Source organism: Drosophila obscura, unplaced genomic scaffold (genome assembly GCF_018151105.1).
Source record: "Drosophila obscura isolate BZ-5 IFL unplaced genomic scaffold, ASM1815110v1 contig_165, whole genome shotgun sequence".
In the NCBI taxonomy this organism is placed as follows: Eukaryota; Metazoa; Arthropoda; class Insecta; order Diptera; family Drosophilidae; genus Drosophila; species Drosophila obscura.
Genome location: NW_024542752.1, coordinates 2,549,259 through 2,613,294, shown reverse-complemented (window position 1 = coordinate 2,613,294; position 64,036 = coordinate 2,549,259). Strand labels below are relative to the sequence as shown.

Genomic DNA, 64,036 nt, shown 5'->3' with positions numbered 1-64,036 from the left:
ATCAAAAATTAACAAGAATTCAAAGTAAATCACAGAAACAGAGCCACTAAAAAAAGAAGAAGCACCAGCCGGGCGCCGCACCAGTAACAATAAATAAAAGAAGCAGCCTAAATAAACTAAAGACGAAGACGACGACAAAGACGAAGACGAGGAAGAAGAATAAGAAACAGCAGTAGAGCAGAAGCAGAGAAGAAACAAAGCAGTGCATGAATAGGAATATAAGAAAAAGTGCAGGAAGAAGAAGCAGGAGAACCGGCAGGTTGCGCCCCCTCCCTCTCTCACCCATACCATCTCACACACACACTCTTATCACCCAACCACCAGCAGCAGCAGCAGCAGAAGCAGCTCCACCACCCATTCTCATAGCAGGAGGACTGGGGGATAATACCATGGCAAGCAGTGCAACAAATGCAGCAAGCATCAGCCGCAGCACAAGCACAAACAGTAGCAGTATCACTGCACTGCCATCACTATTCTCATCTGCATCCGCCTCCGCCGCCGCCGCTGCTGCAGCAGCCACCTCAAAGGACATGGACGGACTGATTGCCATTAATGATAGCGCATTATCGCAACAAATCGAATTTATACTACAAGATGCTCCCATGGAGCAGGATGATGACCATCAACAGCACCACCACCACCACCGGCACCACCATCACCACAACCATCAGCATCAACACCACCAGCCGCAGCCACAGTCGCAGCAGCAGCACCACCACCAGCCGCAACAGCAACAGCAGCAGCAGCAGCAACAGCATCAACAACAGCATCTGCAACCACATCATCAGCTGGTAGTAGGAGCTGGGGCTGGAGGTGGAACAGCGGCCAAGCTCCTCGAGAATAACCACCCACCGACAACAACAACCACTGCAGCAACCGCAACGGCAACCAACAGTGCTTCCGTTTCCACCTACACCACTAGCAGCAGCAGCAGCAGCAACAGCAACACCAACAGCAATAACAATCACCTGGAGGAGCATCACCACCTGATGATCCAACAGCAGCAACAGCATCTGCTTAATGGCCGGCGTGTTATCATCCAGTCGACCGGCAACAGCAGCACGGCCACAGTACTGGCCGCCAGCGACATCAAGGAGGAGGAGCTGGACGAGGAGGAGGAGGATCCCGAGCTGAACGATGAGAATCTGCAGGATATCGAGGAGGAGGCCCAGGCGGCCGAAGCCGACGAGGAGCCAGAGACGACCGCACAGCAGCATCCGCATCTTCAGACTCGCGTCAAGATCGAGGTGGAGGACGACGATATGCCCGAAGACGATGACGATGAGGAAGAGGACGAAGACGAGAACATGTCGGTGGCCCATCTCCAGCGGCAGCAACAGGCACAAGCCCAGGCCCAGGCCCAATTGGAATATCAACTGCAATCGACGCAAGCGGTCGGGGCAGGCGCCCAACAATTGGTGCAGCTGCCCGCCGGCAGTCTAATGAGCACCTCGAGTACTCGCACTATGACTGTGCCCGTCACCGAGGCGGCACTTGTCCAGCTGCAGCGCCGTCCCGTGTATATCAGCAATGCTGTGGGCGGACTGTCCGCCGGCACCACCTATGTACGAATGCCAGGAGCGGCCGTGATCAGCCGCAGTCCGATGACGGTGCTGAATGTGGTGCAACAGGCGGCGGCTCTACCCGCCACCCAATTGATCCTGCAGGCCCAGAGCCCAACGCCACAACAACAGCAGCAACAGCAGCCCCAAGTCGATCAGCAGCAGCAGCAGCAAATGGCCATTAACCAACAGCAGCAGCAGCAGACACAATCGCAATCACAGCATCCGCCACAGCAACAGCAGCAGCAGCTACAGCTATCATCCCATCCCGTGAAGCACCAACAAGCATCGCCAGCATCCAGCTCTTCCCCATGCAGCAGTAGCGGCAGCAGTGGAGCCAGCAGCACGGGGGCCACCGCCAGCTCGTCGAGCAGCTACCAGTGTATGGAGTGTGTGGAGAAATTCGAATCGAAGGAGCTGTTCGACATCCATCGCAGCGGGCATGCCAACAACATGAAGTGCGCCATCTGCAACATGGTGCTCAAGTCGCTCAAGAATTACGAGAAGCATTGCCTGCGATGCAAGCCGTACGAATGCCAGATCTGCGGCCGGGTGGTGCGCTTCCGGCCCAACTTCATCAAGCATATGCGTGTGCACACCGGCCAGCAGTCGGAGCGGCACAAGTACAAGTGCGAGGTGTGCCACAAGGAGTTCATGAGCTTTGAATACTTCAAGGTGCACAAGAAGATCCACAACGAGAATGTCAACCTCACCTGCGAGATCTGTGGCAAGGTGTTCAGTGCCCTGGCCTCGCTGCGCGGCCACTCGAAACTCCATTCGGGTGTCAAGCTGCACAAGTGAGTATTTTTTTTCCGTTTGTTTGTGTATTTACTGATTTTCCAATTTGTAATCTCGTTTTTGTGCGTCCGCTCGTCCGCTTTAGGTGCGATGTCTGCGGCAAGGGATTTGGCCAGCGCTACAACCTAAAGATCCATGCCCGCACCCATACGGGCGACTTCCCATTTGAGTGCAAAATATGCAAGAAGAAGCTCCACACACAATCCTCGCTGCAAACGCACATGCAGGTCCATCTCAGGGACCAGCCGACGGCAGTGGCCACGCAGCAGGCAAAGGCTAGCAATGCCAGTGCCAGTGGCAGTGCCAGCAGCCAGAATGTGGGGAGCACCACCAATACTAATACCAATACCACCACCACCACCACGAGCACCACCCACACCAGCAGCATCAGCGGCGGCAGCAACTCGAGCAACAGCAACAGTGCGACAAGCGCTACGGCCACAACGATCGTCAAACTGGAGCCGCCAAGCGATATGGATATGCCCAGCACTAGCACAAGCAACAGCAATCAGCTGCAACAGCAGCACCACTCTCACCACCACCAACAACAACAGCAACAGCTGCAGCAGCAGCATCATCAGCAGCAGCAGCAGCAGCACCACCACCAAATGGAATTGGACGACCATTCTGGCCTCAGTGGGGACGAGGATGTGAACTCTTCCTCGCATATTGTCAACTCAACCACCAATCGCTTGACCACCGGTGAGGACTCATCCAATGAGTCCTCAAATGCCTCGCTACTCAATCAGCCGCACTCCTCCTCATCCGCAGCTAGCATCAGCTCCTCGCATTCACCATCTATGCTGCAGCAGCAGGTGCCGCCTGCAGCATCGTCGCAGTATCTCATGTCCACGCCCTCACGGACGATTGTCATCAAGAACTACATGCAGCAACAGCAGCAACATGCACCAGCGGGACAGGGACAGCATCATCAACAGAACGCTTCTGATCAGGGTGCTGTACTCCATACGCAGGTCATCCAAAGCGGTGCAGGCACCAGCAACAGCAGCAGCAACAGCAGCAGCAATGGCAGCGGGAACGCCATCGTTAGCAATGGTGCACAGCAATTGATACGCAAGACGCCCATCATTCATCACTCAACGAGTGGCAGTGGCACACTGAGCTCCGCTTTGGCCAGCGTGGTGCAGCAACAACATACAGGAGGAGTGGGAGGTGAGTGCCTTTGGGCGCTTTCGAAGCGTGTAAATAAATGTTGTACCTTCTATTATCTTTACAGTTGGTTCGCCCGCTCAATCGCCACAGTCATCATCGTCAACGTCTTGCTCCTCCACCACTGTGCTGGTGTCAAAGGCCACGGGTGTACCCCTATCGATAGCATCTTCGGCAGCGGCGGCGGCTGCGCTGGCCGGCTCAACCATCATACGGAGCACACGCAATCATCATCATATACAGCAACAGCAGCAACAGCAGCAGCAGCATAGCAACAGCCAGAGTCAGCAGCAACAGCAGCGTGGATCAGGAGCTGGCACGCAGCAGCGCAATAACCACCGAAATCACCACCGACGTCGTCATCTTGCAGACATGGACGATGATGACGATGACGACGAGGATGAAGACGCAGCCACAGCAGCCGCTCAATTGCAGTTGCAGCGCCATGGCCAACATACGTCAATGTCCGTCAGCCCCCACCACCACCAGCAACAGCAGCAGCAGCAGCACCATCATTCGCATCAGCAGCAACAGCAGCAGCTCCATCATCATCATCATCACAATCATCATTTCGATGATGACGATGATGATGAGAAATCATCACCGTCCCTGGCCACAGCGGCCATCAAGGTGGAACCGAATCTCTATTCCTCCGGCTCCGGCGACAACTCTAACGATATGTTCATCAAAGAGGAGGTGATGTTCGAGGATTCGGCCGCCCCACATTCACCACAATCGCCGCCCAGCTCAAAGTTTCGCATCTCGAACTTTGATAGCGATCTGGTCGATCATCATGTCGATTTGAATCACTCGCTACCGCCGTATGGTAACCTGTTTGAGCCGCATTCGATACCCGATAGCATACCCGTGCAACTCTATCCGGATGATGATGATGACTTTCGGCTGGACCATAGCTCGCTGGGTGGACTGCATAATACATCGTCATCGACAACAGATGGCGACTTTATCAAAAAGGAATGGGTCTATGGCACTGGCACCAGTTCCTATGCCATGAATGGCAAATTCGATGATGACAGCGATGCCCTATGCGATGCTGCTAATTTCATATACAATTGAGAGAGTGTCGTCGTCTCGCAATTGTCGGGCAGGCCAGAGAGGAGCGACAGGAAAGGAAATAGCAACAGGATATGGAAATGGAAATGCATACGCACATTTTGGCAAGACAATTGCTTGGATATATATATATATATATATGTATATGTATATGATATATATCTCTCTCTATCCCTGGTCACCTCTTCTGTGACACCTTTTAAATGCAATCAATAACACCCAGCCCAACACACCACCACACACACACACCAACAACATAGATATACATGTATAGATTGATATATGTGTGTATGTATATGTGTATATATATATATACATGCCACACACACACACACCTCTAGATAATTTGCTATCTCCGTGTTGCGCTCGTGATGATCTTAACGTGATCTTAAGTCTAGATATGTGTAGAGTGTAGAATTTTGATATACTCTATCTCTCTCTCTCTCTTTCTGTTTTACCTTTTTTTCGCCTAACCCCCCCAACCACCCGAATTTCCTGTGTGTCGCCCTACTTCTATGTGTGTCGTCATTTTATTTAATCTCTCTCTGTCTCTCTCTGTTGTAGTTTTTTGTGCATATTGACCTCTCACTCTAAGTCGCTCACCATATATATTTCCGTCTCGCTCTCTCTGTCTGTCTTTGCTGTCACTGTCTCATTCTCTGATGTTTTGAGTATAGAGTACTCCCTCCTCCCACGAAGCCTCACAAAAGGAAAACCACTTACTTGCTCGTCTTCCTCAATGATGTGTAGTGTAAACGAGACCTGATCCTCCCCCCTCCCCCTCACCCAACTCCTTCTCCAAACCAGCCATTCTGAAATCTGCTAAAAACAAAGAAACAGGAAGAAAAATTGTATGTAAAACAATCATTTTTATTGTTATAAGGTATTTTTTATTTATATATTGAGAAATCTTTCTATATATGATTAGCGTCCAGAACGCACGATATGCAAGATATAGTAATTATACATATACTATATAGAAGCTCTATATATAATTTTGTATACGATCCAATCCTAAGTTTAATTAGTTTTTGCATTTGATCTCTAACTTCCACATAAATTTGGCTTTAATATTTGCAACCCAAAAACAAAAGAATTGTAGTTCCTGTTTAATGGCAAAGAAAACTGGAGGAAATCGTATAATGATTTTATATATACAACATATAGATTATGCGCTTAAATTGTACAGATATATGTATCTTGTATATGTGTATGTATGATGATTATGAGATGGCTTGTGGCTGGCCTTCTCTATATGGAAAGATCTCTCATTCTCGTTGTGTCACTACTAAAAAGATTGTTCAGTATTTTGATCCCAAAAAGAAAAGAAAAAAAAACAATCGAAACTGAAAGCAAAATGATCTATATATAGTACATATATATAACGAATCTGCACGCACTCTGATATGCTTTAATTTTATTCGATTCGATTTTGATTATTTGACTTACCTAAAGCGCAGTATTTGTTGGTCCTTTTATTCGAGAATCCATTAATTTTTTATTTTATTTTACAGCACACACACACATCCTAATATATAAATATTTAGTTTTTAGTGTAATTAGATCCTTTTTTTGTGTTTTTTTTTTCTTTGTATAATTTTTTTAAGAATTCAGTGCTCGATTTGTGCCGCTGCTTGTATAACAGCGCCGCTACCTTATAAACCTGTTCTAATGTGCAATCTCTCGCTTGCCCCCCTACCCCCAAATCCTACCCTCTACCCGCAAACCCTACCCTCTACCCGTCTCACACGAACCCTTAAATAGTTGCTAAGTTCTTCAGATTCACACAAATATTTATATATATATATATTCTCACATGTATGATTTGCATTAAATATATATATTATATATGTATGCGTACAGATAAACTGTAGCTAAGCGTAAGCCCCTACCCTACCCATTTGTGTGTAGTCTCATAACCTGAAAGAGCATGGTTTTAGCCCTAGCTTTACCTTAACACACGAAACTGCTTGTAAAAACATATTTAACACAAAAGAAGAACACAGACACACACACCACACCCTCCATATATACATACATAGATAGATCTTTAGCGTTAACAATTTTAATTTGCATTTACAACTTTTTTTGTTTGTTTGTGTACTCGTTTGTATTTTTCCTCCTTCGTTTGCAGAGAGACAAACAATTAAAAATAATTTAAGATAAAAAGAAAAGCAAACAGGACGCAACACATGCATATATATATATATATATATTTATATATTGAACAATGTATGTGGGATCGGAAGATGATGATGCAATAAGAGGAGTACATTAAACAGAAACTTCTATCAAAAGCATTTAATGTTAACAAAAAGAAAAAAAAGAAAATTCATAATAAATCGATATAAATTAAATACAAAAATATATATAAAGTATACAAATCTAAAGAAAAAATTAGCCAACAATTTTAAAATGTAGCTGAAGAATTTTAATTTTTTTGTTTGAAATTTGTGTTGGTTTTTGCGTAGAAGATACAAATTTGTCCCCCAATCCCCCCATTCATTTATTTTGTGCATTTTACGCTGCTGCTTTTTTGCGCATCATATTAACATAAATGTTTAATATTGGTAATTGTTGTTGCTTGCCATTTTGTTTGTTACTAAAAGAAATATATTACCAAGAACATTAAGTACACACGCACACAAACATATGCACATACACATACGTGTCTATACGTACGTATAGAGAAAAGCTCAAAGAAAAATGAAAAATAATACGCGCAAAAAGAATACGTTTTACATTTGAAACCTAACTTTATGGATTTGTCTTCCGCACGCACGTTCAAACAGTTCTTCGATTACGTTCGAATGTTGTTCGATGTATGTACAAATTGCCAATCGTAATGATATCGATCAAGCCGACGATTGACGATATCAAACGATAGCCGCTAGCTAACCCAGCCCTCCCCTCCCCCTCGCCGTTTACATTGCATTCTTTGCTGGAAGAGTGCCCAGCAAGAAATCAGAACGAGACAAGTAAAAGTGGCAGCAAAATGCCTTCAAAAATGGTGAGAACTGCCCCCTGCCTAAGTCCCGCAAACCCATAAGCCACCAACTCATTTGCCGCCAGCATTCTGAATAGAAAAATAAAACCACAGAAGAAGGAGTCCTCCAAGTCCCCCCCCCCCCTCCTGCCCGTAACAAATCTCAGTTGAACTAATGAAACAGAAGCAATTTAAAATTAAATTAAATAAAAGTTATACATTTTTGTACATTTGAAAACTGAAATAGAGTTACAAAACAAAAAGAAAAACTATTTTATATACCAAACAACAAAAAAAAGAAAAACAATCTAAAAACACCCAAAACAATGAAAACAGCAAACAAATTTGCACCACAACAACAACAACAAAACAACAAGAAAAACAAACAGCAACAAAAAAAAATGATGTAAACTTTTAACATTTAAAATCTCAACGACTGCGCACACAGCAACAAAACAAATTTTTTGGTATTATATTGAAAAGAAAACGTGAAGGAGAGAAAACCCTTACCTAAAAATAAGAAAAAACGAGAGAAACACGTAGGGGAAATTTCAGAAGAGAAGAGGCGATGGGAATGATGGAAAGCAAATAAAGTGAACTATTTTTTTAAGTGTAAACCAGGCCCGTTACACGGCTTGGGCGCCAAATTTTCTGCAATAAAAACAAACAAAAAATGAAAAGAAAATATACAAAAAAAAGAAAATATTGTAAACTTTATAGGCATATATACACACACACACATACACCCACTCACACAAACTAACACAAATAGACATACGTCACACTGGACTTATTGTTAGGCTGCTGTTACACGACACATTTTCCACCGACAGCATCGGCAAACGCATCTCATGCCCCAGATAAATCGTTGCCTTCCATATGCGAAATAGAAAAGGAGGTGTTTTAAGATGTTCATGAATGTGTGAATGCGAGAGTGGAAGCGTGATATAACCGACGTGAAAAATAATGAATTAATCGGTGGAGAAGGTATCGTTTAACAGCAGCGGTAGGAAAGAAAAAGTATGGAAGAGTTTTTGGGTATATGTAGAGGAGGGAGACAGCTTCAAAAAGCATCAACAGTCCAACCACACAAAACAAACGTATATATATTTGTATACATATTCACAGAACTTCCTCAGAGATCTGGCAAAGATTGTATGATTCTTTTTCTTTGTGAAACAATTTATAGTTTTTGTAGGCAAAAAATTGTTGGTAATTAAACACACGTACACATAGATACGAGTATATAGATATATTTTGATGTATGAATAGATATGTCTATATATTAGGACGGTAGAAGGCGGAGGGAAAAGTAGCCCCAGGCTAGGGCCCAAAACTTATTCCCCTCCTCTCTTGAAGTGGTCCTGGTCCACATACACACACACACACAGAAACACATTAAATGTCATAGTTTTTGTTTATTTTTTTTTTAACATAAATGTACCTAAAAAGCAAACAAAAGCAAAGATAAAAATAGTTAAAAAGAATTGGGTAAAACAAATCAAGAATAATTCCAATTTAAAATGATTTTTCGATTCGAAATGGAATAGAAATTTTTGGCAACTTTATATAGATTGAAGAAGATATATCCACATACTACATATGTGAATATACAGCCGCATATATTTATTTATATATTTCTATGTGTCGTCCCCCTCCCTGTGTGTAATTTTGTAAAACTCGAAATTCTTAGAAAACAAAGAAAAACAAATGAAAAATGATGGCAAGAGAATGGTATAATAGAAAAGAATTATTTTTAATGGAGGAAATGGATTTGTTAGGCACCAAATCAAGCAGAAAAGCCAATATTATTTTGTTTGTTTTACGAATTTGTTAAAAAAAATATAAAAATTTGAAAACAAAAACAAGATATACAATATAAGAAACCCAAACAAAAAACACGACTTTTTAAAGCATTTTCGAGAAATATTGAGGAGTAAAGGAATAAAACCGAAACCGAACAATTTCAATCTGAACAACAACATAAAGCCCACGAAAGTATATATATATATATAAATATAAATAAAATTAAATAAAAAAGTATATATTTAAATAAATTATGTGTAACAAAATGGTAAAGTAAATTAAACAAATCGTATTTATATACTATGAATGTCTAGTCGTATTTTCAGTATTATGTAAACCTACCCCGTTCCCACTCCCTATCCCCCACAACAACCATACTCCAGGAAAAACACAGTAAAAACTATTAAAAACAAAAAAAAAAACAAACAAACGATATATCTAGAAAGCTAAGCTAAATGAATGTGAACAAATATGAAAAACAAATTTTTGAAAATGAAAAATTAAAAAACTAAAAAAAAGATATGTGTGTAGTGTGTACAATAAAAAATAACAAAAAAAAGAAGAAAAAATTAAAAAAAAAAGAATGGTGGAAAAATGTGAAAGGGAGGAGGAAGGAAAAACAATATGGTAAACAATTTTTAGAAGCATTTTTAACACATACAAAACCCAAACTAAATGTTTACAAAAATATCGAAAGTAACGTATATGTATATATATATATATATATATATATATCACCTACATATATATATGTATATGTATATAATGCAAGTGAGAGGGGAAGGAGAAAAATTTAAACGAAATGTGTCTGTTTTTAGTGTTAGATTCGATATAAGGAAAAACCCACAATAAAACATAACAAACAAATCATATATATAGATATATATTATATACATACATCCAGAAAAATCATTAAAAACTACTAAATTAATGTGTGTAAACAGATAGAAGAAATCTATGAATATATAGCTATATATATAGATATATGTATATATACATATATTAAAACAGAGAGATGGAGTAAAGAAGGGACAGATGTGTTGGCTTTAAAAACAAAAACAAAAACGAATAACTTACATATATACATACATATATATCTGTGTATATAGTCGCGCTATATATATATATATTTTAATATTTTTAATTTTTGTGTATACTTTTTTTTGTGAATTACAAATAATACTTTGCTAAAACGACTTTAGTTTATAAACATATATATATTTTAAACACTACCATTATGATTTCTCATTTGAATCGATTTTTATTTCATATTTTAACCATAACATCAGCAAAAATATACATATATTTTTTGTCAGAATAAAATCTGTGTTTCTATTCTTTTTCTTTTCCTTTTGGTTTCGTTTCGGTCCCTGAAGAGTGAAGGTTCATATCAGCATAAATCATATGTATATCTATATATATATCTATATGTGTATCTGTGTCATCATCTATATAAATGTAAATTGTATTTGTTAAGCAACAAACAAAAACAAAACAAAAAACCAAAAACCAAAATGGAAATGGGAAAATGAAAATTGGCGCAATTTGCTCAAACATATTAAATCGAAAAAAAGTAAATTCTCTTAAACAAAAAAGAAACCATTTTCCTTTCCCTGTATTCCTCAGTTTACTATCTGTGTTGTTTTTTTTTTTTTTATTAATAGTGGAAATTTTAAAGAATTTAGTTCAACTAATGAAAAAAAACAATGTAGAAGAAGATGCAAAAACAAGGAAAGAAGCCGTAAAAACTTTCTAAATGGAAATTAATTAAACAAATACATATATTCCAATTCATGATAATGACAAAAAGAAAACAAAGCAAAAAAAAAAAAAGAAACGACTAAAATGAACCCAAAAACAATCTAGTTTTTATTGTAATTCCGTGTCTGTGTGTGTATTTCAGTAATTAATGTGAAAAACCAAAACAAAACAAAAAAACCAAAGTCTTACAATAATAACGAGAGCAACAACAACAAAAAAAGCAACCAAAAAATGGAAGAAAACCCTAACAAAAAAAATGCAAAAACCTAACGAAAAAAAAAGAAACCCCAAAAAAAAGAACACAAAAAAAAAACCCAAAAAGAAGAAGGACAAAACATAAAGAAACTAGCGAAATAAATAAAATACAAAATATTTGAAAATAAACCAAGAAAAAAGAGATGCGTGGAAAGATTTTGATTACATTTCAATGGGATTTTCTCTCTTCCTATTCCTGCATGCTATTAAACGGCTCGGTTATACGTGTGACACGGCATGCGGCAGCGTGGAGCCCCTCAATCGGTTTGCGTTTCTGCCTGGTATCCGCGCATTGGTTTTTACCAATCCAATGCGTATCCTGGGAAGTGAGTATCCAGGGAAGGGAAGTATCGACGTGTATATACGTGTATATACTCGTAGTCACATTTTAATAATCATGCGTGGGCTCACAATGTTTCGTTATGCTTTCCAAAAGCTAAAATTAAAGGTTGGTCTGGGACGCAGGAACAGTTCATCGCGATTTAGGGATGCCCGCTTGGGTGGCGGATCTGGCTCTTTTCAACTGCAATGGCAGTGTGCAGCAGGACCCACAACTGACGGCACTTGATAGTGATGTCAAAGAGGCTCAGGCCCTTCAGCCGGAGCGCAAGAAATTTGTAAAGATGAGTCAACATTAAATAGTAATGAGAAGGAAGATCTGGTGAAGATCAACTAAATTGTAAATTGATCATATTAAGTTACATTTTGAATATTAAATGGGAATGTTCATAAAAACAATATATGTACATACATATATCAAAATCGTTTGTACATTGATCTCCCCCCACCTGAATGGAAAATGCATTTTAGTATAATATTCCATGTTTATTAATTAATTCGATTCGCATAATCTTTATATAGTATAGTATACATAAATGATAGTTTAAAAAAAAACCTTTCTTTATTTATCAACTAAATCCAATTGTTCTTTCGTTCAAATTTCCAATACATATATCATATATACGATATATATGGTTGTTCCGATTTTAGGTTTAAGTTTTTGTTTTATTTGTTTTATTTAATTTTTTGTTTTGCGTTCCATACAAAAAATTCGTAGTAATAAAAATAAATTTGCAATTTTTCATGGAAGTGTTGAAGATTATCTGAATGGGAGATATTTTGTTTGGACTAAACTAAATAGATATATCTATATATATATGTGTGATCGGGTGTATATATATATAAATATATGTAAGTGTGTGTTTTGTGTGAGTGAGTGAAAGTTTTCTAATTAAATCTAAGGCTTTTGAGTGGGGGAGGGGACTCCACTGCACCCCTCTCCAATCTTTTAAATCTATCTATATTTCTAAGGCTCTTCCCTCCTGCTGGTGGGTGGCGGGACACTGCGTGGGCTGTGCGGAGGGCATGTGTGTCGCCGCAGTGCACAGCCCTCGTCGTCTCACCGCCGCCCCCAACCACCAAAAGGAACCCATCTATCCATTCTGCTGCTTCCTTTTGTTTAAGTTTAACCAACACCAAGCGATTGCACATAAAAACCCGTTGTTGCTTATAAACATAAAAAAATGAACAAAAAAAAAATACACAAATAATCCTAGGCGTAAAATTAGAGAATTTCAATTTCAATTAAATCATAAAGTAGAGTTAGTTTTTTGTTTGTAATTCAAATTCAAATCAAAATCAAATTCTGAATAAAAGCTTAGGCTTCAGACTTAGACTTAGTATAGGGACTACAATTATAATATATATAAACTCTAAGCGATTTCCTACGATTTTTATTCGTAAATCGACATTTTTGTGGTGTGTGTTTTGTTTGTTTGTTTGTTCAGTGTATCAGTACGATTGGTGGTCTTTCCTAAGTGCTAGGATTAATGCAAAAATATTTTTTTTTTTAAATCAAAGGAAATCCTTCATTTGTTAATGATTTATGGTGTGTGTGTGTGTATATATATATATATATATATATATATAGTATAGGGTGTATGGATTGGTTATAAGATACAATATGTTTCGATTATTCTTGTTGTTGGGCTTTGACTTCATTTATGAACAGCTTTAGTTTACACGCATCTCTATCTTCATCTTCTCGCACTACTTCTTACATCTATAGTTTAGGTTTTAGTTTAATTTGTATCCGCTTTTTGCCTCTTTACAATGGATTAATGGTGTGATTAAATAATAAATTACATGTGTATGTGTTTCTGTATGTTTTTCGTTTGGAAAGGCTTTAAAATTCCTTTTTCACTCCCTTCTTGTTTTTTTTTTGTTCTCTTTTGCGGTGACAAAATAAATGCCAACGTTTGCAGATTTTGTTTGTTGTTCGGTTTCTAGCTCTAAACATCTTACAAATTAGCTATATCCTAGCTATATCTCTCTCTCTATATATATGTATATATGATATATTCATGATTTTTGTATTTGTATTATTTATGTGTATGTGTGTGGGTGTGTGGTGCATCTGCTCAAAGCATTTATACAAAAAAAAAAAAAAAACTTATACACCTAAGACACCTACTTAGGGGAAAAACATTTGTTTTTCGGTTTTGTTTTTCTGTTTTGTTTTTGACTAAGAGAAGGTTTCCAATATTACAAACAATAATAATAATAATAAAAAAGGGAGAATATACAACGAAAGGTGGAATTCCATCATTAACTAAAAACGAAAATTGTTAAACAAATGTTTAAGAGTGTTAAAAAGTGAGAGCGATTTTTTGCACAGCAAAGTGTTGTTGGGATTCATCATCGACTATCGACTAAATCTAAATCTAAATCTACGCAAAAGAATATACAAAAATTGTGTAGTGCAATTTATAATCTCCAAAGATCTACCATCCCTTCTACGCTCCGATAGCTATAGCAATGGGCGGTAGGTATGGGGCTGGTGTTCTGGTGGGGCATGGGGGCAGTTTTCAGAAAACTTCAAAGTCACATGGTGGGGGAGGATCTTAGGATCTAACTACTGACAATCCACAACTCAATTGTGGACAGGCATTGGCAGCTGTCCGAGCAGATTGTTGGCAAACTGCGAATTGGTAAACTTGAAATGCCGCTTATCGTAGAACTTGAGAAGCGCCGGCGAGAATGGATGCAAATCCTTCAGATGCAGATAGTGCACCTCTGGCTCGCAGGTCGTGTGGCCGCACTCCTCGCATACGTACATCTACAGTGTCCAAAAGAGAGAACGAGATTTATTACTTGTGCTTGGGAAAGAGACGCTCGTTAGAACATTACCTTGGCGCGACGCTCTTTATACGCATACTGATGCTGGACACTGTGCACCTTCTGGCAGTGTGACTCGAGCGAGCAGCGCTGTGTGAAGCTCTTCTCGCACAGATTGCACTTGTACGGCCGGACGCCCGTGTGGGTGCGCGTGTGCCGCTTCAGATCGAAGGTATCGTTGAATCCCTTGCCACAGAACGTGCACAGGTACCGCTTGATGTCCGAGTGGCACTTCATATGCCGATTGAGCAGCCTCTGCAGCGAGAACGTTTTCATGCAAACGCGGCAAACGAACTTGCCATTGACCCCAGAATCATCACCGGCCTGGCTGGCCGATCCGGATCCACCCATGCAGAGGGCATCAGCGGAGCCATGGCTACTGGCATTGCTGCTGGCACTGCTATGATGCTGGTGCTGCTGCTGCTGCTGATGTTGCTGCTGGAGGGATTGCTGCTGCTGATGTTGCTGCTGTTGTTGTTGTTGTTGCTGGAGCGTCTGCTGCTGCTGCTGCTGGGGGGATGATTGCTGCTGCTGTTGCTGCTGGGAGTGGTGGCCGTGCTTGCTGAGATCATCAATGCAATCGATGTTGCGTATCCGGTGATGGCCACCATGGGCATTCTCCACAGCCAGTGGATTCTTGATGCCATGCCCGCCATTCACAAACTCCAGCTGTAGATCCGGCGGCAGGCCCAACTATTAAACGAAACAAAACGACATAGAAAAATGGAAATTAATGTGCGGTTCAGATCGTGGCACAGTGGCTGGGAGTGGATGGTTGGGAGGATAAATTGATTGGGAGGAATAATACGGGGTTAAAAAACAATCACAATACAACGGGGAGGATGGACACACAACAATTGGTTTCGGTTGCAGTTTGATTCTAGCTTACACGCCGCTGCAACACCTTGCTCTGACTGAGCACCGAAACGGTGGGCGATGGGGCACAGAGGCCAGCGGCCGTGGCAGCCGCCGCCGTGGCCAACGAACGTAATGTGGTGCGGTGCACCGTTCGTGTGGCTGGCACCTCCGGCGAGGGCTTCATTGTCGATACAAGGGTGATCATCGTGGAGCCATACGCCACGGCCTTGGCCCGACCACTCAGCTTGCTGCCTCCAGCTCCGTTGCTGCTCTCTCTTCCTGCTGGATCATAGTCCATGTCTGACACCTCCCCTTTTATTTCCTCCGGCTCCTCCTTGACCGTAAAGTAATCGAAATCTTTGGGAACGATTGCAATGGGCATCATTTTCCTGGACCTGCCTCTCGACAGCTTCTTTGGCTTCTTTGTCTTCAGCTGCTGCTCCTGCTGCTGCTGCTGCTGCTGCTGCTGCTGCTGCTGTTGCTCCTGCTCCTGCTGGTGCGGGGAATGTATCTGTTGCTGCTGGAGGAGGGATTGTTGTGCTTGTAAAATGGGTGAAACACTTACGCTTTGAATGAGTGGCTTCGTGTCGAGCAGGGCGGCGGCAGCCGCTGCCGCTGCATTTGCATCCATGCTGCTGTTGCTGCTGCTGCTGTTCGTACCGGAGCTGCTGCTGCTGCTCATGGGACGCGCCAAATGTACGGCTGCTGCAGCAGCAGCAGCCGCAGCGGCAGCAGCGGCCGTGGGCGATGGCAGCGACATGTTGCTGTTGTCGTGGTGGTGCAAATGGTGCGAGTGGTGAGACTGCTGCTGTTGCTGTTGGAATTGGTGGTGCGAGTGATGCTGCTGTTGCTGCTGGTGGTGTGGCTGCTGCTGTTGGGCAGCATACAGATTGTGCTGCTGGTAGGCGGCGGCATGATGCTGCTGCTGCTGCTGGTGGTGCGAGTGGTGCGACTGTTGCTGCTGCTGGCTGAGCAACTGTTGCTGCTGCTGCTGTGACATTAAAGCCGACTGCTGCTGGTAGCTGCTGTGCTGCGACTGCTGCTGTTGTTGCATCATCTGCAGGCCTCTGGTGGCATGCTGGTACGAAGGCGGCGGCTGCTGCACATGTTGCACGTGCTGCTGGACATGTTGTTGCTGCACGTGCTGTTGCTGCTGCTGCAGGTGCTGCTGCTGCTGTTGCACATGCTGCTGCTGTTGCTGTTGCTGCTGCTGCTGGGAGTTAACGCCATTGCGTGTCATATTGTGGGTCAACTGTGTGAGCAGATTCTCGTGCAGGGCATCCAACTGGGATGCTGTGCTCGCACTCTGATGGTTGCTGTGGTGATGATGATGGTGATGCTCCACGGGCGTCACCGACACCGAGTCGGGCGTCAGGGAGGGCGTCGAACCGAGCTCAAAGTCCTGCCGCGGACTGGTGGAGCCCTCGTCGTCCACACAGCTTCGCTGCAGGAACGAGCTCAGATCGACGGCATCCGAGAGCTGCTCCAGCAGATGGTCCGTCTGGGAGCTGAGCATCAGCGTGGCCGTAAACTGCAGTGGATCCACAGTGCCGTTGGGGCACTGCGAACTGGCGAGATCCGACATGATGGCGTCCTCGTAGGCGCTGGCATTGAACTGCCCGGAGCTGCCCATTGTCGCCTGGATGATGTTCTGCGCAAAGGTGCCTATATCGATCTTTGCCTCGTCGTACTCGATGTCCGGCTCGTCCTTGAGTATGATGCCGTACGCTGAAGGATTGCCACCGTAAAAAGGATGACCCATCGTTGAGTTTGGATTATGGAATTTGGAATTGGATTCGTTATAGTTAGGATTACTGGCCAGGCCACTCGCGAAGTTCAAAAGGTTATTACCATCGATACCAGCCGATGATGCTGCTCCACCACCGCCAACCGTACCTCCACCTCCACCTCCATTTGAATTTCCATTGGCATTGCCATTACCACCTCCTCCTCCTGCTCCGTTTGATCCGCAATTGATGTAGCCACCACCTCCGCCTACTCCTCCTCCACCTCCCCCGACTCCTGCTCCCGCTGACATGATGTACGCCGCCGCGGCAGCGTTTTGAATGGAAAGAAAGTTGGGATTGCCGTTGAAGGCTGCGTGGGAGCCTGCTCCGTGTCCAGCGGATGTCTGACTGCCGCCCGTATTATTGCTGGCCGTGCTCTGTTGGCCACTCTTCAGGCTCTCGTAGAATGGTGGCAGGGCCCCGGTGGGGGGAGAGTTGGGACCGTAGTTGCCTCGTCCGTCTCGGCCACCGCCCATGCCACCGCCTCCAGCTCCGCTGCCGCCTAGGGCACCCCCAAAGCCACCTCCCGGCGAACCGGCACCACCGCTGGCGTTCTGTCCGCTGCCCGAGCCGGACGAGCTGCTGCCGCTGCCAAAGCCCGACGACTGAAAGCCCTGTCCGGCTGCACCAGAGCTGCTGCTGCTACGGCCGTGACCGGCGGCTGCAGCCAAAATGCCGGGCAGGCTACGCACCAGGCGCGGATTAAGGCGCTGCGACTGGGCCAGCAGTACGCGGGCTGCCAATATCGTGTTTCGCCTGCGGGCCTCGCGCACCTGTCGCGCTCTCTCTAGGCGGCGGGCGTTCAGCTCCTCGTCGCTGTCGTAGCTGGGGCTTTGCCGCTTCGGCACGTGATAATCAATGGGCTCCTGCTGCTCCGGTCCCAGTTGGTCGAGATCGTGGGCACTGAGGGGCAATAGAACGCTCCTTTGGGGCGTCTGATGCTCCGGATGCTGATGCTGATTCTGATAATGGTGATGCGGGGAGGCAGCGTGTCCTGCTGTAGCTACTGCTGCTGCAGTGGTCTGTGGTGCGCGCTGGATTACGCTGCAGCGGACAGCGGGCGTCGGTTCCCTTGGGGGCGGTGGACTGGGACGCTCCTCTGCCGGGGGCGGGGTGCTGCGCATACGCAGCGACAGCGGCTTGTCAACGGGCAGCAGAGGCTTCTCATCCACAATCAACTTGCAACCGTCATCGGAGTCTGTGTCGGAGTCCACATCCGAGTCGTGTTCCTTTTCTTTTCTGGCTCTGACGAGGATCGGCTGCGGTTGCTCCTGCTGCTGGTGTTCCTTGGGGTACTCCTTTCGTTGGGCCTGGGTGAGGACGATGCCCGTGTTGTAGAAGCGCGGGCGGGGAGCCTCAATTCCGACGTCAACGTCGCCGTCTTCCTCCTCCTCCTCCTCTTCTTCTTCGGCCAACACTACTGATGGGCACTTTAATTGCTCATCTTCTTTGTGCGCTTTCCTATCTGGCTCTTCTTCTACATCTACATCTACTTCGCTGCTGCTACTGCTGCTGCTCCTCTCTGCCGCTGTCGACTGCGGCGTCGGCTGCTTTGGTATGCTGCTGCTGCTTGCTGTTGTTTTAGTTGTTGTTGTTGCTGTTTTTATTGGAGAATTCTCGTCGCAGTCTTTTGTGGCTAATGCGGGGGGCGTGGGTGTTGGTGTGGGCGTAGGTGTGGGTGTGGTTGTGGCTATGCTGCTGCTGGTGGTGGTTTGGTTGGTGGTGGTGCAGCTTAGGCGCTGCAACAATTCTGCCGGCCTCAAGCAACCTAATTTTTCTGCAAAAAACAAAACGAGAGAACAAACAAAAAATTAGTCAAATATTCAAAGAAAATTATACACATAAGATAATATAAAACCGATGATCCTTTTGCTATTTTACATCTAAAAATTACAACGAAAAACTGCCGAAAAAATCCACGTTGACCGTTACGCAACTGTAAAAGGAATGGGAGAATGACAAAAATCTCTTGGAAGTGATCTCCCTTTTGAGAGCAGTGTTCGCATATGAGTGAGATTGAGTGATTTCAGGAATAACTGTAACCGCGACCAGACTCCGCGACAGTGCTGCGCAGTGCACGGTGGCCCTGTTTGTTGAATAATCCACACAAATTTGGAACATAAGTTTTCCACTTTATGTCTTTTATTATTAACTATTACCTTTGCGCATTATGTGGAACAAATTATTTAATTAAAAACAAAAGACTATTTTATGCATATGCACTTCTAAATACAACTTTTAGTCCAATTTAAAGCCACGTGTTCCTATGTACGTTTCAGTGTCAAGGCAGCAAGAAATGAATAAGGTTATATGAATGCATATGTGTGGTCCAAGGTATATATAAATATGTAGTGGGACTACCACAATACCCTACCACAAAGAGCAAGCTCTCGCGAATTGCCTTTCCTTATTACTCGCATATCTTGCTCTATTCTTCCCCACTCCTTTTTCAACTACTGTTCTTCACGCCAATGGAGAGCAGCTTAAAGGTGCTCAAATTACACTCTTTCTTTTACTCACTCTCATTATTGGAGATTGGAGAGAAGTTAACGCGCAATTTCGTGTGTCCTCTTTGCTGCCGTTCTGTGAGTGAGTGAAACAGCGAGATGTGGAGGAATTAGAAGAAATGCAATGGGTACAGACTGACCAGTGATGAGCATTTCCGATGTGTGTGTGTGCCAAGGAGGTGGCTTTTGTGTGCTTAAGGTGCTTTGAATAGCCTACATATAATTAAAAATTGAAAATGGAAAAAGCAAGTGCAAGTGCGAGAAAAGACGAAACGGGCCAAGACAAGGCTAGCGACCAGCTGGCCGCAAATTTGTCTTTTGGCTTTAAATTAAAAAACAAGTGCAGTGAGAAATGGCAATAGCAACAGAAACAGCAACAGCAACAAAAGCCGCGGGCGGCATTTAACGGCTGTCATTGTTGATGGTGTTGTGGTTTTTCTGCTGCGACGTTCGTGTTTGATCAAGATCAAGGCTGCAAGTGTGTTGAGCGTGTGTGGGTAAGCTGGTTGCTGCCGGACAGCCCTTCATATTAGTTAATGTTCATATTTAGCCAAGTACCAGTTTATACCAATGTGTGTGAGTGTATGTGCACATGTATTTGTGATATTACAAATGCCAAGCACGCACAACACTGTTGCTGCCATACCATTTACGGGACGGGTCGGTGCGGAGCGGGGGCTGCTGCTGGCTCTGTTGGTCATGGCCAGGCCTGCAGCGCAGTTGCAGCGCTGTCGCATAAATTCTAACTGTCGTCACACACTTACACATACGCGCGCACATGTGATTCTATTGCATGCATACAGTGGCGGACAAAAGTCGAGGTACTACGGAGAAAACTGCATCATTAGTACACCCTTAGGGAGAATATCAGGATTTTTAAGGGGTTTGGTTTAATCAGAAAAGGAAGCTAGCATTCCTTTCTAGTTCGTCTTAAAACAGCTAGACTCTGCAGGCAGTTAAAATGGCAGTCGTACATAGACTTTTGCCCGACACTATCAATGTACATATGGGCTGCGTTTAACAGAGTTTTGCGTTGCGTTGCGCCGCGCTGCGCTGCTCTGGACGTTAACAGCCTTGGGTCGGCTCAAACGTTTAACATTTTTTGTTAATAATTTGTTTAATCTCAATTTAATTGATTGTTTGTTTTGCTGATTTTACGCGTATTTCGTTTTTGAATTGACTTCAAAATACCTGGCATGCCATTCATTTATTAATCGGTTAATAGAGACCCAGCCGTGCCCCTGGGTACGCCCCGTCACGCCTTATGCAGCAAGGCAGGCTACATATAGAAATTGATGTACATTTATGTACATGATTTTGTATATTCTTCAATTGTACTACATGTCAAGCGTCAGGCTTTTATGTTTCCCTGTCTGTCTCTCTCTCTCTCTCTATGTACAGCAATTGCTATTTTTTGACATGGTTGTGTAGATTCTACATTTTTACAGCCTTTTTCTTTTGCATACATACTTATCTATGTACATACATACATATATTTCAAAAGTAACCTTACATCTTGGCCTCTCTTTCCGTCTAGGCTTACTTGTTTCTACCCCACCCCCTTCCACCTTCTTTCGCTTACATGTTTTTGCCTCTCCCTCTTCCGCTCTGTATTGATGTTGTTGCAATTGCTTGCCATAGTTGTAATTTATTTTATTGTGTTAAGGTCAAGGCGAATTGTAAAATGCTTTTTAATTACATACATACATACATAAGCACACACACACAAATGCACAAACATGTTTTCAAGTTGAAAATGAAATGCGAATAAGGTTTTATTTTTATTTGTTTGTGTTATTTTTATCATTTTTGTGTGCTGCTGCTGCTGGCTGCCATGAGGAAATGAATTTCAATTGAAGTTTTACAAAAACAAAAAAATAAAACAAATTATTGACCTCCAGTTAGCCAGCAATTAAAACAGCATTATAAACTATATATGTACATACATACATACATACATTTGTATGTATTTACATATGTAGATAATCATTTCCAGGAGCTTAAGCCTTAAGTGATTTTCTCTCTTTGCTCTTGATTCCTCTGTGGGAGGACTTTCAGCTAAGTCTTTCGTTCTCCTGCTCTCAGGACTTCCCCCCTCTGTGGGAGCTTTCTATCCATTAATGGTCATCTTTCTGTTTCTTGTACATTTTTTTCTTGACTGAAAATCATATTTTCTTTGCTCTCATTGGCTTTATAGGCTCCCTCTGATCCCCGATGGAATGAGGAATCAGATCTGAAATTCTTCTGCAATTCGTTTCCCTCTTTATTTTTCTTTCTTTTTTTTTAAATCCATTTTGGTACTCGTTCACGCCCAAGGGTCAATGCACGTTTTATCCTTTACCGTAATTGATTTACATGCTCTTTTTGTTTTTTTTTGGTTTGTTTGTTTTTCGATTTTGTGTGGATGAACTTTTAAAATATGCCACCTCCACCGCCTGCCAGCTACCGATTTTGTCTAGCGCAAAATGCGTCGTAAAAATACGATCCACTACAAAAATCAGCAAAAAAAAAAAAAACTCAAAATAAAATAACATTATCTGCCTTCTGCTGTGTGTGCATATGTGTATATGTAAATTGTTCACGACAAAGCCAGCCCCGCCGCGTCAAAGGCAAAGCTCGCTGAAGTTGTCGTCTAGAATTCGTAATAAATTCCTTGCGCCCTCTCCCCTGCGAATTAGATCCAACCCCCAGATCTTTGATGCTATGAAATCGTAGGGAAATCGGGTAGATGAACTCGCTTAAGCTTAAACGGGGCTTGATAACACTTCAAAAGAGTAAACACACATAGTGCAAAATATCCCGTGAGCTCTGAACGATTCTTAGTGTCTTGTCTGATCTCTGGTTGTGGATATACATATGTATACCAAAATATATTTACATAGTATGTACATATGTATGCGGGTGGCACCTGAGCGAGAACTACGCCCACCCAACAGCTGTCGTTTCCATCGGCCATGGGCATTCAACTTGTTGTTTATGGAAAACTACTTAAAAAACGACAGAAACAGCAACAGCAACAGCGGGGAAGAGAGAATAATACCCCGAAGCACAACCAAAACAAAACTGAAAGCAACAACAACTAAAAAATAAATAAAATAAATAAATAAAACTAAAAGTTTCAACTTTTATTTTATATTTAATAGATTTTCAGCCACAAAAAGTTACAACAAAAGAAGAAAAACAAAAAAAAAAAAACCAGACGAAAGAGACGGAAAGATACTGTGGATGCAAAATCGAATTCCAAACGCATTCTGAGCTTATCGCATTTGGAATTCCTGTCATGCACGACGACGACGACGACGATGACGATGACGACAGTCCCCTCTTCAGTCTTCTGCTTGAAGCTGATTCTTCTTCAGGTCCCGCCATAGTCGCCCCCCCATCTTGGGGTTCTGTGTGTGTGTCTAATTGTAAATGCCAAACACGTTGACAGAGGCGGCAACGACGAACGGCAACGAACGTTGTCAAGCAGCTCTACCCATGTACATATGGGGGGTGTGGGGGGTATATATTGTATGTAAATAATGTAGCTAAGTAAATACATACATAGGTACTCGTACAGCAACAAATAAAACAATGCCCACAAACCCACCCAACCCATGTTGGAACCCCAAAAGCGTTTAAGGCTGCGTTTTAAGTTAGGGCCTCAGAAACACACACACACACACACACACACAATCTTTGTTGCATGAATAGACAATTATTATGAGAGATGATCAAGAGCGTTTAACCTCAATTTGTAGTTGTAAGAACCAACCAACCAACTGCAGAGACATGCAACAGTCAGGGGCTAGTTCTTATTTGTTTATCGTTTATTTGGTATGAAGCTTCTTACCAAATTTTCAATGTCATTTGTCTTCAGAAAATCTCCCCCAATTGAATCGGATCACCTATTTTAGGCCCTCACCCACTTGGCCAGCGAATGCAACCACCGCCCACACAACCACTGAATCACTGAACCATCATTCTATCTATCTATAAAACCCATCAAAATGTATGCTTTCGCAAATACAAAAAAAAAAAAAATAAAGAAAAAAGAAGAAGAAAAAAAACAGATTGCAAATGTCAAACAAAATTTAATAGAGCATGAAACGGCATGAAATCCATTGAAAAATAAAGAGAGGGTGATGGGGAGGGAGATGGCAATGGAGAGGGAGAGACGAGCAGAATGAGATGGAAATATATGCGAGTGCAAAGTGTCATCGATTAGCTGACAGACAGCCAATCAATTCGATTCCATTTCGATTCGATTCCATTCGATGCGATACGATACGATGGTGACAAGTGCATTTCTTTCAAATGTGCTGCCACAAGAACAAAGCAGGAGGAGGAGTGCACAGCACACAAAAAGATACGATATGGAGAGAATTGGGAATAGGAACACCTTGATCAATAGCAGATGCCTGGCACTGGGACTGGACACTGGCACTGGCACTGTGACTGTGACTGAGATCGGGAACCCTTGTCAAAGAAGCTTCCTGTTTGGGGTCGATCCTGCCAAATTGATGAATGCATCCGTTTGAAGAAAGGCAACCAACCAACCAACCAGGCAGGCAGGCAGGAAGGAAGTGGCGAGTCCTCGCAGAGCTTCTAACAGGTGCTTTCCCATCGTTCCCCTGGGTCCTAATGTGCGATCCTCCTCTCTCTCTCTGTCTCCCCCTTTCTCTATCTCTGACAATTCCAAAACAAATTATGTAGTGTAGTGTAAAAGCTTAAACAGCGAACCCTTTTCCGCTGCCTGGTGCCTGGTGCCTGGTGCTTGTAGCATTTAGCAATTCTAATGCCGAAAGGGATACCGAACACTGCCCATACCCAATACCCTGAACTGAAGTGTGGTTCCAGCCCATTTGCAACACGATCCGATCCTCGATCCTCGATTCTCCGTTTTGCTTCCCCTCTGTTTCCAGCTCTGATCAAGATCAAGATCTGGCCCTGGAACCTTGCGGGCAGTCTATAAATTTATTGCCTAAGCGCTTCACCCTCTCTCCTTTGTCTGCTGTTTCTTCACTCTGCTTAAATGAATTTGTCTCTAACGCCCAATTTGGCTTTTGGCTCTTCCTCTTCCGTTGGTTTTCGTTTGGGTTTTCGGATGCGGTGTGGGGCAGCTGCTGTTTCTGTTGCTGTTGATAGTTCGATTTCTAAGGGTTCCAAGGTCTTTATTAGGCCCTTCCGTCTCGGGTTACCATCTCCATCTCCACTCCATCTCTCGTGTGTTGTCTGGCACTGGGGACGCGACTTAAAATGCATTAAGTGCCGTGCAATTAAGTCTTATCGATGCCCCAAAATCTGCCCATCTTGATTGCCATATATAACTATATATTTATATATATGTATACCCCCATATGTATGTACATGCGTATAAGTATATGAATTATAAATTGCCGACGCGTTAACAAAATAATTTCGTTTAACTTAATTACTTTTTGGTTTTTTTTTTTCGGCGCTGGAGTTTTTTTTTCCCCTTTTTTTTTTTGTGCTTTGCTCTCGTTTCGGTGCAGAGACTCTCTGCTGGAATGAAACCATACAAAAATTGCACATATTTTGGGTTTCTTGCTCTAAGTTTTCATTCCAAGTCTTTTGATTATTGTAGTTTTTTGGGTGAAATATTGTAAAGTGGATAGTGACAAAATATTTTAGATTTAATCTATATTTTGGTTAGCTTCAAAAAAGAAAGCTACGTGTAGTTCTAAAGCATAATGTTGGACTAAAATGAGGATGCATTTCAAAAGAATTTTTTTAATCAAACCACATGAAAAGTTTAAAATAAAAGTTTAGAATTTTTTTAAATTTTTTTCCAGTACCAATTGTACAACTGTACCATCTTGGGCATAAGGTTCAGCTCGATGTTAAACCATTTCTCTCTCAGCCAACACGACTTGCTTCTCTACCACCGATCCCTATTTGATTTTATAGAACAATTGGCCTGGCTTGTTGGCTCTTCTAAGCTTCCCTCAAGCTCTAGAGCTCTGGCTCTGCTTGCGCCCCAAACATTTCTGTACGCTTCTACTGCTTTAATAACTGAACGGTTTTTATTCTGCTGCTGCTTGGCACTGCTTGCTACTTTCAAGGTCAGAAATGCATCGAATGGTTGCTGCCTGGCGTGCCCGTGTGTGGTTGCTGTTTTTAAATGTTGGTTGAGCATTTAGTGTTGTGTGTGAGATATCGCTGTTCATCATCATCAGCATCATCATCATCATCGACATCTCCAACAGCGCTCAGGGTCTTCGCTTTGAAGCGTCTTAAATTGCAAACCACATTGACATAAGCATTCGTGTGTGTGTGTGTATAGCACGACAACGGCAAAAATTTTTTTTGCTACTATGTATGTGTATACAGTAACAACAACAAAAGTTACACCAACAACCACAACGGTTACAACAACAACAACAAAAAGCGGCAGAGACAAAATACACCAACAACAACAGTTACACCACAAACTACAATTACACCAACAACAACACCAGCACCAACAACAACAACAACAAAACCAACAACAACAACAACTACACAATGAACAACAATAACACCAACATCAATAAGCGACTCTAACATATGCAGCTGCTAATTACAGTTCCTTTTATTTACGATGTTTCGTTGTTGTTTAGTTGTTGTTGTAGTTGTTGTTGACTGTTCTAATGCAGTAATTTATGTTTGTATTTGTTTCAATTTGTTGCTCTTTTTGGTATTAATGTCAATGCTAACCTTGCTCTCTTTCATCGGACTCGTTTACATTGCGTATTGTGCACCAGGCGCAGCAGCTCAGCTCAGCTCAGCACAGATCAGTTCTCTGGCTCGCTCACTCGCTTCACAGATCAGGCTTGGACTTGACTTGAACTACATTTGACATTGAAATCAATAGATGCCGTTTGGCATAGCAACAAACAGTCCTTACAACAGATGGCGCCGTTACATCATCAGCTCTGGCCCAAAAATTACACTTGTGCAATCGAGCTAAGCTCACATCACATCATATCCACAGCATAGCACGGCATAGCCCTAACCGACTCTTCTGCACTTGCGCTGACTGACTTGAAACAAATCGAGGACGCTCTAAACAAAAGTGCAACAAACTGTTTAACAAAATGCCAAAGAAAAACCGAAACGAAACGTAACGAAACGGGCTGTCTGTCTGTATGTCTGTCTGTATGTGTTTGTTTGTTTGTTTATCCGACCCGTTGTCTGCGCTTTTGTTTTTTAGTTGTTGTTGCATTTGGATTTTGAATGGGGCAAAGTTTTAACGCAATTGCGTTAAATGATTTGTAAGCCAAAAACACAACACAACAATGATATACTAGAGAGAGGAGGCTGCACCTAGCTGTTGTAGTAAAAATGTTAATGAGACATGCACGAACTTTGTACAGAAAATCGCTTGGTTTTCGGTTCTATGTATAAATTTACAGTACATATAACGTATTGGCAGTACGTTGGGGTAGTCGTAGTCAACAGTCAACAGTCAGGAGACACTGAAGTACAGTGAAGTTTGGCTTATGGGAATGCTGAATATATTTATTTATAGATTTGGATACACAAATCGATTGTTCACTGTATGGGAGCAAATTCATATAGCATATGTCATATGCGGCTCTATTGGTTATAACAATTAGCACACAGACAGATAGACACACAGACAGACAGACAGACAGACAGACAGACAGACACACACACATGGATAGCATTGCATGGATAGCCTTCAGTTCAGTTTGTCATTCTAGTTGGTCAGTCAGTCAGTCATTCGCTCAATTCTCAACACGATGCATTTGTATAGTTTTAGTAGCTATTTAGCATGCTTCTTTGTGCACACACATACACAAACACACACACACGACACATGCTCATGTACTCGTACTCTCAAAATGGCAAACAACAAATGAGACACAAAATTTAGGTCAACGCATATAATATATTCATTCTAAAAAGCTTCTCAATGAGCAATACTATGTCGTATGTTGTTTTGTGTGTGTGTTAGTGTGTGTGTTTGGGTCAGTTTCACAGTTTCAAAGTTGACGCTGATTGCATTTCGTATTGCGAAAATGACTAAACTATAATTAAATATAACGGAAACACTCATCAAACATATACACACACATACATATGCACATATGTGCATATATGTAAATGATTTGATACTAAGTGGCAAGCTCTCTTTAGCGCAGTGTAGGATATATTAAAACGATCTATGGTTGTGACTATAACATGTCCAAAAGCATCCAATTTTGACTATTTCTCGCTGTAAGTTTCCTCGTTCCTCGATCGATTTATTTGTATTATTTTTGTTTTATTTATTTATTATTATTATTTATTTTATTGTTATTATTTATTTTTCTATTTATTATGGTATTTCTGGTATTTAATGTTTATATAAATGAAATTTAGCTTAAAGTCTAGGCTTTTTGTCATCTGCCACCTGTTGCTGCTGCTACCACTCCGTTCATCCTTCCTTTAAATACTTACATATATGTACATGCCTCTATCTACATATGCGTACCCTTCTGATGTGACCTGCCAACTACTGGCAGCTGGTTGACCTTCCTAAACCGTTATACAGGCCCCGATTACAACATAATATCAACGTCTGTCAACACTAAAAAGCGGCTACAACGATTAAATTAAGCAAAAAAAAAAAAAAACCAAAAAAATCAATAATGATGATGAGCAAAGCTTGCTTCACTCTTGCTCTCAATATTTATTGCTACACAGAGAGAGAGAGAGGAGAGACAAAGAGAGAAAAGGAGAAAAAAGATGAGATGAGAGACAAGAGAGAGAGAGGGGGAGCATGGCAAGTGTCGTTATGGCTTGTTTTAACTGTAAATATTAACAAAAGTTTTTGTTTTGTTTTTGTTTTTGTAGATGCAGGCGGCAACAACCGACAGGCAGGCGCAACAGGCAGGCAACAGGCAGCGGAGAGATGAGAGTTCGCCGTCTGCCAGTTTCTGACCCACATTTGCATACAGTAAACACACACAGAAAGCGAAAAAAAGAAACTGAAACGTGTTGCTGCGTGCTAGAGGGAGTGAGAATTGGTGTGAGCAATAAGGAATAGGGAGCATAGGGAGTATAAATAAAGGAACGGTATGACTTCACCCTCCCAAAGTTTTTAATCGTATCCCACTGTAGCCTGCTATCAGTGTTCCTGTCTCTGTCCCTGATGGGACACCCATCCTTCCTCCTAGCTGAACAGCTCCCATTTCTCACCGCCCCACAGTGTATCCCTTTATTTTTTACTCATCTTCATTTTATCCCCGCTCTCCATATACTCTCCCCCGATTGCCCAAATTCAAATTTTTGTTTGTTTTGGATTTTGTTACAAATATTAAATTATGCGTATAAATATTTAATTTTTTTTTTTTGCTGCCCCCACACAAGCATTTGGCTATTTACCGCTTTACCCCGATGCCAGCATTCAAGCGCCAAGCGCTGTTCCCCCACCCCGCGTACATCCATCCAAAATGAAATGAGCCAAAACCGCAAGAAAAATTGTTGCTGCTGTTGCTGTTGCCGCTCTGTTCATTATGACGTAACTTTTCTCTGCCACTGCTGGCGCTCTGATCTGCTCTGCTCTGCTGCTGTGATTACGGACCCGGTGTTAATACAGTTAAAGCGGCCTAACCTTGAAAACCGGTAGATTTTTTTTCTTCCATTTTTTTTAAACTTAATTTCATGTGTGTGTCCCACTGTTGTCCGTGTGTGTGTGTATGTGTGTGTGGTGTATATGCATATCATTTATTACTTGGCTTTTTATTATTTGTAGTTTTTGTTGTATTTTCATGTCGCCTCCCCCCACCCGCTTTTATCTGGCTCTTTTGGATTTTGTTGGTAATTTAACTTGCAGTTGGCCAAGTCGCACACCCAAAAAAAAAAATTTAATTAATTAAACGTAACGAAACGAAACTAAAGACTTAGGCAACGAACTTGATATTGATATTGAAATATTTTACATGTGTCAATGCATATAGCATTACATATTGAACAACGAAATTTACAGGGAATGCGAGGCGTCCCCACCACCCCACCACCCTGCATAACAATTGGGAAGTGTAGGAGAGTTTCCCTTATACACGTTCATTGAATGATGGTTATTTTTCCTTCAACAGCTTACACTCTCACTCTCTTCGTTAGGGTTTTGCGTGCCTTCTCATTTGTCACCCCATTTTATTGGGCAATGAAAATCAAAGTTGTGTACTTTTTTTTACATAATTATAGTCCAAAATCTGTACAAAATTCCCATAGGTAAATGGCTTAAAAATAGATCACAAGAGCGCTGCAACCTGCTGCACCCTGTGCATGCCGCAGAGCATCTCCAGTTCTTTTGAATGCCCAATGCAAACGGCACTTGAAAGCGGAACTACATAGTTGCACCATTTCTCATAATCATCGCTGATATCATCTCTGCCTTGCCATCAGACAACACATTTTCGGTATATTTGTTTTTTGTTGGGGACACACACAAATTTCAATTTTATGCAAAACCAAAACTAAAATCAAAAAACGAAATGGGGGAAAAAAAAATTTCACAAATTTCGTTGGCTTAAAGTTTCAAACATAATTGACCAATAGTCAAGACAGTAGGGGGATTCGGAGTTGGGACCAGGGGCAGGGGTCTACCCCTATTAGTAGAGGGAGAGGAGATACTTTTTCAGCTGGTTGATGCGTAAATTGCACAATTTCCGAATGAGACAAAAGATTTGTCTTTGTTTTGTTGTTTGTTGTGGCTGATGAAATTTCTTTCAACGTAAAAAAAAATCGAACAGCCATAAAATTTCACATAGTATGGCTTTAACAAGAAGAAGAAGAGTTGCCAAAAAAAAAAAATAAATACAGATAAACAGAGATGTACATACATACATATATTATTTATATATGGTATATGCACATACACATGTATATATGTATGTATAAGCTTAATGAAGTTGCCGCTCAGTTGATCAGTTTGTCAATGGCTGCGTTTGTCAAGCCAACAGGCAGGCAGAGGCAGAGGCAAGCAGGCAGGCACGAGAGTCAAACCAGTTCAGAGGTGCAGCGCAGCAGCCGTGCAATGTGTTTAACGCATATGCGAGATGCTGCGGGGGAGGGGTATATATATCGTATCGCTATATAGTACAACTTGTCAATGTTTTAGTTAGTCGTGCATGCAGCCAGAGCGAGAGCAAGAGAGAGAGAGAGAGAGAGAGAGACAACGGGCCGAGTGGCCGAGCTAAATGCAGTTTCATGCAGTCATTCATTCATTCATTTAGTCAGTCACAAGTCAACCCTGACCTGAAAACAGCATACATACAGATGAACATATGTATGTATGTATTTATGTAGTACATATAGCCACACAGATGTATTAACCGTATATACTATACGTATGTATTTTTATATGCAACTGTTTAATGCTTTTTGCTGCGGGCACAACGTGAAGTCGCCGTTGTAGATCCCTCTTAGAGATCTGAGGAGGTGTCTGCTCTCCAGAGAGAGAGTGAACCACATAGTTTTAGGAATATTCAAAATATCTATAAAGGAAACAACTTGTAATTATTTTTTTTAATTTTTATCTTCATTTTTCATTCTTCTAAATGGGAGACAAACTTCGATTTCAAGGTAACACATACTAGGCCTACCCGTTACCCCACCCCAAAGTTAAGGCGGAAATTGTTTTGCATACAATGAATAAATAAATCATGTTTCAATGGGCAATTCATGTGGGCTGGGCACAACAAATAGTACATATAATTCGAGCAGATTTTTACAAAGGGTTCAACATGGAAATTGAATAAAGCGGGCCGGGCATACATTTTAAATAGAATTTGATGGATGCTCATAAAAAAGCACACGGCTTTTATAGGTTTAAGCCTTTTTTCTGTCTCTCGCCGCTCTACGGGTCGAGACGTGTTCGCTTTGCTGATCTTCTGCCAAAAACATGCAAATATTTCACACAAAAACAGTTAACTTTTGAACAGAGCAGCGGACTTGAAAACAAGTTCTATATTAATTGTTGCTGTTTCTTTTTACAAATGCGTTTAAAATGAAATAATACAAAGATACTCTCAAGCGTATCGAAATTTAAAAATACACGAAAACGAGTTACCTCTTATTGGCTCCAATAAAAGTTTATCAGTATAAAATTAATAATAATAATAACATTTCAAATGATAAAATACTCGTCGTCGTTTTTTTTTTGGCTGTTTTTTGTTGTTGATTTTTGCGATGGATCAGCCAAAAAACAATTTAAAAGTTATTGACACTTTGTATGTATGTATTTAAATATGTGTGTGCTTATGTATGTTTGTATATGTTTTTGGGTAATATTTCTTGTTCAAATTTTTTGCCAACTGCTCAGTTATTTATGGAATTTTGCATGCTTCATTTTGATATTGAAGACAGATGTGAGAAATCCAGGGTTTCCTTAATGTAATTAATATGCATATTCTGTCTCTTTCAAATATTTTGAAAGATATCCGCTTTAATTGGAACTGCAGTGATGGGATATAACTAGGGATTCGAAATACATACACACATGTGTACATATGTACATACATATATGCAGCAATCAGTGACTATCAAATTTAAGCCGTCATGCACACTACATGCATATTGTTTTTCTACCATTCTCGCGCATTCCTCTTTTGCTTGTGCGCCTCGAATTGAGCAACAATATGCCGCATCATATGGGAGCAGTTGGGTGCAAGGACGTGCCCACCGCTCTACACTGTAGATCAAATGGATCTCATGGTGCTGCTGGTATCCATGTCGGAATATAATTCAATTAGAAGTGCTTTGAAAACCATAGAAAAATGCATTTTCATGCTGTGCAAGCAGAACAAAAAAGGGGAGAAACAGACAGATAAAGTGGAGAAGCAAAAACAACACACACACACACCTTACGCATCATCATTAACATCACCATAATGATCATTGGAGACTGCAGCATGGCCAAAGCGAAGCTTTTTTCAGGTATTTCTTGCTGCTGCTTCTTCTGCTGCCTCTATTGTTCTTTTGCAGCTTCTTCTTCTACTGTTCTTATACTTATACTCTACTTATATTGTTTGTTGTACTTTTCTTTTTTTAATTCTTTTAATTCTACTTTTACTGATTTTTCAACTGATCATCTTCAAAATTCTTCTTCTACTGCTTGTTCCACCAGCGCCTCGCCTCGCCTGCTTCTTCTACTGTTACTCCTGCTTCCTTTGCTCCTGCTTCCTTTACTCCTGCTTAGTTTAATATATTAAACTGCTTCCATCAGCGACTGCATACCAAAATCAGAAAAAAAACCTGGGCTTCCTTTTAATTCTTTTTTTTTATTAGTATTTTTCTTCTTTTTCAAATGTATTTTTCTCTCTCTCTCTCTCTTGCTGTTGTTCTTGCTGTTCTTCTCCACTGTGTCTGTCTCTCTCGCTTTTTCTTTTCTAGATATCTCTCTCTCTCTTTCTGTCTGTCTGTCTGTCTGTTTGGCCGCAGTGGAGCGAAGCGGCCTGCTGAGCCGAGCACTTGAGACCTGTTTTGAGTCGTACTTCTGCCTGTTGCTCTTCTTCTCTGCCATGCTGCTGCTGCTGCTGCTGCTGTTGTTGCTGCTTCCTTTGTGCTTTGTGTATTTTCTCCTCTTTTACTTCTACTTCTTCTTTGCCTCCTCCCCCTCCTGCGCCTCCTTCAACTTCTTGTCGATTCACTGCACAAATAAATCTCAGCTTTGAGCGTTATCAACGGGGAACGGTGTTTGTGTGTGTTCAGGACACTCTCTGCCCTTTTCCACTTCTCTGCTTCCCCTCTCTGCCTCTCCCTTATATTCAGTTCTTGCAGTGCCTTTATTCCGATTGTCAAATATATATTCTTCTCTCTCTCCCACTCTCTATCTCTCTGTGTGTGTGTGTGTGAGATTATCGCCAGACTTTGAGCAGGGCCTTGGGCCTGGAGCAGGGTTCTGGAGCCCACGGCACAGGTAGAGAGACACCACACAAACTGCATTGTTTTATCAGAGTCTCTCCTCGACATTCGGCAGGTAGAACTAATGCCAAAAAAAAAACACACATGCACATACACCTACACATACAGACGCCGAGAAAGAGGAAAAACAGAAAAACAAACTGTAGAAAACCAAAATTGTAAAAAAGAAATGGAATTAGATGCCGCGCCCCGGGCCTATTGGGAATATTTGAGCAAGATAAAAACCTTTTTTGATTTCAAACATGATGCCCCATGAATATCCAGTTAATCTTCCATAACTAAGGATATTTCATTTGTGAAATACCCATGCAGATGGTGGTTGCATGTGGATGGCAGATATCGTTCAAGAAATGTCTCAGTTGTTACAAATAAAAATAAAATAATTTGTTATAATTTTATATTATTAGGTTTGCATTCTTTAGATACTTTAGAAATCAGTTAGTTCATTCCAAATCAATTATCAGTGATCACTGAGCATTGATTTTAATCATTTCGAAGCTGTTTCTGTTTCTACGAATATTATTCCAAGATTTAGCCATCAAATGAATTGCACAACACAAACAAAAGATTATCTGCCCTCCAATTAGAGGGCTACCAAAGAATCGATTTAATTTAATTGAAATTGATGTGATTTCCCTAGAAAACTTCTCTTAAGTAACAGTAAGTAGTAATAGCAAAAATTTTGGTTTCTTTTTGTTTTCTTTTTCTTTCTCTTTACTTGACTTTTGCTTTTTTTTTTGCTTGTATGTGCTTCTGTGTGTGTGTTTGTATATGTGTTCCCCCCAGAGGGTTCGCTGAACCTCCAACTCGCATCTTGGGCTTGCCATCAGAAAGGGGTTCCCTACTTTAGCAGGGAGGGACAGGGGACCGGACCTTTCGCTAACTTCCGCTCAATGATTGTAACATCTGCGTGCAGTAAGTAAACTTCTGCGTGCAATTGAAGTTGGCCAAAATGCGATCCGCTCTGTGCGATCCCGCTGCTGCCTGGCTTTGTTCTAACAGCTGCAGAATTTGCATGGAACAATGAATGTGTTTGCCCCTGGTTTTTGTTGGCCTTTCTTTTCTTTTGTTTTTTTTTTTTTAGTATCTTTATCGATGATGGCTCATCAATGAATTTCCTTTTTGCCCTTTGGTTATTTATTGACTTTTACTTGCGACCACTGAGACAGAGAAATGGATCTCGATGGATCGACAGGAAGTTTGCCCCGAAATAAACATAACAGACAGCTGGGATGGTGGTTAGTGGCAGTGGCAGTGGCAGGAGCCGGGCCTCTGGGCCTCAGAGGGAAACACATTCGCACATTCATAGTTCCATCATCAGCGGGGGTGTTGGGCCCCCAAAGAGCTTTCACTGTACATGTTGCTTGGTTGCGGTTCTCTCCGTTCGCTGTTTGCTGTTCGCTATTCGCTGTTCTCTGCTCTCAGTTGTCGATTCCCCCTGTGGCCAGGCTGTGTTGTGTATCATCCTCCAAGGCCCTTCAACATTCAGCTTGGCTTGGTGTGTTCTTGGTTCTTGGCTCTTGATCGTGTTCTTCTTTTCTGCTTCGTCTTTGGTTTTCTTTTTTTTTTATTTTTTTTTCTTACTGGTTCTACAAGTTTTATGGCCTGTTGCCTTGACTTTGCTTAGGCCAAATGGCAGACGAACACACACCACACCACACAACACCACCCATCAGTATCCCCCACTTCCCCGTTCCGTTCCGTTCCGTTCCGTTCATTCCGTTCCTTTCCTTTACTATCCCATTCCTTTCCATTCCATACGAAACTGAACCTGGGGTTCCTCCTATGATGATGATGATGATGATGATGATGATCTTTGTCTATGCTCTACACTCTTTTTGCTTCTTCTTTGGCAACTTGTACTTTTGCTGTTGGCCAAGATTGTTGGATATTTCTCTCTGTGTCGGTGTATGTGTGTGGCTCTTAGTAGCTTGTACTTTGCTATAGTTATATAATTCTTTGTATCCCTCCGTTCGTTCGTTCGGTTCGTTCGGTTCTTTGGTTCTTTCTGGGTTTTTTTTTTTTTGCCATTGTGGCTGTACTGTGGCTGTGTGTGAAGTTCTTGGCCATGGGCACAGCCACAGCCCAGCCCACAGACTAAAGTAAAATAAAAATAAAAGAACCAAAACCGTATTGTAAGTGAGTTGGGGGTCCAATGATTGAACAAAGAGCCAGATTTCAGTGTGACCAAAGCCCCAACGAACAGAAGAGGGATCGCAAAATTAAACATTGAAATTATTGGAGTTACCAAAGGGTTCTAGGCCCCATCTATAGATAGATAGATACTATATAGATCTATCTATGATTACTAATCATCTGCAGAATGTGTGTGAATTTACTTTAAATGAAAAAAAAGCTTTGTAGGCTGGAACAAAAGACAGTCTGTGGCTTCTGTTCACAGAGAGAAGCCAAGCGATTTCCCTTCAAAATAGCCTATCATTACAATATCCGCAAAGAAAACGCATAAAATTATCCAACGGAAGCGTTCAAAATACATTTTTAAGTGGAAGAAGAAGTAGGAGACAATGGATAGTAGAGACCGGCTCAAACGAAGGGGGTGGGGAGGATCGGTTGGACTGGAAGAACGTGAAGGAACGAAGGCAACGTGTTATTTAATTTAATAAATGTAAAAAAAAAGTTATAACCATGAAATTGAATGCCGATGTAAGGGGGGAAGGGGGCAGAATCATGAGTGTGGCGTGTGAAGATGATAATGATTCAAGATGAATATGTATATCTAGTATATTAAATATATATACTATATAATTAATGCCCAGACCAGAAAAGAACGTTAAAAATATCTTAGAGACAAAAGACTTAGGCAGCAAACCTGCCCAAGAGCAGAGAGGTAGAGCTAGAGGTAGAGCTAGAGGTAGAGCTTACGGGTAGAGGAAGGGGTAGAAGAACCAACAAAATGAAATTCACTTTCAGAAAATCGAAACGATATTCATTAATAAACGCTCTCAACGACCCCCCCTAATGAAAGTTCCCCAAATATTGTCTGAGAAATTAAAACACGAACGACCTCCGCCTAAATCGAAAAACGAAATGACTTAATAATCATTTCTTATGCTGGGCGATTATATAAGAACCAAATCCTAATTTGAATCTGAACCCCAGAAACAGCCAGCAGAACAGAACCCAGACTGGAGAATGGAGAATGGAGAGCTGGGGGAACAAAACGCTTACGAAATTCAATGAAAGTGATTGATGTTGAAGTAAGCCCTGGCTTTGTAGCCACAGAATGGTAGATAGATAGACGGATATAGTATTGTGAGGAGGGAGAGAGAGAGAGCGAGAGCGGGATCATCGTCATGGTGTGGGCGAATACCGGAGGAGAATAACAAAGGGTAAAAAGAGTAACGTAAAGTAAAGCTAACCGAAAAGCGAAGCTTGAAATTGAAAAGATTTCCAAGCAATAGATAATGTCATTTTGTATGGCACTTTGTGCTGATTCTCGACTGACAGATTTGTGGCAATTATTTATCCATTTAAATGGCGCGAATGATTCAATAACTAAATCAAATAATATTTGGGAGTGGCTTGGAGGCAAAGGCTTAAAGAAGAACTGGCAGAAATTCTTTGAATTAAGTAAATTTGAGACATCGTAGAGAATCCTCCTTTATAAATACATAGAACCCAACTAACAGTCAAAACATTGCAAACAATGAATTCCAAAAATACCTTTAAGAAAATCTAAAGAAATGAAAACTAATAACCCAAATGCCAGACATTCCTCGAGGGCAAATGAAAATGTATGCCCATCCCTCCCAAAACAGAACTTAAATCAAAATTAAATGTAGAATATTTTTGACATTTCTTGAAGACTATTTCTTGGCTATCTTCATTTGATATTAACTTACCATTTTGAACCTCGCTTGCTGCTGCTGCATTGTGATCGACATCCAATTCCGTAGAGTTTTGATTTTGATTTTGATTTTGATTGAGATTGGGATTGAGATTGAGTCCATGGTCTATGAGGAGACTGTGACGCGACTGTCCGAAGTAGTGACGGCGATGGTGGAAGCGTTTACGCGTCAGACTCAGCGGCAGTTGGTCATCCTGCTGCTGGAATGGCGATGACGTTTGACACTGACCCTGCGGCTCTGGATGGGGATGGGCGGGCGATGGCGATGGCGAGGGCGAGTGCGGTGTGCCAGAGCCATGTGGGCTGAGCGGTGGCACCAGGCATCGGTCATCGTCCTGGCTCTTGTGCTGCAGCAGGTTCTGTGATTCGAGCAGACGCTGTTGCTGCTGATGCAGGCGGTTCTTAATCAGGAAGATCTTCGGCATGGTGGTGGTGGCGGCGATTGGCGATTAACGGATACACGATTAACGATCGGCGACCGATAAACGAGCGATTAAACACGAACGACGCAACGGAACGCGTGACGCGACGAAACGCGCCAGTGGGGTCGAGTGGGGAGGTGGTCTTCAAAGGGTTCCCGAATAAACAAAACACTAATCCAATTGTGTGTGTATGTTTGATCCTTGCCCCGCCCACTGTGTTGTGCACAAATAGCGCAACAAAAAAACAAACGAAAAAAAAAAATGTGATACAATTTTTGAGATATTTTTGTATTTTTTGTTGTTGTTTGTATCCTGAGCTGAAGCTCAAGTCAACCTTTGCTTGGGCTTCTTCATTATAAATAATCCATGTTGTTCTCTGCTTCTCTGGTGAAGGTGTTTTTTTTTTTTTTTTGGTGTTTTTGTTTGTTTGTTTTTCTTGTTTTTTTCGTCAGAAGCACTTGCAAAAAATTAACTTGAAAAAAATTTCGTAAGTTTTAGTTTTAGGTTTTTTTTTTATTTTTTTAATTTTAAGTTTTGTTTTTTTTTTTGGTTTTTGGTTTTTTGTTTGTTGTTTTTTTTTTCTCACAATGCACGAAAAGTATTTTCACAGTATTTTTTTGTGTGTGTTGCGGTTCACGCGGTTTTTGTTGTTATTGTTGTTGTTTCTAGTTGAACTTGTCATACGTTCTGTGTGTAATATTTTTTTGTGGGCTGTGTTTTTGTTTTGTGTCAGTTGTGTGAGGAGGTGGGTGGGGGGAGCTCAGGTGAGAGCGCTCAGGTGAGTTGAAGCGAAAACACGTGCATTCACAACGCCGGCTCGCCACTTACTGTATTCGAGCGGTCCCAGACGTTGAGCAGTTAGGCCAAAGTCGTCCGCCGTCAGCAGCACAGCACAGCACACACACGGATCCATGGATCTCGCCGTGCGACACAACAAACTCAGTTAGATTGGTCGCTCTTGGCTTGGCTTGGCTTGCCCCGAACCAAACCGAACCGAACGGTGCACACACACGCTGAAACGGGGCGAATTCGTTTTTGTCGAGCCCAAACGCAAAACACCGTAAGTCGCGCGACCAGAGAGCAAGTCAGAGAGAGAGAGAGAGAGATCATAACTTCGCTTTCGTACAAATGAGTCAGAAGAGACTTCGCTTCGACTACGACTTCGGCTTCGGCTCTGGATTGTTTCTCCCGTTCTTCGTTCGGCTTACGGCCTTGCGGTTCTGTAGGTGAGAGCCGCCGCCGCATCGTGAGCGCACAGAGCAGCAGCACCTGTGTGTGAGAGGAGAGTGAGAGTGTTTTGTGTGCGTTGCTTCATTTCGCTCACATAACGTTTCTCATGCAGTTTTTTTTTCTTTCTTCATTCCCTGTGTGTTCCTACGGAGTATCTGTGTGCATGTAAGCCATGTGTGTGCGTGTTGCCTAACTTGTTGGTTCAGAGTCAAGGTAGAGGCAATCATCATCACGATGATGTTGTTGCTGTTGCTGACGATGATGATGATGATCGCTGTGTTTGTTCTTTGCTTTGGCCATTTGCCGGTTGAGATGGTTTTACTTGTACAAGTATTATTTCTACCTTCATCTCTCTTTCTCGCACGCTGTGTGTGTGTGTGTGTGTAGTGCTGTACTTGTTGTACTTAGACGTTGATTTTTACTCTTCTTCTACTACTTCTTGGGCACTTCTTGTTGTTGGTGGCTTTGGCTCTTTGCTCTCTGCTCTCTCTCTCTCTGCTCATGACTGTGAAATAACCGAAATCAAAGGATGAGTAGGAGTTGCCATACAAATCGATATTTCGTTGGGGCCTTCCCTTCGTTCATATCGTTAAATACTTTTTGGTAAAGTTGGAAAATATTTTTTGTTATTTTTATTCCAAGTTCAAATCTCTATGCATGAAGAGATTATTCCCTTTGGAAGGAATTTCGAGAAAGTATTAATCATATTTCTTGTGCTTTATTTCTAATAGATCGTTTTTGTTTTCTTTATAATGCAGATATTGAAATGAATAAGATATTTATTATATAAAAATAAATTTTTTTATTTTAAAATTACAAAATGTAGATAATAAATTTAAGATAATTTCCAATCGGGTTCGTTTATTTTAAAGAAAATTTTCCTTAAACTGAAAACATTTTCCAAACCTTTTTATTGCCTTCCCCATTAGATTTCTGATAGTCGAATATCTGTAAGAAATAAAGGAAAACTTCTTTCAAATTGGCTCGAATATCTGAATATTTGTGAGTTGTTTCCAACATGCATACATGCATACATACATACATACATACATACATACATATTCTGCATGCTAACATCAGGTTTGTGTCCTAAGTCATTTGATTTGATCGCATTCGAAGGAGCTACGAAAATTCCAATAGTCCAGGGGCCCTACAAGAATTTCATCATTATCATCAGTGCGTGTGTGTATGTGCGTGTGTGCGTGTATAGCGACGAAGGAGACAAGAGGTAAAATACAATAAGAAGAAATAGCAAGAGAAACAAAAAAAAAAAAAACTGAGAAAAAGTACCATATAAGCGAAATTAAACGGCAAAATAGTTGGCACCGCAGGCGCGCAGGCATTTAACGAGCAGCCAGACAGGCCTCTCTCTCTCCCGCTCCCTGGATCAGGTGTGTCTCTGTGTGTGTGTGTGTGTGTGTGTGTGAGAGTCTCTCTCTGCTTTTGCGTATGTATAAATGTGTGTGTGCGCACACGAAGACTAAATCTATGGAGGAGACTTCGCCTTGGCGCTTAGAATGCGCTAAGAATGGCAAATAAGATTGCCAGCAGCAGAGGCAACAGAGGTAGCAGAGGCAGCAGGCACCAGGCAGTGAGAGCAACAGATAGCCCATAGCCAGCCAGAAAGAGAGAGAGAGGGAGAGAGAGAGACAGCTAGAACGCTACACTGCTCTGACGCGTACAGGTGTGATGGCAACGGATAACTAACGTTATTTCACACGCACACACACACTCACAGGTCGCGGCAAGTGATGTAAGCGACGGCGAATTCAGCGCGTCGAATGCGAGCAGCGCACACCTGTGGTACACACACACACATACATACAAGCGAACGGAGAGGGACAAACACACACACAAACACACAGATATACCTTTTGCGGCGACGTAACAAATTTACAGCTAACTTTTTACTTGTGTGAGAGTGAGAGAGGCAGCGAAAAACGAAGGCAAATACGAAGCAGAAGCCGAAGCTGTAGCTGTAGCTGTAGCCGAAGCGGAATCCGCAACCAAGAGCACGGCTCAGAGAGCAATCGATCGCGAGAGATTGGTAGAAGAAGAGTCAGAGTGGGAGAGCTAGAGAGAGAGAGAGAGAGAGAGCGGGAACAGGTGAGAGAGAGAGAGATAAAAACCTGTTGTTGGCTTTGGCTTTGACTGTGACTTTGCCGTTGAGGCAGCGCGTAGCAATGTTAATGTCGTGACGCCGACGCTGACTATGGCAGAGGCAGCAACAGCAGTAAAGTGTTGGCTTCTTGGTTGGAGCCTCCTGAAGAGCCTCTTCTTCTTCTTCGTCTTCTGTCCCTGCGCCAACTTCACTCTCACTCGAAAATGCCGCTCACTGGCCAAAATGCAAGTGTTTTGCCACTCGGTTCCTCGGTTCTCGGTCCCTGGGCTGAAGAGCCCAACATCAAATGAATCCCCCCACCCCCCATAATATTCGATTATCTTTTCGGAATTAAGGCTTATGATATGGAAATGCTCAGAACACTTGCACAGAATAAAGACCACTAGACAATTTACTTAAATATACCAAGATGAATATTTTAAATTAAAATAATGGAAATATTAAAGAGAAATGTGGTTTAAATACAGTAATGGAAACGTCAATGATTTTTCGTATTTTTTCAAAAATTTTGTTCATACAATATTATATGTATATAAAATACCAAAATGAAAGTGTTTTGCTGTTCGACCCCCTGGCTCACTGGCTGAAGAATATTAGAATAAATATATATTTTTTTAAGCCTGCTTATGTCCTTTGTGTTTATATTTGGTATATACATATATAAGTGGCTGTGTGGCGTCATTTTTCACTTCATCATGAGCGTATGCATTGCCGTTGATGGTATCCAAAGAAGTTTGATTTTTTATTGGTCTCTATTCAGAAGTGATCTTATTTTAGTTGGATAAAATTGTGAGCTATTAGGTTTAGTGAAGGTCCAAGTGTCAAGGGCAGAAGAGGAATTAGAGCTAATAAAAAATTTAATCCTATTCTCATGAATGATATTTATTACTTTAAATATTTGCAAATATTTGTGCTAAAATTACCGAAGAGAAAGAGGGGAATATATAAAAATATATAAAAAAGATATAAATAAAATATATAAAAAATATTATTATATAAATACTTATAAAGATTGATGCAGTGATCAAATTTTGATTCTATTTAATTATTAGCTTAACAACTGAGGGTTTCTTAAAAAATTATGATACCCTTTAATGTTCCTATAATTTAAGGATTTCCATATCCAAATGTCCAAATTTTCAAGGCCTTTAGATCCTTTGCAAAGTCAACGGCTCTCAAATCCCAAAACTAACAAGTTTCGTAGTGAATGTTATTAAATTTCTCCATATGAATGTTATGTTTTTCGGCAATATTATCTATTATTATTATTTTATTCTGTGATCAACCTTAAGTCCGAAGAACCAACTCCCCATGATGGTCCCCATACATAACGAATCTATAGCATTTTCTTTGATGGCTCTCTCATGCGGTTTCTCTATGATGTTCTTTAAGCGAAAAGCCAGCCATCCAATTCATGCAATGCAGTGTTCTGGCTCTCGTACTTGAGATGTTCTTGGCCCAGACCTAGGCCACCAAAACCAAAACCAAAGGCATACACATAGACTTGCAGTAAGTCTGTACTACCCAATGCCTTGACTTTGGCTTTGTCTTTTTGCTGTTGGGTGGGGCTGTCAAGGGAGTGGGGTGGGTGAGCCTCTGTGATTGTGTGTGTGTGTGTGTGTGTGTGTGGCTCAAAGAAGAGAACTTTTTCTCGTTTTTACTGTCTGCATCGACGGCGCTGGCTCCTCCTGGGTTGGTGTTGGGTAATTGCTGTGTTTAAGAATGTGTTCCTTTGGGCCGAGTTCTGTTGGGCCTCAATGCGCATGCACTAGAACTCTCTTTCTCTCTCTATCTCTCTCTCTCTCTCTCTCTCTCTGTACACTAACTCTCTCTCTTTCTCTCTTTTTCGGGCTGTGTTCTTTCCAGTTGTTGTTTTCTTTACATTTTATCTTTATTTGCTCAATTGTCGTCATCGAGATCGGCGAGTCGCTAAAATAATGCTTCAAGTGAAGTACGCAAAGAGAGAGAGAGGGAGAGAGAGAGCAAGAGAGAGAGAGAGAGAGAGCATGGAGTGGCGCAGAAAAAGAAGAAGAGAAGGAGGAGGAGTAGGATGATGATGGAAGAGCGGCAGGGAATACCTGTTTTACCTGTTTGTATACCTACTAACGTACTAACACTGTTATAGCGGATTCAACGCGCACCGCACACGCCTGACAACAACAACAGCCACAGCAGCAACAGCAATTGAAGACGCGACCAAAGCGGAGGAAGCAGATGAAGTAGAAGAGGCACCACCATCCACAGCAGCAAGCAGAGGATGATGATGATGAAGAAGGAGAAACAGCAGCAGCAGCACCACCAGCAGAAGTTCTTGCAGTACAAATCCCAACGCCCAAACCCCACACACACACACACACACACACAGAGAGAGTGAGGCATGGGCGCCGTCAGCCTGTCGTTGGTTCTTTGTGTACCCTACCCATAGTGGGCTTACAGCGCGTTGCCGCGTCATGCAGCAGCGCCTCTCGGTTGCCTCTAAATCCTTTAACTCTATTTCATTTATTTCCACGCATAATTAAATTAATTTGTTGGCCATATTTATGGGCAAATGATTCTACTCAAATTTGGAAAAATTTCCATCAAAATCGGCGAAGTTTTGCGGTATTCAGGCCTGATATTCCTTTGTTCTTACCTTTGGCCGAACACAGGAACACAGAACGCCAATCTGCGTCCGAACCACTCCCTTCTGGCGCCCATCCTCCGGCCGCTTTGTGTTTGCTGCTTCCTTCACTTCTCTCATTCGCTTCTTCTCGTGTTCTTTTGCATTATTATCAACATGATGATGATCATCTTGGGCCTGGACTTTGGTTACACCTTTGCCATTATTTTTGCAGACTCCAAGCTCGCCTCCACACTCCTCCTTCCCCACACCGCCCCCACCGCCCCGCTCCACCCAGTCTTGCCTTGCCTTTTGCCGTTGTTTATTTGTTGTTTCCTTTTGTGCCGTTTTATTAACGCTTCACTTTTTTTTTTGTTGTTGCCCCCTGTGTCCACGTTCTTTTCTGACGCCAGGAATCTTGCTCTTCTTGTCCTAACCGATGTCTATTTCTGGCCGGGATCCGGAAGGGGGAGGAGCAGGCGGAGAAGGAAGGGAGGAAGACTTGGACGTGGTTGTGGCTGTGGATGTGGAGAGTAAATCCGGTGATGGAGAGCGGCTTGAGAAGGGGGACCTGTGGGGCGGTGTTGTGTTGGGGGTCACTGGGAGACGGCTAATTTATGTTGGAAATGCAAAAAATTGAAAATATGCAACGGAGATCCGGACGTGAGGAGCAATCCGAAGCAGAGAGCTTAAGCGAGAAGGCTGGATGGCCATAGGAGCGGACAGCGGCGAAAAAAAAGGGCGTTTAGAAAGATATTCGATGAGAAGAAATTGTAGAGGATGTTCCGCTAAAAGAAGTGACTAAGATATATGTAGAATATAGCATAAAGAAGGAAGAAGAAGGATTTTCAGAAATGTTTCTCAAGCGGAAACTAGGAACGAAAAGGAAAGTCATTAGTCTCAGAGGTTTCATGTAAATTCAGCGTCAGAATATCAAGAAATTAAATTAAATTAAAAATTAAATTAAATAATTTTACTTTAACGGATTTGTTTTGTGACTAGTGCATTAATTTATAAGAAACTTTCTTGTCGCACTAGAAAAAAAGTAAATAAATATAAATAAAAGGAAAAGAAATCTATACGCTGTGTGGAAGTTGTCCATTTGACTTTCCGTTGAACTTGAAGCATTTTCGCTGATTTCCTTGCACACTTTTTATGGTTCAAGTTGGAGTCAACTACGAGTACGTGTGTGTGACTACGAGTGCGAGTATGTACATATATGAAAACCAAAACGTAACACAAATTTAACTTTAACTTACAAATAATATCATTGTCATCATCAGGGCTGTTGACACCCTTCTGTTGCTGTTGCTTCTTCTTTTTTATGGTATGTGATATACATATGTATGCATGTATAAAACTATGTACATGGGAGGAAAAAAAAACTTAATTAAAATTGTATGCAAGGTCAAAATTAGTTGCCAACGTGGCCATCAAGCCACCACGAACGGGCAAAAGCCAACAACAACATTGTCAGAAAATTACTTTATTCATAATTCAGTTAAGAGGGCGCCCGGCAGCTCCCCGTACCAAGCCCCTAACTAGCCACCACCTACCCCCTTTCCGCCCCTGTCCCAACGATCGCACTGAAGCGTCAAGCGCACGTTTCTTAAACTAATTTTCAAAAAGAAGGCAACCTGATTGCAATAATAATGAGATAGTTTTTCAGAATTCGTATAGGTATCTCTCTGCGTAGAAATAGCTTTGTATTATGTACTTTTAGGTATGTCTAGCATATGGCAAACATCAGACAAAACAGTTTGTTTCCACTCATGTGTGTGTGTGTGTGCTTTGGCACATCTGTAAACCTTCTTCGTGTTGCCTGGAAACCAAAGACTTGGGCAACAAAATAAATTTTAGTTAAAGGCTTTTCAACAGTAATTAGCAGGAGTTAAAATTTTTTTTTAACCAAAGAATTGGGCAAGAAACTTTATAAACTATGTAGTATATTTTTTTACTTATACAATTTATAGCTATAATTAAATAAATTATAAATAAATTATAAATAAATAACTTATAAATTCTCTTAAGACTTATCCAAAAATTAGTTGGTTAACAATTTTTAAAGAAATATTATCGTTTCGGTCGCCAAATGACTCGGTTTATGCAGCTTCCTGCTTGTCCGTGCTGTCTCTGATTCAATTCAAATGCCTAAAAAAATCTTCTTCCACTGAATTTTAGATAAATTTACGTAATATAATATCTCGGCTACATAATCGGCTATAACTTTTAGTATTCATCTTGCTCAAATTCCTGCAAAAGGATTTGTTTGTATTTTATTTTAAATTTTTTTTTGCTGTTGCTGTTGCTTGGCAGGTTCCCTCCTCTCGCCAAACAGTAACCGCACGTAAGACAAAAGATTGCCGGACAAGAGACTTGTTGGTTTCTCAGTTTATGATTTTCGGGCTGGGCGTATTTTAGTTAAGACCATCTCTCACCCTCCGCAGACACACTGGCTGGCCGGAGGGGCGTGCCAGCAGGGCAAACCTTTTGGGTGAGCGCTGTGCGTGCTGAGCACTGATCCGTACCGATACGATCCGAGGGTATGGGATTGGAATATACACATATTTTGTGCACTCAGCGGGTACTCTGGAGTTATACAATAGCGCCGCAAAATGATGATAATCCGAGAGACTCCGGCTATGATGAACAAACACCACAGCACACCACACCACACAACAAGTGCAAGTGACAACAAATTGAACAATGCTACCAACAAAAGTAACAATTGCATTTCTTGGCTTTGAGTCTACAGCCAAAAAAAAAAAAAATAAAAATAAGAGACTCCAAGACAAAGGCAGACACCAACAAAGGGTAAGAAGTGCTGGCCAATTGTTTTAGCAGCAGCCACCAACAATAACTGAAACATTAGCCACTTGAAGCAACAACTTCAACAACAGTTACACCAACTAAACCCCACACACACACACATAAAAAGTTCCACAAAAACTGCAACAAAGCCAAAGCCACAATTCCAACAACAATTACACCACCACCAACAACAACATCGGATTAACCATTAAACTTCAAATTCAAATTCAAGTTCATGATGAATGTATCACGTGCAAGAGCCGCAGTCGAAGTCAGCGTCGAAGTCGAAGTCAGTGTCGGACCTCATGGAGTCTCTGACTCCAACATTTGGCGCTTTTTTTTTTGTGTGTGTGTTTGTTGTTGTTGTATGTCTGTACTTTTTGCTGTAGTTGAGCCGAACACGACAAGAGCCCAACTAAAACAACAACAGCAGCAACAACAACATGCTGCTGACTGCGTTCGGTACCTTGTGGCACAATAAGTGGCTTGATTTTGTTGTTGTTGTTGGTCGCTACACTTTTGGGCCATATGGATTCGCACCACAAAGGGGGCGCCATATATATGTTCATACATACATATATGTATATGTAGGTACTATAAAGAATTTGGAGAATAAAATAATAATAATAAAATAATAAAAATAATATAATAATAAAATTAATATAATAATAATAATAAAAATAATATAATAATAATAATAAAAATAATATAATAATAATAATAAAAATAATATAATAATAATAATAAAAATAATATAATAATAATAATAAAAATAATATAATAATAATGTGGGAAAATAATATAGAGGATGATAATAGGATTATATAATCCCTACTACCCTAGCGTGGTGGCCGAAAGTATGTGGACACCGGAAAATTACTATCTTTACTTGTTACTTGTTTTTCGAAGCAACAAATTTTCGTATAACAGAAAGATGACTATCGAAAATTAATGTTAAAAATGTTGATCAAGAATCGAACAATTTCACTTGATTGGGTGCCCAAAATGTTTCCTATATAAAAAAAAGTCTTTTTTGTTAAAAACAAAAATCATTGATTGAATGATAGAGAAAGGAAATACTCTTCTGAACATTGAAAAACTATACAAAAACTTCTTACTTAGAAAGGAACCTTCATTCAAGTTTAAGTTCGTTGCCAAAGTCTTTGGTTTTCAAGCTACAGAAGCAAGTTTCAAGTGGAAAGAAAACTGAATGATTGTATGTAAATTTTCCTGCAGTTGGGTAGCGTAGCTCATTCGCAAAGTTTTGCTGGCTGAGCTTTTTGTACCTTTGATTTTGTCCGCCTGCGCTGGCATGGGGCGGGTTTTTGGGTGTCTACACGTACACAAGCACACACAAAAAACACCGAGCTATACTTAGACTTAGAAACGAAGGCACACAAATGCTCACTGGTACACCGGGAAGCAACCTGACTGCTCTGTGTGTTTGCTTATATTTATTTTTACCTCTATAATGTTCGTTTTTTTTTTTTTTTTGGTTTTTTTCGTACGAGTTTTTGGCTATTTACTTCAGTTGAACATTTTTTTGCGGTTAGTTTCGTGGCAAGTGGTTGGTTGGTTGGCTTTGGCTTTGTTGTTGATGTTGCTGTTGCTGTTGTTGCTGTTGTCATTACTGTAGTTCGTCTGTGGTGTTTTTTGTTTGGTTTCTTTGGAACACTGCTCGTTCCGTATCGTCCCAATCCGTCCCGTCTGATGGAGTTGTTTCTGTTTCGCTTTACATCATAATTCTCGTCGGACATTTCCCACTCTCTTTCTCAACCTTTTACGTGTATTTCGTTCTTATGTAACTCTTGCCTCACTGTCCCCGTTCATTGGCAGCAATTATGCAACGATCAGGTGGCACTTCCAGAATTATTCACTTGCCCACTTACCTACCCCTCCCTCTTGCTCCTATTACCCAGTCATAACTTCGTTTTGGATTGTCTCAAGGTGATTCGAAATTAACATTGACTTTGACTTTGACTTCATTACAAGAGGCAGGCAGGGGCAATGTCGTTCCTATTGTTGATCCAAATCAAATCTATATATCTGCCAATGTGCCAACGAGAGCAATTTGGATAATTGAATTCGTTTATAGTTTTCTTCTTCTTCTTCTGCCATTTTGTTGCATGTACTCGCAGTTTATTTTTTTTGTACTTAACTTTTTGCTCAATTGTGGCAGGCGACTGATAATTTGAATAATCGTTTGCTTCCTGTCCGCTTCCTGTTTGCTGCGGGACAGTTTGTAGAGCAGAGCGCCCACTTGAGCTATGAGTACTTATTCTTTTAGTATTCCAGATACCAAAGGCATCGATCATAGTCATTGATTTGTTATAGATTAAATTACGGAAGGGACCTACGTTGCTTCTACGCTTTTCTGCCCAACTAAAAATCTCCAAGCTTTGCCCCACCCTCTTAATTTAGTATTATGACACGCCCTAACACCTTAAGTCAACATCCATGTCATGCGACATTTAATAGGGCTAATGCGCCATAATCATGCTGTTGCAATAAGAGAGACGTCAACACGCCGCACCGCAGGGAACTTGATTGATAAAAAAAAAAAAAAAAAAAAAATAAAGACCCAAGAGACTGAACTCAAAAATCCAAAAACTTAAACCAAAACTTAAAGAAAGAAAGAAAGAAACTCCCCAACAAGTAAGGGGTGGGGTGGGGTGGGATCAACCGATATAAGATACGATCATAAGATGGTATGACTATTTCCACAATGGTATATACCGAAGAAAAGTCAACTGCAGTTTAGCATATCAATGGTGGGGCCATCGATGATAAATGCGTTCGTTTCTCGTTTGCCAACCAAACAATCTTCCATCAATGAATGCGTTTTGGACCCTGCTCCAGGCCACTACGACCCGGGGACCTAAGCTCCACAACGCAACACAAACAAACAGACCGAACGAACGAACGAACGAACGAATCAAGTTAAATGAATGCTAATGCTAATTTACTGGACAAGCTCCACTTTACACTTTACACTCGCTGAGTGAGTGAGTTTTTTTTCGGTTAAGTTAAGAAAGGCCGGCCGAGTGGTCAATGAATTCGAAGAAGGGAATAAATAGAAATGTTCGAAAGCAATCTATGGGGCGGAGTGGGAAGGCGTGGCTGGGCAATTAAATGTGGATTTTTCTTCATTCTTTTCGGGTGTCGTGCGTGTGTCACTCGGCGTGGTGAATGTTCTCAGCTGGGGCGTGGTCGACATCAGGGTAGCGCTACAGCTAAAGCTTCATTAGCAGCAACAACAACAAAATTACCCATCACATTCAGCTGAGAAAAAATAATATATATTATAATAATAATAATTATATAATAATAGTAATATAATTATATAATAATAATAATATAATTATATAATAATAATAATATAATTATATAATAATATAATAATAATAATAATAATGTATTGTATAATATATGCATTGGAAGAAGTACAAGAAACAAGAGCCTCAACGCAAAAATAATCGAATGCACGATAAAAAAAAAAAAATTAACAATTGTAATCGATAAAAATACAAATCGATGTTTAATATAGCAATCAACTCGCACCCTAAATGATACCCAAAATAAAAATTGATAAAAAATAGTCACAATAGTAATCGATAAAACTAAGAATCGATATGCACAATATCAATACATAAACAAAAATGGCATCCACAATGGCAATCGATAAACATAAAAAGTAGTCGACTAACTTAAGGAAATATTATCTATTCTATTATCTATTTTAGATAATATTTAATTAAATTATCGATATAAAAATCGATATCAATTATTGATATCAACGAACTATATAAGAGGTGGAACAGATTCAGATAGTTCTTGCAATTTCCCCTCAATTGGCCATGCAATTTTCATTGGACTTCCTGGAGTGTTTCCGGAAGTTTCCCAATTTTCCCCATCAAGTTTATAGCAAAAACAAATAGACCGCAAAGTGTAGGGTGCTCCCAAAAAAGTACCGTTCGATGGGTCGAAGAAGCAGAAGCCGTCATCGCTGATCCATAAACTACCAAATATCACATCTAAAATGTATCTTATGCACGCCACAAACCAAATTCCGCCCTTGATGATGTTGATGACGCTGAGAATACTGAAGATGGAGAAGTAGAAGCAGTTGGAGACGGAGACGAAGACGAAGACGAAGAAGAAGAAGGAGAGCCCCATAAATTTATGCTAAAATTTAAATTTTCTTTTAAGTAGTCTCTGGATTGAGGAGTAGAGAGGTCATTCCGATTGGTGTCGCTGTGACAAAATGCCACATAAATATTACACACACTCGAACCCCCGATAACCGAATGTCACTCTTATTAAAATAGAAAATGCCCGAAAATAGAAATCAGTATGAACAAAGCGCGGGGCCTAAAAGTGTATCCCAAATGAATGAAAGAACTTCCGAAAATGCTGTCCCCAGATAATGCTTGATATGGATATGGCCAGTGGTATGGCAGGAGGATTACAAATATTAATGAATATGTTGAACCTACACGACGACAATTGAAGCCTTCAACTCGCAACTCGATAGCTACCTCACTTGCCCGTGGATGGATACAAATCTAATGTAATCCCCGGCATTATCCAATTCCACAAACCATTAACCATTCCATATCTAAGATTCCGCAGAACGGTCAGCTAATCGGATTTCCCAGTGTAATTTCTGACAGACGATTGTTGCCCACTCTTGCCCACCCGCTCCTCCACCCAACCCCGCTTTGGTTAAGCTTACACTTTGTCGCTATTTTGTACTTCTTAACGCCTCGAGCGAGCAGCCAGCAGCCAGCAGCAACAGCAACAGCCAGCAGCAACAACAATAATAGCATTAACATTAGCATTAGCATTGGGCCGCTTGTCATGCGGCTGAGAGTCGGCCAGGCCAGGGCAGGGGATGCCAGGGCAGGGCAGAGCAGAGCAGGGCCGAACAGAGCAGGGAGCTGACAAGTGTAATGGACACGCTTGGTTCCCATCCACATCACGATGAACTTGAAGTTTCGCCATTCGCTTGATTGAGTTGTTCTGCCATCCTATGCCATGCCATGCCGTGCCATGCGATGCCCTCTCTCCGGTCGGTCTTCGGTCAGCTGGCATGGCTCAGCAGATCAGACTAGCTGTACTTTATATATAACGATTTGACCATGGGAACTTACTGCTCTTCATCATCATCATCATCATCATCATCATCATCGTAATCGTAATCATCGTCATTGTCATCGTCCTCGACATTGCGAGCAATATGACAGACAGCATCAGTCATTACCCTCAAGATAATTGGCTTGGGTATATGCCCTATATGAGCATGGATATATATATATATATCACATACATGTCTAAAGGAGCACACACACAGTGTCATTTAGTAGCATAATCCTTGCTAATCAGATCGCCGTTGTCCATAGTCAATCGATTCGTTTCCATTTAGCTATATGGATCGCCTCAACTAGACCCCAACTATTCTTTCCTTTAGAGATTTCAGTTAAATATTTTTGCTTGCATCTTATTTTAAGGGAACTAAAAATATGAATTATAATTTATCATGGAAATCCATCACTAACTGCAGGGCATTCGTAGTTCGTTAACGATTTCGCCGCTTCGGGTTTTCCATTGTTGCCCCTGTGCACTGCTTGGACAGTGACGTAATCCCAGTGGCAAAGTGGCACTACAACAACAACAACAGCAAGTACAGTACTGCATTCTTTTTTTTTTTTTTTTTTTTTTGTATATTGTTTTTTTGTGCTTGTGCCACTCTGTCGCTGTACTGGTTCTTCTACTGCTCTGTGACTCTGAGAGTTTTTTCTTGTTGTGTGTGTGTGTGTGTGTTTTTGTCGCGTTCGTGGTCGTCGGCCCAGACAAATGACTTCCGTTGCGGCTGGCTACGCTCTCATCATAAACTAAAGAGACAGAGACAGTCGAGAGTCGAGAGAATTAAGAAAAATTTTGTGGATTCTGTTACGTCTCACACGGCGTATGCGTAATAAAAATAAATGTATCCAAAATATATATAAATCTATTTTTGGTACTGGTGCACCTGTTGTAGCACCTTGGCCTTATCGTGGAGTAAACATAAATCTTAAACCTTTCTTGGATCTTTAATGATGCTCGTCAACACATTTTGATTGGTTCTTCAAAACTCTTTTTCTTCCATTTTTTTGGTTTCATTTTGTTTTATTGATTTATGCAGATTTTTGGTCCAGGGATCGGCGCTGTTGGGCTTTGAGAATTTGTGTGAAAAGTTTGATTTCGATTCAGTGCGGACTGGGACCGGGGTCGGGCCGCGCTTCCCAAGCTGCTTCCCAAATTGTTGTCGCTTCTCATTAAACTGCGATTTAACCTTATTTAAGCTACTTGGGCTCCAAAAAAGAACCTTAAACTATAAAAATCAAATATCAGTAATGTCGTCGTTGTTGAATGATGATTTTCATTCAAAGTTTTCACTTCCTCCAAAGGAAAACTATGGAATTTTTTAACCAGATTTGATTGATTTCCGCAAAAGCATAGCTTTGGTTACAACAAATGTGGGAAAAAAAGTTAAAAACGAAAAAAACCAATACAAAAAACCAATGTGGGAATTGCAGAGAAAGGCTTTAAGAAGCGATTAGTTAGGGCATAGCGACATATCTCCTGGCAGGCCCTAACGACATAACTCCGCCCCGAAATAAGCGACATATCTCCTGCTGAAAAATGTACCCCGTTAGTTAGGTTTGTTTAAAATTGTTTAAATTTTTGTCAGTAAATTCTTCACTAGATTGATCTTATTTATTCCAAAGATTCGACTAATTCTTGTTTAGATTTTTGATTAAAAAAATTAAAATTTTGTTGTGGATTTCCCTGAACTCCTCTGGTGCATATCTATCTATCTGTTTGTTAAAGATCAAGAGAGCTGCAGCCAATTTGCATAGAATTACTCAGACGAATGCAGACAGTCAGGCAGTCAGGCAGTCAGACAGTGGTGGTCGGTCCTCCCACCACTCGCCAGGGAATGGAAAAGATGTTTAGCCAATTAGCTTTTCATCGTGTGTTGTGTGTGCGTTGGAAAGCGAGTGTTCACGGTGTTCAGACTGATAAACCAACTCAGATTAGTTGTTAGTCATTAAAAATATTCTGTTTTTTTTTTTTGTGAAGAAGCCCACTTGCTGATGGCCGGCAATAAATGTCTCAACGAAATGAAGCATGCCTAATGAATGAAGCAGACGGCTCTGAGGAGTGGGAGTTGGCAGATGGGGATGGGGATGGGGATGGGGCTGCGCCTGCAGGCCCCTAGGGATGCAACAGGTGCACTACTCGCATATGTGTGTGCCCGATATGCTGACTGTTTGGGCTTGGCTTGGGTTGAATTTCTACTTTAGTTGTTGGGGGGGCGGGGGTGAGGGGTTTCTTTGTGCTTCAGTTAGCTGAGCTCAGCTCAGCTGCTTCAGTTGGTGTTCGTTCATGTTGCTGTTGGCTGGTGGCTGATAGCTGGTGGCTGTTGCTGTCTGTCCATCAAACGGCACCGTCACCGTCACCGGCAATTAGATGAATTGCTACCATTGCAGAAAGTGGTCACAAACTCTGCGAGTGTAGCAGAATAAGTATTATTGCTTTGGCTTACATAAAAGGCCATAAATTAGTCACTTAACCGCTGCTGCTGCTGCCGCTGCTGCCGCTGCTGTTGCCTCTGTTGGCACTGGCATTGCTGTTGCTCCTGTTTGATATAAGTATGGCCAGAAATGGCATATGGCCGAATGCCAATACAGTTCTGGCCAACTATTCTGGCCAATCTAGCAATTCTTTAACAATTCAACAATCTATCACTGCCACTCAAAATGCTTTCTATCGTTGGTTTTTTTTTTTTTTCTTCCATTTTTTTTCCATTTTGTTTTTGTTCCAGCCAAGTCTCTAATGATCTCTCTAGCGCGTTTGCTCTAATTGACTGACAGTCAGACAGATAGAGACAGGGGGAGCGACAGAGCGAAAGAGATGAGGCCAGAGAGCCAGTGCCAAAGCTAAAGCCAAAGCCAGAGCCAGAGCAAGTCTTAAGTCTCATTTCCTTTGGATCTTTTTGCAATTTCTGCAGCAATTAGCTCAACGATCATTTTTGGTTTTGCCTGCAATTAGTAAGTTATCCGTGTGCTATGATGGTGTGCCAGGCTCCCCACCCACCCCCACTCGCGCCCACTCTTTATAGCGTCCCGGCGTGCTAGAACATTTTTCACATTTATTTATATATTTAAATCTATGATGAGTTATGGTTTGTAACGATTGGAATGTTTCATGCTTGAAGCTGCTCTATTTATAGCCCTGCTGTTCGTTTTCTCCCATTGATTGCCATGATTAGTGAGAACGTATATAAATACATCCAAAAATACATATCTATATAATTTAAAAAACAAAAACAACAACAACAAAAAAATTTAATTTTGAGCACAAATTATTGTTATTTTGATGTCTGCATTCATTCACAAAAGTGGAGACTAAGAGCCCGAAACAAATGATTAAGCTGAAAGATTTTTGCTGCTTCGGTTTTAAGCAGCTTAAATGACTCCTCCGTGTGTGTGTGCGCCCCAACAGAGACCCCCGAAAATAAAATAAATACCTGAGACTCGAGCCCCCTCCGAACAGGCAGTCGTAACATCATTGATGAGCTACGAACGATAAACCACTGAAATATCCACTCAAGCTGTTATCAAAAAATTATATATATATTTTTTTTAGGTATTCCTAGGAATCATTCAACTTTTGTTGTTTTGGTGTGTGTCTTCGATTTGGTTTTTATTTTTTATGACACTTTGTGGAACTAGTTGGAGAAATTCCGATTCTGATTCCCATCAATTATTCAGTTCTGAACTGGAATAATTTAGCTGCAAATCAGTATGCATATCATCAAATTTGTGAATCGAATTCGTTAGGTTTACGATGTGTACATTTAGTGCAGTTTAGAATGTTTAAAGGAAATGCTTGGCTTTCGGGTTCGCTTCAAACTTTACTAATTTTATGGCCAAAAAATATGGAAAAGAATGTTTATACATACTCGTATGTATATATAACAGACTCGGACTATATTTCGCAGTTGGTGAAAGCTCTCGAGTTACAAATTTATATGCCATTTTTGCTGTTTAATGCTCAAAAGTAGCTCAAAAACTAAAGTCCACCTAACCGAATCTTTGAGCAGATTGGTTTTTTTTTCGGCGCTTTTTTTTTTTTGTTTTTTGTTTTCATTGCCTGCAGATTTTTGCAGTTCATTGGACTGAGTCGAAACCCCAAGTCGCCTGTGTCTGCTGACTAAGTGAATGAGTCGCTGTGGCTGCTGGGCTGGGGTATTATTCATGTGGCTGTGGTTGTGGGGCAGACCTTTAGCAGCGCATCATGAGGAAAGAAATGCGGCCCAGAAGCGGCCGAGAAGCAGTTAAAAACACGACGAAAAACTTAACTTATAAGAGATAAATTAGCGCGATTTCCGAGATGTTTTGGCTGTGACTTGGCGTGGCTTACACGCAAGAACATTAGTAGTCACAGCCACACGGACAACGATAGCACCAAAAGCAATAGAATCTCCAAAAATAGCAAACGAAAATCACCAAAACAGAACCACCAAGATTAACACTCACACAAAACGATAAAAATGCGTGCCAGGATCTATCATGGTGCTACTTTTTGTCTCATTTAGAGAGAGGTTTAGAGCATCAAATACTACACCGAAAAATATATCGCCCTACCAGCAGTTACACCAATAACACCATCACGAAGTGACAGCAGCCACAGAAACTTTAACAAAAAGCTGAAAGTCATAATGACTAATGATTTAAATGGTGCTCAGAAATAGTATTGCTCTCGGGGAAAAAAAAAAAACAACCAGCATTTGGTATCCGTATCCGTAGTACGAGTATCTCTGTATCTTTTGCATCCTTCTATACGTGTGCTTATGTGTGTATGTGTATCAATTTAAAAAAAAAAAAATTTATTTTAATTCGATTTTGATTGCAAAATTCCGCCTCAATTACAACGCTAATCAAAATGTGATGCATATTTTATGGCCCGACGTTAAATGGCCAACTGGCCAAAGTAGTCAAATCATTTGATTGCAACTCAAATAAATTGTTAATTATATTTGTACATAAACATATTTTGCCTCCTTTGATTTCCTAGTTTGAGTTGTGGCTAGTTTTTTTGCATTGATGTTTCGTGTTGATTGGCTTAGACACTCGCTACACCGTTTTAGAGTGTATTTTGCTCGTTTCAATCAGATGCTTGCAATGCTGAAAAGGAAGCACTTCCGTGGTAAATATTATTTTTGTAGTATGTACAATATATTCTTGAGTAGCATCAAGTTTTAAGATGTTAACTGTCCCATTAGCAGAATCAAAAGTTTTATTTTTCGCGGATCCCTGATATGATCGCAAGCCGACCAAGGGGCGGCGCTGCTGCATGACGCACGACTCGTACATACAGGGGGAGGATTAAGAAAATATTAATTTGAAAAGTAAAATAGCAAAGCTATAAATTGCAAATTATTTATTTATTTATTATTATTATATTTAGTTTAGAATTTTCTTTAGTTTTTTCTTTCTTTTTCAGTTCTTATTTTTAATTTTAAAGAAAATTAAATTGTGTTTACTAATCAATGAACTTCACGCTTTGTTCTGAGATCTAATATCTCTAATTAAATTGGATTTCGGCTCACTGGCAACACTCTATTTCCTATGAAAATTTTTGTAGCGTTTATCTCTCTGCTGTGATCGCCCAAAGGCAGTTAGAACTTTCGCATACACATTGAAGTATTGGTTGCGGTTGAGGTTTTGTCTCATTGGATGATATTCAATTTCAGTTTCAGTTGGATTTCGGCTCAGTTTCGGTTTCGTGCGAGTCGTTTGTGAGACGTGAGGCAACCGAAACCGTAACGCGGCACGCACAAAAAAAAAAACGGCAACTCCAAGACAAATTGTAGGCTCAACTACATTATATGTTTTTTTTTTTAATTTTTTTTTTTTGTAGTTAGAGCGGCTTGGAAAATAATGAAGCAAACGATTGTCTGTCCGAAATGTCGGATGTCTGTCAGACCTTGGCCTTGGCGTCGGTTATTGGCAGCCATAAACTAAAATTAAGCGAAACGTATCTCAAAAAAGCGTATACATTGTACGAGTGTATACATAGCTCTGTAAATTGCGTAAAGAGCTTTTTAATTGCCCCCCCGCTTAGCAGACCGCACGAAAATTCCAAATAATAAAAATGTGTGGTGGAGATTGTCTCTCCATCAGTCCTACTTCTTCTATTCCAACCCACCCAAAGTGCTTGCATATATGAATAATATATGTATGCATATAGATTGATAGAGAGCCAAACATTTAAATTTCCCCATAATCGAGGCGGATGTACCTGCTGCCGCAGGAAATTCTCACGTGAAATGTTTAATTAATGAAATGAAATGAACAACAAAAATCAAGAAAATTCAAGCGACAATTTTCGAATGCGAAGATTGCTGAATGGGTAAAATGGGTAAAGGTTAAGACACTTATCTAACGGTAGCTTTTGGCTCTTCATCTGTGTTTAAGCCCTCAACCTTATTCAATTAGTTTTCAAACTGTTCTCAATAAGCTGATTGCCTTTTGGTGCTGATGTTTTCATTTGGCGACGACTGCCAATGGGATTTGCCGCAGAAAAACGGTAAAGTTAAGTAACTTAACGGTTATTCTCACACCAACAATCCATTGAGCTGCAAAGAATTGGCAATGTCAAGGCAATTAAAACAATTCGATTGCCAAAATGTATAACAAATTCCACAACAGAAAATAATCAGTCAATAAAGATCTTCAATGGGGGGGGAATTATGGGAAATGAAGTTCGTTCAAAATAAGTTGATGGGCCGAGAGGAGGAGCAGTGGGGCACTGTTGCAAAGTGGGGGCAATGGACAAAAATGGGAGAGGATTAAAGACTGACTGAAAACAAATATTACCAAGAATATGGCTATACTTACTAAGGGCTGGACAATATACCCACCCGCTTAGGTATCAATCAAAACTCTCGTTAATACGCCCTATAAATAACCAGAAGCTAGTGGGTATATTCCATATGGATCTGCTACGATCTATGTACGATATACATATGTATGTATGTATCTGGCTGGCTGAATACTTGGATACGAATCTGTACGCCAAACAATTATGATTTGTGGAGACTTGAAACAGAAAACTTTGCCAGATGGCTGGAGCTTTAATTAGATAGTGCAAGAATAAACATACATATGTATATATACTCGCACTATATGTGTGTGTGTTATATAAACTACCGCACAACATGCGAAATTCTCACGCAACAGAGCAGAAAGAGTAGCAATGAGAAGCAACAGTGTACACAGAGAGGAGGAGGAGGAGGAGACCGACCAGAGAAGAGAAGCAAAGCAAAGCAAAGCACAAGAACACAAGAACACAAAAGCAGGGAAATAGACAAATAATAAAATGTTGAAGCCGCTGAAAGAGTGGAAACCGAGAGAGAATTATATCCAGCTAGCCAATAAATTTCAATGTCACTTACACTTGATTTATAAAGAAACAGCAAATTGGATATACATGCCCCGTACCCCATACCCCATACCCCATACCCCATACCCATGCGTAGATGGGGAAACAGAGCAACAGAACCCAGAGAGGAAGCAGCAGCAAACCCCCAGAGATATCTATGTATATATGTATGTGTGCATATCTGTTGAAACTGTAAAGTAAATGAGGTGGAGTGGGTAGGGGCAACCAGAAGAGGAGCAGAATAACTAATCTAATTACTTCCTCATTGATTTCGAGTGCATTTGAGCGTGCTGAAAGTTGCCTCAACTTGCACCCAACCCAATCCACCGCAGCCAGCCACCCCAACCCCTGAGTACACTTGGATTCCACTCTCGTGGAAAGAAAAAGTGCAAAAACTTAAATGAAATTAAGCAAAGGAAAAATAAAGTACAAGAACGAACACAACTGTGGAGGCAAAAGCACCGCCCCAAACGAAGCCAAGCCGAAACCACGCTTAACCATCAAGCGTTAAGAGACTGAGAGAATGACAGACCTTAACCCATCTGTGGCCAGTGGGCTGTGATGGTAATACTGTTTTTTCCAGAAAGAAAAACAAACAAAAAATCTACTGGGTATATTGGGACACTCTTGTGAATCAGGTACGGGGATCAAGGGATCCTCTACTAGAGTAAAGTAAAGTAAATTATCTCTGGGCACAACTTTTCAGCATAATCAAGCATCCCAAAGCTTTTCTACACTTAAGGATATTTTTGTGTGAATTAATTTTAAATAAACTTCACTTAAATCGAGCATTTCGAGCCATGATAATCCCATGAAAATCTCGTTAGCTATGGGCACTCCGTGTAAAAATTAGCCAATGACTTTCTCGACTGAGTTTCTCGACTTGTTCTGTTTTGTGATAGCATCACATCAACTGTATTATTTTTAAAGCTTTCCTGCACAGCGATGTTTCATTGAGTTTATTTTTCCTCCTTCGCTTTGCATGTGTCGTGGGTTAATTAAATTGTTCTGCTTTTTGTTTGCTGTTTTTGCTGGCAACGTGCGCTCGCGAAAGAAAAACCAAACAAAACAGAGGGGGAAAAAGTATTACATTGTAACATTTTAATGGTGCAGCATTTTGTGGCCAAAAATGGACAAGTTGCTGCTGAAGTTTGTTGTAGTTTTAGATGTAGTTTCTGTTGCTGTTGTTGTTAACTTGAGCTTGAGTTTGAGGCTAACAAAAATCACTTGCTGCCTCCTGCTCTGTCTCTGTCTCTGGCACAGCCTTAGCTGGAATGCCTCCTCTTCTACTTGAGCTGCCACAATGAGCTTTCATTGTAATAACAAAAGCAAGACAATGGGCAAAGAATCTTGTTGTTGTTGGTGTTGTTGTTTTGGCTGTTATGTTGCTGGTTTGGCTGCCTGCCCCTGACTATGTGGCATGATAATGATGTTTCACCTAATGTTGCCGCCCGTTGCAGCAGCAGCAGTAGCAGCAAAAACAACACCAGCCAGATTCACACGAACTTCAACACTTTGGGGCAGCAAGCAGTGTTTGCTTTTGTTGTTGCAAATCACACAATAGACAGAACAACAACAACAACATTGCTTTGGGTACAGGAGCTGTAGGGATACCCTTGTGAATCCATTATGCAAGAATGCATACAAACATATGTATGTACATATGATTTACCATTAAAAATACATAAAATATCTACAGGGAAGCCAGAGCCAGCAAAAGGCAATAAAACGATTTTAATCTTTAATCTTTTTAATTTATTTTAGTTAAAAAATTCGCTGCAAACAAAAAGGATGCAGCATTTCCGTGCCAAGAACGTCATCTTCAACCGATATGTGAGTGCACTGCGGTTCTGCTCAAAATCGTAATACCCTCTCTTCAAAGTGTACAAACGACAGTCCAAGCAACAAAAATCTATTTCCATTTCAATACGAAAAAAATGTATATTTTGTGTGTGTTTTTGTTTTGCTTTTCGTTCTTGTTGCTGTTCATTGTTTGTTCTCGTCACGCTGCTCTGCACAGACCAGGGAGGCGGCCAGCAGGGAGCAAAGGGGGGGAGCTGGATGGAGTTGGGTGTTTGTTAGAATTTGCAATCATAGAATTGTACAATGATTTCGAGTTTGAGTTCGAGTTTGTTCTGGTCAGTTGATATCTACTCGTAATTTGGTATTTAAATTCTTTTGTGAAGAGGTCTCCCGGTCGCTTCCTCACCAGCCATTGAAAGTGAGAGAGAGGCCACTCTTTTGCTGTCCTACACTCTCCATAGGTTTACACACTTTGCGAATAATCACAAAAAAAAACAGGAAAAACCTAAAGAGTTTCTTTTGGACATTTTAGAGAATTTTCTGAACTAAAAATTTTTGTTTGATGAAATAAATCAAAGAAGATTTTGGCTATACTTTTGACTATATGTTTTTAAACATTTAAATTCGTTTGAAAACAGATCAAAGTCTAGGGCCAGACATCAATTTTTTTTTTCAAGTTCGTTGCCTAAGTCTTTCCTTTCAGCCATTCAGCAGCGCTCAGCGGATAAGCAATAGGAATTAAACAAATAACACACAACAATGCGGTTCACTTCAGTTCATTTCAATTCAGTTGGACTACAGTTAGCCAGGCCATGTCCAGACCCTGGCCCTAAGCCCCTGACCAAGTACAAGTTCTAATGAAATTTGTCAATAAAAATTCGCAGAATTTCAAAAACAGCAAAAGCAAAACCCCGAAACAATGAAAGCAACGACGATCATAAAAATAAAATAAAACGAGTAAACATCCAAAAGTTGTTTGTAATTTTTTTTTGTATTTTTTTTTTATTTTTGTTATATTTGTTATGAATCAAATTTACTTTTTTACCGTTTCAAGCGAAAGGAGAAGAACGTGAATTTACGCGAATGTATGTACATATATGTACATGCATACATACATAGGCATGTGCATACATATATCGGACAAGAGTTTATACAGCTGTACGAATTTGTACACTCAACAAAGAGTCAGAAAAAGTGTCTTAAATCTGAGAGAAAAAGCGAGCAGGGGGCAGTGAGCAGGGAGCAGTGAGCCGGGAGCAGAAGTAAGATTGTGATGTATTATACATATACACAGTATATATAAATCTTAACCGTATATATCCGAAAGAATTGAGCGTCCAGTCAAGTTCGGTTCGATGCGGTTCGCTTCAGGTTCAGTTCAGTCATTGTCATTGTCAAAGAATTTTGGGATTTTGTTCTGTTTGGGCGCAATTTTTGTTTGTTTTTTTTTTTTTTTAGTTATAAATTTACATACACACAGATGTTCGGATGTACATATATATCTTTATATACAGTATATATAGTATATATGCAAAAACTGGTTAAACATTCGCAGCAATGTGTAGGCGTGCCATACAGGGTGCGATATGGACTGATGTGGACTCAGCCCCAAAGGCAAGGCCCGCCCGCCGCCGCCGCCAAGATGGGGTAGAGAAAGCCAATTTCTGATTCAAAATTGTGTCATGTACTCATCAGTATTTGTTGTGATCTACTCAATATAAATGCGCATGAATTATATGTACATACATGTGTACGTATGTATGTGTGTATGGTTGATGCGTATATCAACAAAGGGAATGTCTGAATCATTGCATTGATGGACCCAAAAAAAAAAGGGCGGACAAAGGACAAAGATGAAAATAAGTTAAAGATTTAAGTTTTATTTTATTTTAATATTATTTTTTTAAGTTTAAGGAGTCTTAAAATCACTCAACTAAATATATTTCAGACCCTTATATACTTGCTAAATACTATCCCAAATTATTTGCCAAACTTTTCTGTATATTTTGCAATGATCTACAATTCATTTTTTATTTATTTATTTATGTATTATTTTTTAATTTTTTATTTATTTTGTATTTATTTTTATTAATTTATTTAATATTTATTTATTTTTTATTTATTTATTCTTATTTATTATTACAGTCTATTCTCGGTGCAGGGGACTCATCCACAAATTTACCCTGAGGTTAGTCTCTCTCACTTCTCTAATGCATGGCGTACTCTCATATCTGCTCTTAATTATCGTTTGAGCGTTTAAAAAATTTGATGATAAATTGTGTGTTGTTTAACTTTGAAATTCCATTCGAATGCCTATCCTCTGAGTGATGCACAGCCCCCCAGTCTGTTGTGGAGCCAGTGCTTTATATTAGTTATGCATTTAATGCGATGAAAACATTAAAAATGCATCGCAATCAACTCGAGCAGCGTGCTGCTGCTGCTGCTGCGGTGAGTGTTTTGAGTTGTGCAGTCGAGTCAGCTCCCACGACATTGGCGGCTCTGCTATACAGAATATATGTACATAAACATGTACATATAGTGCTGTGGGGAAAGAGCACCCCCACTGGAAATGAAGGTGCCACCGCCACCACCGCCACCATCATCATCAAAACAGCAACTACAACTACAACGAACAATTGCTCAGAGCACCGACACCACTGCCACTTCCACCGCCACTGCCACTGCCACCGCCACCGCAATGAACTCATGGAATAATTATCCTATGAATGAGCAGCTTGCATGATCATTGCCAAAGCTTCCGCTTTTGTTTTTGTTCTAAAACTTAATTTTTCCACTGGTTTTTGTTGCTGTTGCTGTTGTTTCGGCTGTGGCTCTTCTTGGCAATTACCGCATGAAAATGTTGCATTTAAGAGGTATTTTCTTATGTCATAGACACACGATCCTCTCATCTCTCCCCCATGCACTGCACACCCCCCCCACCACAAGCCACGATCGGAGTTAGTCAGAGAATATTCCAACTAATTCAGCTCTCTTTTTGTTCCCATAGCAATAGCAATAGATAGAC

General features: G+C 41.0%; 3 protein-coding genes across 6 annotated transcripts in view; 1 reads left to right on the top strand and 2 right to left on the bottom strand.

The window, feature by feature from the left end:
* The window catches only part of LOC111066313 (transcriptional regulator ovo), a 10,928-nt gene extending 3,074 nt beyond the window's left edge, over window positions 1-7,854 (top strand). For all 3 annotated transcript variants that reach the window (XM_022354819.2, XM_022354821.2, XM_022354820.2), the window contains exons 2-4: window positions 1-2,359; window positions 2,446-3,533; window positions 3,598-7,854. The exon at window positions 1-2,359 is cut by the window's left edge and continues 465 nt beyond it. In XM_022354819.2, coding sequence (XP_022210511.2) covers window positions 207-2,359; window positions 2,446-3,533; window positions 3,598-4,607 — 4,251 coding nt within the window. In that variant the 5' untranslated portion in view covers window positions 1-206 and the 3' untranslated portion in view covers window positions 4,608-7,854. The remainder of the gene's footprint in view (window positions 2,360-2,445; window positions 3,534-3,597) is intronic.
* A 6,145-nt stretch (window positions 7,855-13,999) lies between these two features.
* On the bottom strand, window positions 14,000-38,453 carry LOC111066312 (transcriptional regulator ovo). The gene is made up of 4 exons (XM_022354818.2): window positions 37,525-38,453; window positions 16,013-19,011; window positions 14,602-15,282; window positions 14,000-14,530 (listed from the first exon to the last, which is right to left on the bottom strand). The coding sequence occupies exons 1-4, from the start codon at window positions 37,952-37,954 to the stop codon at window positions 14,345-14,347; spliced, it is 4,296 nt and encodes a 1,431-aa protein (XP_022210510.2). The 5' UTR covers window positions 37,955-38,453; the 3' UTR covers window positions 14,000-14,344.
* Window positions 38,337-44,684, bottom strand: LOC111066337. 2 transcript variants are annotated; one of them, XM_022354855.2, is made up of 4 exons: window positions 43,936-44,684; window positions 40,240-40,331; window positions 40,088-40,129; window positions 38,337-39,686 (listed from the first exon to the last, which is right to left on the bottom strand). In XM_022354855.2, the coding sequence occupies exons 1-4, from the start codon at window positions 44,041-44,043 to the stop codon at window positions 39,614-39,616; spliced, it is 315 nt and encodes a 104-aa protein (XP_022210547.2). In that variant the 5' UTR covers window positions 44,044-44,684; the 3' UTR covers window positions 38,337-39,613. The 2 variants fall into 2 exon arrangements, with proteins under 2 accessions (XP_022210547.2, XP_041447926.1); XM_041591992.1 differs by lacking the exon at window positions 38,337-39,686 and having other exon boundaries at window positions 40,037-40,129; window positions 40,236-40,331.
* Between the last annotated feature and the right edge of the window lie 19,352 nt (window positions 44,685-64,036).

Bases quoted from the DNA above. Each gene is read 5' to 3' on its own strand.
- LOC111066312 (XM_022354818.2), bottom strand. From the start codon at position 37,954: ATGCCGAAGATCTTCCTGATTAAGAACCGCCTGCATCAGCAGCAACAG. The intron at 19,012-37,524 runs GTAAGTTAATAT...TGTTTTTTGCAG, and splicing joins AGCAAGCGAGGTTCAAAATG to AAAAATTAGGTTGCTTGAGG. The intron at 15,283-16,012 runs GTAAGTGTTTCA...TTCGTTTAATAG, and splicing joins CGAAGCCACTCATTCAAAGC to TTGGGCCTGCCGCCGGATCT.
- LOC111066337 (XM_022354855.2), bottom strand. From the start codon at position 44,043: ATGAGAGAAGTGAAGGAAGCAGCAAACACAAAGCGGCCGGAGGATGGG. The intron at 40,332-43,935 runs GTAAGAACAAAG...AAATTCTTGTAG, and splicing joins GTTCCTGTGTTCGGCCAAAG to GGCCCCTGGACTATTGGAAT. The intron at 40,130-40,239 runs GTATGTATGTAT...TATTTCTTACAG, and splicing joins GATGTTAGCATGCAGAATAT to ATATTCGACTATCAGAAATC.